The sequence below is a fragment of the Sycon ciliatum genome, chromosome 12 (assembly GCF_964019385.1).
Source record: "Sycon ciliatum chromosome 12, ocSycCili1.1, whole genome shotgun sequence".
Lineage (NCBI taxonomy): Eukaryota > Metazoa > Porifera > Calcarea > Leucosolenida > Sycettidae > Sycon > Sycon ciliatum.
This window is the reverse complement of record NC_088654.1, coordinates 9,226,658-9,298,259: the sequence shown is the minus strand read 5'-3', so window position 1 is coordinate 9,298,259 and position 71,602 is coordinate 9,226,658. Positions and strand designations below refer to the sequence as shown.

The 71,602-nt window shown below is 45.9% G+C and overlaps 5 protein-coding genes across 5 annotated transcripts in view; 2 read left to right on the top strand and 3 right to left on the bottom strand.

Moving 5' to 3' along the window:
- LOC135827971 (uncharacterized) overlaps positions 1-669 on the top strand; it is a 4,831-nt gene extending 4,162 nt beyond the window's left edge. Inside the window, exon 2 of the mRNA XM_065340407.1 lies at positions 658-669. Coding sequence (XP_065196479.1) covers positions 658-669 — 12 coding nt within the window. The remainder of the gene's footprint in view (positions 1-657) is intronic.
- Positions 670-17,137: 16,468 nt separating this feature from the next.
- On the bottom strand, positions 17,138-19,706 carry LOC135827969 (uncharacterized). The gene is made up of 2 exons (XM_065340406.1): positions 18,228-19,706; positions 17,138-17,197 (listed from the first exon to the last, which is right to left on the bottom strand). Exons 1-2 carry the CDS (start codon positions 19,704-19,706, stop codon positions 17,138-17,140), a joined length of 1,539 nt encoding a protein of 512 aa, XP_065196478.1.
- Positions 19,707-23,363: 3,657 nt separating this feature from the next.
- Positions 23,364-25,158, top strand: LOC135828641 (putative nuclease HARBI1). Its single transcript, XM_065341059.1, has 2 exons — positions 23,364-24,789; positions 25,007-25,158. The coding sequence occupies exon 1, from the start codon at positions 23,587-23,589 to the stop codon at positions 24,781-24,783; it is 1,197 nt and encodes a 398-aa protein (XP_065197131.1). The 5' UTR covers positions 23,364-23,586; the 3' UTR covers positions 24,784-24,789; positions 25,007-25,158.
- A 2,673-nt stretch (positions 25,159-27,831) lies between these two features.
- Positions 27,832-29,798, bottom strand: LOC135828556 (uncharacterized). Its single transcript, XM_065340994.1, has 2 exons — positions 29,327-29,798; positions 27,832-28,847 (listed from the first exon to the last, which is right to left on the bottom strand). The coding sequence occupies exons 1-2, from the start codon at positions 29,778-29,780 to the stop codon at positions 28,345-28,347; spliced, it is 957 nt and encodes a 318-aa protein (XP_065197066.1). The 5' UTR covers positions 29,781-29,798; the 3' UTR covers positions 27,832-28,344.
- Positions 29,799-34,625: 4,827 nt separating this feature from the next.
- Positions 34,626-54,979, bottom strand: LOC135828620 (uncharacterized). Its single transcript, XM_065341041.1, has 8 exons — positions 54,754-54,979; positions 54,124-54,187; positions 48,654-48,965; positions 46,450-46,752; positions 41,804-42,028; positions 39,561-39,836; positions 38,227-38,601; positions 34,626-35,877 (listed from the first exon to the last, which is right to left on the bottom strand). The coding sequence occupies exons 1-8, from the start codon at positions 54,769-54,771 to the stop codon at positions 35,867-35,869; spliced, it is 1,584 nt and encodes a 527-aa protein (XP_065197113.1). The 5' UTR covers positions 54,772-54,979; the 3' UTR covers positions 34,626-35,866.
- Between the last annotated feature and the right edge of the window lie 16,623 nt (positions 54,980-71,602).

Below are 71,602 nucleotides of genomic sequence, written 5' to 3'. Positions count from 1 at the left end.
ATGAAATTGGTATACCCCTCAATATTGGCCCAATATTGGCACGATTTATGGGTCAACAAACGAGCCACGGCACAGCGTACAAGAACAAGCTACGAACAAAACTCCATCAAGCCATCATTACCTCACCTTAGAAGAGTTCTTGGGGCAGCATCACTTAGCCACGCCAGCATCCCAGAAGACGAGGGCAATCATCCCTTGACGCCACAAATGATCGTCTTGAAAATAGCCAAAAATAATTACAAGCGCTGATAAAACAGCGAGCTACGTCCTCAATTAGCAAACACTATACACCGGCAGATAGTAGAACACCTCTTCTAGCACTGAGGACATGTCCTCCATCATCCTTTTTGGGTTTTCTTGAAATAAACAATTTTGAATTTTTCCACTCGGCCGTTCTGAAATACGTCCAAACTCATACCTGCGCAGGAAAGCTCGCCCCTCCGTGAGGTCTAGTCAGCAATTTCTACTCCAACACCACTCCCAACGCTGCAGAACAAAGTGTATTGTTGACTCTGACAAGGAAAAGCAACGGTGATCACTTGTCACTCCAAACGACAAGCTTCTCCTTGCGCCACGAACATATTTCGGTGCAACAGTTGATGCAAAAGTGACTGAATTTTTGCGTGTAGTTTTTGGATTTTACTGCCTGTTTAACAGTCTCTTTGTTAGCGGTGTCCAGGCTCGTCAGGCGAAGGCGGTATTGATTTTCTAGAGGGACGTGATTCATGGTGCTGGAGAACAGCGGCCAGGGCAGGGACATCTTCCCGATCCTTCAGGTACTGAGCGAGCCGGATGCAAGTACGGTCGTGGAGATCTATGATGCATACTAGGCCACGACCTCCCTCACTCCGCGGTAGATATAGGCGACGGATTGAGGCACGTGGGTGGTGGGCCCTGCTAGCAGTCAGAGCCTTCCTCACTGTCCTGTCCAGCGAGCGAAGCTCATCCGCGGTCCAAGGAACGACTGTGCCAAGGCCATAGGACACCACTGGCAGAACGTAGGTGTTGATTGCTCTGATGAGGTTTGGTGCACATAGTGAAGCATCCGTGATCAAGCGAAGACGGCGACGGAACTCAGCGATGGCAGATTGTTTAACTTCACCAGCCTCGATTCCCAGGAATTCCCGCAGGCCAAGGTAGAGGTACGCCGCGCCATCTTGCAGAGGATGAATGATCGACTTTGTTAGTAAGGTTGACGAAGGCTCTGTATCCTGGGTTGGCTTAGCGGCCGGGCAGACAATCTTCGAGCACTTAGTGGGAGATAGTTGCATGCCAACCGCCCCACCAACGTACTCCACAATGTTGATCAAGGAGTCCAGTCCAGTACTGCTAGCGGCAAATAGCTTGATGTCATCCATGTACCATAGATGCGACAGCAGGGAATCACGCGTGGGTCCACAACGATATCCTATGCCGCTTCTTGCTAATTCGTTTGAGATTGGGTTAAGACCGATGCAGAACAGCAGGGGAGACAGAGAATCACCCTGGATGATACCCCGTAGGACGGATATTGGCTCGCTGACACCGCTGCTAAGGCACAGTTGTGTGCTCCATTGCTCCGACAGCGTTTGGAGGGTGCGGATGATCCTAGGATCGAACTTGTAGATGGTAGCAATTTCCCAGATCCACTCTTGGGAAAGGCTATCGAAGGCCTTTCGGAAGTCTAGCCATGCCATACTGAGGGAGCGCTGGTGGCATTTGGCATCTTCAATAATCATGTTGTTGATCTGTTGATCAACAACATGATTATTACTGATCTGTGCATCCTCCTCGGCCACGTGCACATCCGACCTGTTCCGGGGCCAGCAGACTGTTAGCGGTGATGTGAGACCACATAAGCTCCGATACTACAGATGTGAAAAGTTTATACATAGAAGGCAGGCAGGTTATAGGTCTCCAGTTCTGGGGTTTCGACAGATCACCTTTCTTCGGTAGGAGTACGGTTGCACCAAGGGAGAACCAGGGCGGTGGCACGACTTCCGAATCCAACAGCCGCTGGAATATGCAAAGCAAGGCAGGATGAAGTGCACTAAACTTCTTTAACCAGAATGGTCTGATGTTGTCAGGCCCAGCAGCACGCCAGTGAGGCATCCTTCCAACTGCCAGTTGGAACAACTCCGGCGTTATGACTGCATCCTCTTGTGGCTGGACATATTGATAGGCAAGAGCCTCCCGTTCAATCCATCCATGCCTGCTCACCGCAAATGGCTCGGACCAGATGCCTGACCAAAAATCATGCAACGCCCCCATACCAGGCCGAGTCTGGTCACTGCAGTCAGCCTCCTGTGTCCCCAGAGAGCGGTAGAACTGGCGCTCGTTCTCTCTGAATACCTGATTCTGTTGTTTTCTCTTGATGTTATACTTATACCGTCTGATTCTGGCGGAAAGCGCCAGCAGCTCCATTTTCTTGCTTTCGAGTAGAGCCGCGGCCTCATCACAGCTCTTGACAGGATATCTGGTGAACAATCTTGGGTTTCCAGCTTGGATGAAACTTGTGAGGCGCGATACGTCTTTCCTCACATTCTCAATTTTGCGTTGTATCCGCAACAACCAGCCTGGCGCAGTCTCCCTCCCATGATCACCACCACTCAAACGGCAAGGTGCAACACCAGACACCACCAAGGCCAGCACCGCCGCTGCATAGGTGAGCTGATTGGCGAATTCCAAAGACAGAGGCAGGGGCAAACCCAACAGGAACAGTCTCATGCCCCCGTTGACCAAGGCAACATTGCTGGAAAGTGCACGGCTAGGGACCTTTCTGGGGACAATGAGTCTTGACCGACCTGTCAACTGCAAGCTCTGTACTCCAACTAAAACACCGCTCAGAGGTCTGCCAACGTCACCAGGTGTGGCTATTTTGCGATTGACGCAGAGGTGCCTGATTGACCACTCCAGATCCATAATCAAACCATCAGGGCCCAGAATACCAGATTCACTGAGATTGGTTAGAATGCCTCCAAGCTTATCAGGGTTGGAATTACTACAAGGCGAACAAGGCGTCTCCCTTGTGCAGTGACTTTGCTCTGTTTCAGGCACTCCAACAGCCGGTCCATCCACAGTAGGCGTTGATCCACTGGGAGCCATGTCGCCCTCCACAGGTGGCTGAGGCCCTGCCAGGCCATAAACAGCCTGTGGACGCACGCAGGCCTCTGGACTACCCACAGAGTGTGCATAGACAGATTCAGTACATGATGCATCACCACCCGCAGTGCTGGAGTACTCAGTACATGAAGGCAGAGGCCCAGCAGCAAACACACGGAGTAAGCTCGGTGGAACGCCGGCGCACGTGTCAAGGCCATCGCTTACCAGCAGTACACTGGGACCAGAGTCAACGGAATTGGCGCAGGCGGAATATTCTACATGATCACGTGCAAGAGAGGCTGGCCGCTCGCTGTCAGTGTCAGTGAAACAAGCGCCAGGACCATCAGGTAACCCAGCAGCCGAATCCAGGGAAACAGCGCCGGTGGAAGACGCACTGACAGATTCAGGACCTTGACTAGTCGTAGCAGGCAACTGGACCACACAGCCAAAGCGCGTCATGAACTCAACAGGCAACTCGCCACGCTGCACCAACTGACGGGCTATCTCCTCCTGCTCCACCGATGTAAGGTATTTTTTGATAATTAGCGAAATTTGACCAGCCAAGTTCTGCTCCGAGATAATATCATCCGGTCGACGCTGTATCCATAGGTCAAGTTGACGCTTCCGGTGACCCGCCTTCTGTGGCCATACAGCCAAAAAATGGCACTCCAAGGCAATACGGTTGTCGGAACCAGACCATTTCCTGCGAGGTGGCATACACCAGTTCACTAAAAAACAAGACTAGACCTTCTCTTTGCTGAGACCTACTTCACAAAAATGATGAACGGCTACTAGTAAAGGGATGAGGGTAAACTCAAAAGAATTGGAGCGGGTAGCGCGCTAAGAGGCGGATGGCTACCAGAGCTCCAAAAAGCTGAACCGTCCCCGAGGGGGGTTAATTATTATTATTATTTGAAAGTAGGACGGAGGCAGAAAATATTACAAAAATGTATTATCTACGCATGCACGCAAGAGTCACCACCAGCCAATTAGGACATGTGTCAAAGTATTGAACGTTTTCGTTCCCTTCTTGTCAAAATACTACAGGGAATGATGGAAATAGGCTAAAAGACTACAACTATAAGGAAAAGAAGTTCAGAAATATATCACTCCAATTATGTGTAGAAGTGACACGAAAAAATAGATGTGAAGAATCAAGAAAACAGCATGCAAATCCAATAAGTGACAAAAACGTAGTGACAAGAAAAAGAGAGAAATATCAAGAGATCTATTTCGCACCTTCACGACGAACAGTGCCAAACAACTGCAAAGACAACACATTCTCCTTCTGAACACAAAGCTCAGGGTCACTGTTCCCTGGGTTTGCTCCCCACACCGGAGCTCGCGCTATTCCGCCGACTTTACTTGACTGACTCACGACTGCCATCCAGAGCACACGAGAAGTCCATCGAACCTTCGACTTACAAGTCATCGCCGAAGTCGCCACCACTACTTCGTACTGTTGTGCCCAGCGCGGGCTTGCGACTAGTTGGTTTGGAGGTGACAGCGTTGCGAATGACCGAGGGTCCTCGACGTCTGTCTCACCGTCCAGGAGCGACACTGACTCACGCTGCTATCTGGTGTTTACGAGGTGTTTATCGCGCTGGAAACGGAGCGTCTCTGTAAGTTTGTATCCCTGGTGATGTTTGTGCCTGGAGAGCACTATATAAGTGGTGCTCTTCAGGCACAATCTTCCTCAGCCTACTCAAACTCAACTGATGAGTGGTGAATTCCCCGAAACACTGTGTATTGAGCAGGGAGTGGTGTTTTCTTGCAGGTTTGCCGAGTCGAAGGTTCGATGGACTTCTCGTGTGCTCTGGATGGCAGTCGTGAGTCAGTCAAGTGTCAAGTAAAGTCGGCGGAATAGCGCGAGCTCCGGTGTGGGGAGCAAACCCTTTATTATTATTATTATTATTCGCAGATTGAGTATTTCGCTCCTGTTCTTGTAGCAGTTGAGCACTCTTGCGTGGGGTAGTGCCTTTGCTGTTTGCGTTATGCAGAGCTCACTAACTTGTCAGTTTGAGCACTCTGGCAAGGTACGTTCGGGCCTGATTGGAAATTTTTATTTTCATTGCTATCAGGTTCGGCCTCGTTTTGTCTGTGCTGCGCTGATGAGTTCAAAAAGAACGAAACAGCATGCTGTCCGCAGATTGAGTATTATTATTATTATTATTTCGTTGTCAATATTCGCATGCAACGACGCAAATCCACACAACTCAGTAGACACTTCCTTTCTATCAAACGTTTTCTTTCCCTTCTCTTCAGGATAGTACAGGGAATGTTGAAAACCTGGAATAACACATAACTATAATTTAGAAAAATAGAGAAAAAGTCAACACTTCAACATAGGCGATAAAATGGCTAAAGTGTTAAAAACTCGAAAACAAAAGCTTCAAGTTGTAGACAAACTCATTGAACACATCCAGGAACCCTTGTCACACTTTCACGAGGTGTGACACCAAACAACTGCAACGATAACACATTCTCCTTCTGTACACATAGTTCTGGATCTAGTTTACGAATATACAGAGCTTCTTTTTTTCGTCGGGAAGTGCTAACTAATTATCGTGAGTTGTATAGTGATGATATCTTTTCGGTTTTAACTCGTGGAAGGTCTAAGTTGCATCTTGCTGTGTTAGAAGCTCTGTATATTTGTAAACTAGATCCAGAACTATGTGTACAGAAGGATAATGTGTTATCGTTGCAGTTGTTTGGTGTCACACCTCGTGAAAGTGTAACAAGCTTTCCTTGATGTGTTCAACGTGTTTGTCTACAATAGACCAATCCCGAAAAGATTGTCTGGGTTCGTGAAAGGGGGCACGCGTGCAAGCCAGCACGTGTGAAGTGCATCGTTTTGTATTCAGTTTGTGTGTGTCAGCTCATGGCGGAGGAGAGAGAGACTTATGCTCGCCGAGCTGAAGCTAAAGGATTTGATGGAGTCCTGCCAGCAGCTAGTCAAAGGACCTTCGGTACCTTAGGCAGACCCTGACGGAGTTTGGAGGCCAGATAGCTCTCGGTGAGGAGAGAAACATTCGCGTGGCGATCGACTCTCCGTAAAAAATGCAAGCTACATAGCGCCGACATACTGCAACAGCTACGATTTCAGCTAACTTCTCGATCTGCTGCTTCACAAAGTTCAACTATATACAAGTCCTGACTGTTGTAGTCTGAAGCTGGAGTCTCATCGCCCACCTACAGGTAGCTTTTGGAGCTGATGGATTTCCCGACTTGGACTCCTTCCGCAAACTCTCGCAACATTACTACAGTGTATGCTGTGTTTCCGCACGCTCGTGTCGACATGTCACATACTGTACATGTACCAGGTCGCGGAGGAGCTTGACGACCTCCGCTGACGCCAGGTTTCCGAAATACTGCCGTCGTCTTCGTTGATGTCGCTGGTGACATTCTCCCCTTGCAGGACGTGCACATAGTTGTCGTCCCGGGGGTAAAGACTATGTTGTCTTTCGAAATAGTTCTTCATCTCGCTCGCGCGAATGATGTTTCTCATCATGAACTCGTTCCGACGGTGTGACACGGCGATGGTCTTTGGCGGGGCACTGGCTTGGCGAAAACGATATCTTCTTGTGCAATATAACATTGATCGGCTGCAGATGAGTACAGTCACTTCGTGGTTGGTCCTATAGGAGGGCAGCTGCCAGGAAAGAGGCAGGACTCATCGAAGACGAAGCGCTCGCAACAAACAATAGCACTCGAAATATCTCGTAAGATTTAGGGCCTATCGCTTTGAGCCACAGCGCTCACAGCCTTGCCTACTTCATCAAAGTGAGCTCTACATGTTCGTTGACCTCTTCACACTACACAGAAGAGCGAAACAAGGATTATGTCTTAGCATTTCAACTCCAACAGCAGACCATTACCAGTGCGAGAGAGAAAACTACAAAGGGCTTCGCTTTCTGTCGCATCGTCTCTCTTGCATGCAACTAACGAGAAAATCGTGTACTTACCCTCGCATTCACACGCGAACTATCAAACACGTCCTGTGCCGCATGCTGATCAGGTAGTGCCAAGTATGTGTTGTACAGTGTACTCTCAGTTGACATGCCCCCTTTCGAACCCAGACAATCTTTTCGGGATTGGTCTATTTGCAGCTTTTGTTTTTGAGTTTTTAACACTTAAGCCATTTTATCGCCTATGTTGAAGTGTTGACTATTTCTCTATTTTTCCGCAGATTGAGTATCTCTATTTTTCTATATAGTTATGTGTTTTTCCAAGTTTCCATTATTCCCTTTACTATCCTGAAGAGAAGGGAAAGAAAACGTTTGATAGAAAGGAAGTGTCTACTGAATTGTGTGGATTTGCGTCGTTGCATGCGAATATTGATTACGAAACTGTTTTTCCACCTCCTCCAAACTAAAGTTTGAATTATTATAATTATTATTATTATTAAGAGAGCATGTCTGAGAAAACCAGAACATATGTGCAAGTCGATCTCTCAGATTTCGCTCAAATTTTGCAGGTAAGTTTGCTTTGGGGTGTAGATCGACATTCCAAAGCCCGCACAAAATCTTTTGAAGGGAACCATGAAATTGGCATACCCCTCAATATTGGCCCAATATTGGCACGATTTATGGGTCTACAAACGAGCCACGGCACAGCGTACAAGAACAAGCTACGAACAAAACTCCATCAAGCCATCATTACCTCACCTTAGAAGAGTTCTTGGGGCAGCACCACTTAGCCACGCCAGCATCCCAGAAGACGAGGGAAATCATCTCTTGACGCCACAAATGATCGTCTTGAAAATAGCCAAATTACAAGCGCTGATAAAACAGCGAGCTACGTCCTCAATTAGCAAACACTATACACCGGCAGATAGTAGAACACCTCTTCTAGCACTGAGGACATGTCCCCCATCATCCTTTTGGGGTTTTCTTGAAATAAACAATTTTGAATTTTTCCACTCGACCATTCTGAAATACGTCCAAACTCATACCTGCGCAGGAAAGCTCGCCCCTCCGCGACGTCTAGTCAGCAATTTCTACTCCAACACCACTCCCAACGCTGCAGAACAAAGTGTATTGTTGACTCTGACAAGGAAAAGCAGCGGTGATCACTTGTCACTCCAAACGACAAGCTTCTCCTTGCGCCACCAACATTTTTCGTTGCAACAGTTGATGCAAAAGTGACTGAATTTTTGCGTGTAGTTTTTGGATTTTACTGCAAGAGGAATGATGAAATCACGTGCCTCGTGACACAAGAATGCCAGGTCTCGTAGATCACGGTTCAGCAGTTGTCCCGAGTCACCTTGATCAAGCGCTCCTGCACTTACATGGATCACCCGTTGATCTAGATCGGATCAAGTGCATCTTGATGTCCAGCTCAAGAGCACGCATGTCGTGTTGTAGGCCTTCCAGCTGGGACTTTCCCTCTACATGCAGCACAGAGACGGGCGGCGAGTAGGGTCAAATCACGTTTTTCATGACGTAAGAAATCTGCCATGTGGCCGCGCCACATACTTCATGCAACCAGTGTTGGCCGCGCGCTGGTCAACTCCAAACGACCTTGATGGCATGGACCACGCTCATTCCTTGCTGTTGCAGATCTACGTGGCCGTGGATCATCAGCATGTAAGCCAGCCGTAGTTCCTGCTGAACCATGTTCGGGATGAGCGAGGTTAGTGTGAAAAAATGCATCCCTGTTCTTACTGCAAGAGGAAATATCTCCAAGAATTCTTGCCAATGCAAAGTAGCTAGCGTTATAACGATAGTTTCTGCATGTTCTGAGCAGAGCATGCAAGAAATATAATGCATCTTACCTCCTCCCTCATGGTCCGTTTCGAATAGCGCCTCAGGAACGATCGTGATCGTGTGCATTGTGTCGTGTACCAGAAAGCATTATTCTACGTCACGATCCACGTGATTTCTTCATTCCTCTTGCAGTAAAATCCAAAAACTACACGCAAAAATTCAGTCACTTTTGCATCAACTGTTGCAACGAAAAATGTTGGTGGCGCAAGGAGAAGCTTGTCGTTTGGAGTGACAAGTGATCACCGCTGCTTTTCCTTGTCAGAGTCAACAATACACTTTGTTCTGCAGCGTTGGGAGTGGTGTTGGAGTAGAAATTGCTGACTAGACGTCGCGGAGGGGCGAGCTTTCCTGCGCAGGTATGAGTTTGGACGTATTTCAGAATGGTCGAGTGGAAAAATTCAAAATTGTTTATTTCAAGAAAACCCCAAAAGGATGATGGGGGACATGTCCTCAGTGCTAGAAGAGGTGTTCTACTATCTGCCGGTGTATAGTGTTTGCTAATTGAGGACGTAGCTCGCTGTTTTATCAGCGCTTGTAATTTGGCTATTTTCAAGACGATCATTTGTGGCGTCAAGGGATGATTTCCCTCGTCTTCTGGGATGCTGGCGTGGCTAAGTGGTGCTGCCCCAAGAACTCTTCTAAGGTGAGGTAATGATGGCTTGATGGAGTTTTGTCCGTAGCTTGTTCTTGTACGCTGTGCCGTGGCTCGTTTGTAGACCCATAAATCGTGCCAATATTGGGCCAATATTGAGGGGTATGCCAATTTCATGGTTCCCTTCAAAAGATTTTGTGCGGGCTTTGGAATGTCGATCTACACCCCAAAGCAAACGTACCTGCAAAATTTGAGCGAAAACTGAGAGATCGACTTGCACATATGTTCTGGTTTTCTCAGACATGCTCTCTTAAGAGAGCATGTCTGAGAAAACCAGAACATATGTGCAAGTCGATCTCTCAGATTTCGCTCAAATTTTGCAGGTAGGTTTGCTTTGGGGTGTAGATCGACATTCCAAAGCCCGCGCAAAATCTTTTGAAGGGAACCATGAAATTGGCATACCCCTCAATATTGGCCCAATATTGGCACGATTTATGGGTCTACAAACGAGCCACGGCACAGCGTACAAGAACAAGCTACGAACAAAACTCCATCAAGCCAACATTACCTCACCTTAGAAGAGTTCTTGGGGCAGCACTACTTAGCCACGCTAGCATCCCAGAAGACGAGGGCAATCATCCCTTGACGCCACAAATGATCGTCTTGAAAATAGCCAAATTACAAGCGCTGATAAAACAGCGAGCTACGTCCTCAATTAGCAAACACTATACACCGGCAGATAGTAGAACACCTCTTCTAGCACTGAGGACATGTACCCCATCATCCTTTTGGGGTTTTCTTGAAATAAACAATTTTGAATTTTTCCACTCGACCATTCTGAAATACGTCCAAACTCACACCTGCGCAAGAAAGCTCGCCCCTCCGCGACGTCTAGTCAGCAATTTCTACTCCAACACCACTCCCAACGCTGCAGAACAAAGTGTATTGTTGACTTTGACAAGGAAAAGCAGCGGTGATAACTTGTCACTCCAAACGACAAGCTTCTCCTTGCGCCACCAACATTTTTCGTTGCACCAGTTGATGCAAAAGTGACTGAATTTTTGCGTGTAGTTTTTGGATTTTACTGCAAGAGGAATGATGAAATCACGTGCCTCGTGACACAAGAATGCCAGGTCTCGTAGATCACGGTTCAGCAGTTGTTCCGAGTCACCTTGATCAAGCGCTCCTGCACTTACATGGATCACCCGTTGATCTGGATCGGATCAAGTGCATCTTGATGTCCAGCTCAAGAGCACGCATGTCGTGTTGCAGGCCTTCCAGCTGGGACTTTCCCTCAACATGCAGCAGCGAGTAGGGTCAAATCACGTTGTTCATGACGTAAGCAATCTGCCATGTGGGCGCGCCACATACTTCATGCAACCAGTACAGTGTTGGCCGCGCGCTGGTCAACTCCAAGCGACCTTGATGGCATGGACCACGCTCATTCCTTGCATGTTGCTGTTGCAGATCTACGTGGATCATCAGCATGTAAACCAGCCGTAGTTCTTGTTGAACCATGTTCGGGATGAGCGAGGTTAGTGTGAAAAAATGCATCCCTGTTCATACTGCAAGAGGAAATATCTCAAAGAATTCTTGCCAATGCAATACTGCTAGCATTATAACGATAGTTTCTGCATGTTCTGAGCAGAGCATGCAAGAAATGTAATGCATCTTACCTCCTCCCTCATGGTCCGTTTCGAATAGCGCCTCAGGAACGATCATGATCGTGTGCATTGTGTCGTGCACCAGAAAGCATTATTCTACGTCACGATCCACGTGATTTCTTCATTCCTCTTGCAGTAAAATCCAAAAACTACACGCAAAAATTCAGTCACTTTTGCATCAACTGGTGCAACGAAAAATGTTGGTGGCGCAAGGAGAAGCTTGTCGTTTGGAGTGACAAGTGATCACCGCTGCTTTTCCTTGTCAGAGTCAACAATACACTTTGTTCTGCAGCGTTGGGAGTGGTGTTGGAGTAGAAATTGCTGACTAGACGTCGCGGAGGGGCGAGCTTTCCTGCGCAGGTATGAGTTTGGACGTATTTCAGAATGGTCGAGTGGAAAAATTCAAAATTGTTTATTTCAAGAAAACCCCAAAAGGATGATGGGGGACATGTCCTCAGTGCTAGAAGAGGTGTTCTACTATCTGCCGGTGTATAGTGTTTGCTAATTGAGGACGTAGCTCGCTGTTTTATCAGCGCTTGTAATTTGGCTATTTTCAAGACGATCATTTGTGGCGTCAAGGGATGATTGCCCTCGTCTTCTGGGATGCTGGCATGGCTAAGTAGTGCTGCCCCAAGAACTCTTCTAAGGTGAGGTAATGTTGGCTTGATGGAGTTTTGTTCGTAGCTTGTTCTTGCACGCTGTGCCGTGGCTCGTTTGTTGACCCATAAATCGTGCCAATATTGGGCCAATATTGAGGGGTATACCAATTTCATGGTTCCCTTCAAAAGATTTTGCGCGGGCTTTGGAATGTCGATCTACACCCCAAAGCAAACCTACCTGCAAAATTTGAGCGAAATCTGAGAGATCGACTTGCACATATGTTCTGGTTTTCTCAGACATGCTCTCTTAAGAAAGGGTTTGCTCCCCACACTGGAGCTGGCGCTATTCCGCCGACTTTACTTGACACTTGACGGACTCACGACTAACATCCAGAGCACACGAGAAGTCCATCGAACCTTCGACTCGGCAAACCTGCAAGAAAGCACCACTCCCTGCTCAATACACAGTGTTTCGGGGAATTCACTCCTCATCAGTTGAGCTTAAGTAGGCTGAGGAAGATTGTGCCTGAAGAGCACCACTTATATTATGGTGCTCTCCAGGCCCAAACATCACGAGGGATACAAACTTACAGAGACGTTCCACTTCCAGCGCGACAAACACCTTGTGAACACCAGATAGCAGCGTGAGTCAGTGTCGCTCCTGGACGGTGAGACCAGACGTTGAGGACCCTCGGTCATTCGCAACGCTGTTACCTCCAAACAAACTAGTTGCACGCCCGCGCTGGGCACAACAGTACGAAGTAGTGGTTGCAACTTCGGCGATGATTTGTAAGAAAGGGTTTGCTCCCCACACTGGAGCTCGCGCTATTCCGCCGACTTTACTTGACACTTGACTGACTCACGACTGCCATCCAGAGAGCACACGAGAAGTCCATCGAACCTTCGACTCGGCAAACCTGCAAGAAAGCACCACTCCCTGGTCAATACACAGTGTTTCGGGGAATTCACCCCTCATCACTTGAGCTTGAGTAGGCTGAGGAAGATTGTGCCTGAAGAGCACCACTTATAATTATAGTGCTCTCCAGGCACAAACATCACGAGGGATACAAACTTACAGAGACGCTCCATTTCCAGCGCGACAAACACCTCGTGAACACCAGATAGTAGCGTGAGTCAGTGTCGCTCCTGGACGGTGAGACCAAACGTTGAGGACCCTCGGTCATTCGCAACACTGTCACCTCCAAACCAACTTGCTCCGGTCCACACCTCCAACGTCCGTTGATTTCATGTCCGCTTTTGTTGATTTCATGGCCGTTTTCGTATCACTTCTTGGTCTTCCTCGTTTCCTCTTGTTGATAATTGTTGTCACTTCCATTATCGACGTATTCAAATCCCCAGTACTCCGTCTCTTCACCTTGCTTCTGGTAACTCTTTCGGTGTCTGTGAGCTCCAGTCACATTGGGTGGTTTTCGAGACGGTCTCCCTCGCTTCCTCACGCTAGTCTGAGATGGGCCAAGCTCCCCGCCCTTCGAGGCGGAGGCGCGCATGCGTACATCTACACTGGACGCAGACAAAGGCGTTGCAGTATCGGACTGCACAGCACATTTTGGAGGACGGCCACGACGAGGACGAGTACCACGAGCGTCAACAGGGCCAAGACCTAACGGCACATGTTGACGGATGCGTGCGCCCAGGTGTTCAATTGTTCTACCTACGTATCGATCTTCATATTCTCGTCACTGAAAAAAAAAAGTTAAGGTTGATTCTACTAAGGGTAGGTAGAACGTCCTTCTATACACAGAACGCCCGCGGACGTTGGAGGTGTGGACCGGAGCAACCAACCAAACAAGCCTAACGGAAGAGAACAACGCCAGGCGTCGAAGGTGACAGAGCTAAGTGATCGGACATCGTCCATCAAGCATCATTTGTCGGGCAGTGCTAGTTGTCGTAAGTTGTATAGTGATGATCTTTTCAATTTTGACTTGTGGAAGGTCTAAGATACATCTTGCTGTGTTTGATAGAAGATCTGTATATTCGTAAACTAGATCCAGAACTATGTGTACAGAAGCAGAATGTGTTATCATTGCAGTTGTTTGGTGTCACACCTCGTAAAAGTGGGACAAGTGTTCCCTGATGTGTTCAACGTGTTTGTCTACAACTTGCAGCTGTTTGTTTTTATTATTATTATTATTAATTCAACATCTCCTGGCTCGTCAGAAGACTGCCAATATATATGAGAAGTCGGGTGGTAGCCAACCACGGCGAACTGAATAATAAGGAGAGAAACAAAGAGAGTACTGCAAGGGGAGGCATGACGAAAATGGTGAGATTATTTAGGACGAAGAAGCTGAAGCTTGAACTCCTTAATGTCTGTGCATGCTTTAAGGCTAGTTGGCAGGGAAGACCAGAGAGTGTACGCAGAGAAGATAGGAGATTTCAGAAACAGGGAGGTATTGGCACGGGGTAATGAAAAGGAATGACGTGTTGATCTGGTGGACACAAACCAGTTATACTTAGCAAAGTGTTTTGGAGCCAGGTCTAATAAGATCATGTGTACAAGGATGCAAAGATGTTGCTGGTGTCGCTCTAAGAGGGGAGATACTGAAGCTAAACTGTAGAGACGTTGGGAGGAGAATGTTAGATTTTTGCGAAACAGGATTTTTAGAAGCAGACGCTGGTGTATTTCCAGAGTTTGAACAAGGGCCTGAGACAGACCGCACCACGCTGTGTCACAGTAATCAAATATAGGTAGAATATACGACGTAAAGAACAATTTTCGGCAATGGTCATTTAAATGGTGGCAGTGAGGTTGCAACATGCCAAGGGAGGAGCTAGCTCGCTTGCATACTGACTGGACCTGTGGGGACCAGGACATATGGCTGTCGAATATAACACCAAGGTGTTTGTGTTCATGAACAATTTTAACGTTAGCATTGGCTCCTGGAAAGTGCAACGGCTGAGTAGGCGGCGATGGGCTGATGAACATTGCTTCGGTCTTCGCGATGTTGGGCCTCAGCTTCCAAGCTTCCATCCATGCTATGGTGGAGTTAATGCCGGTCTGCATGGAGGTAACGAGGTTGGACGGCGAGCTGTCAGAGCACAACAGTGCAGTGTCATCAGCAAAAAGGCTGACGTCTGGAACTAGAGAGGGCAGATCGTTCACATAAGTTAGGAAAAGGAGTGGACCCAGTATGGACCCCTGTGGAACACCAGACACTACAGGTAAAGGATCGGACAAGGAAGCAGAGACACGGACAGTTTGATGACGGGACGACAAATATGACGACAGCCACTGCAGAGCTGTACCACGTACTAGAAAAATGTACTCAAGCTTTGCAAGTAGGCCTCGATGCCAGACTGTATCAAACGCTTTTGACAGATCAAAAAAGACAAGACCTACATGCTTCTTCAGGTTACGATGTCCGTAAATATCCTGGATTAAGCGTGTCAATTGCAAAGTAGTTGAGTCGCCACGACAGAAGCCGGATTGTGCAGAGGAGAGGGCAGGGGTGACATGGTGGTAGAGAGATTCATAGAAGATGCGTTCACAGACCTTGGATATAGTTGGTAGGAGGGAGATGGGCCTGTAATTAACAGCTTGGGAGCGTTGTCCTTTCTTAAAGATCGGGACAACAATAGCAGATTTCCACGCAGATGGGAAGACTCCTGCACGATATGACAAGTTGAAGAGCAAGCACAGGGGATACGACAAGGAAGGCACCAGCAGTTTAAGGACTTCATTTGGAATACCGTCTTTTCCAGGAGACTTGCAGCTCTTAAGACGTTTCAGTTGTTTGCGGACCACACCAGTTGTTGTAAAGACCTCCAGAAGTGGAGCGCGCAGCTCTGGAGCTGGGTGCAGGGGCGGGATAACCCAGTTCGGATCGTCGGGAAGGCCGGGAGAGACAAACTGTTTGTTCAGAGTGTCCGCAATGGACTTTGCCTCAGACTGACGATTGCCATCAGGATCAATCAAGCACTGGATTGGGGCGCGAGAGACACTGGGACGCTGGGTGCGAATGAACTGATAGAGAGAAGGACGATTGGGTGATGAGATTGTTGCAGAGAGGGAGCTGATGTAAGAGCGGTAGGTTTTACGGGATAGGTATTTGACAAAGTTGCGTTGAACTCGGTAGGCCTCCATATTGACAGGTGTTGGAAATTTTCGGCTGACACTGAAGAGGTCTCGTTTACGTTTCACCGCAGATACGAGGACAGTCGACACCCAGGGTGGATTGGATGTCACAGACGATGTGCGTGTGTTTGACCGACAAGAATGGGTGGAAAAATCAGCGAGGTGGTGCTGGAAGGTTTGTTCCAGGACGATTGAAAATCGATCGACTGCGTCGTCAACAGTTGGGGAATTGCCTGGGCGTAGAAATGACCAGTCACAATGAGAGAGATCGGAATTAAGAGAGTCCCAGCAGTGAGAGGGGACATGACGATAGCGGTAAGGGAAATGTTTTGGTGGTGCTTGCTGCAGATGTTGGCCAGGCGATGGTGAGAGCTCGAACCGACATGACACGGTCAGATGATCCGAGGATCCAAGAGCGCAAGTCGTGTTAATATCCGTTGCAAGCTGGGGGTTGTTGACGAAGAGAAGGTCTAAGCACGACTGGGTCCCTGCAGGTGTTGTGTGCGTTGGGGTATTCACAAGCTGCTCTAGTCCGAAGCAGGTGAGGTGGCGGTAGAGCGCAGCTCCCGCGGGGGACGTTGAGTCAGTTGGGCACCAGTGCTGGTGCTTACAGTTGAAGTCTCCAGTCAGTATGACGTGGTACGAGGACAGGGGGATAGTGACCAGGGCATCGGTGAGCATGTTACAGAAGTGATTTATCTCTGTGCTTTTGGCAGAGGGTGGGCGATAGGCACTACAGACAATAATAGGCTTTGGGGAGCCGGAACAAGGTTTAAGCTCCACCCACACTGTTTCACAGGTAGGGCGACTGAGGTCGTTGCGAAGTTGGATACAACTGAAACGATGATCACGAACGAGAATAGCGACTCCACCATATCCCCTGGAGGCGGTACCAGACTTGTTTTCGTTAGGAGGTCGATCACGCCGAAAGGTGGTGTATCCAGAGATACTAAGAGCGACACTTGGAGCTAACCAGGTTTCACTGAGGCAGATAATGTCAGGTCTGTGGATCTCGGCAATAGCCGACAATTCTGCGGATTTGTTGAGAACGGAGCGGCAGTTAATGGAGAACAAGTTTAGCTTTTCCTGGCAGCGCGGGTAGTAGGGCCGAGCCAGTGGATTTAGGTGGGAATTGGCCATCATTTTGAGTTTGTAACACTTTAATCATTTTAACACCTATGTTGAAGTGTTGACTTTTTTCTTTCTTTCATTCTCTATATACCCGTAAAGCACCGCCAGAGCGCCCCGTCTCGCGAGAGCGCCCCACATTGATTTTACAGCCAGAGAAAGGAAAATCGTATGGCAGAGTGCAACGAAGTGTGTACGATGTGAGAATCTTAGGTCACACTTGGCAGGTTTTTGTGTGGAGCTTGTGTCAGCTTGAAGGTGCGGATTGACTGCAAAACGTGCAATATGCGTACAAGGTTCATGTCGTATGACCTACAGACAGCCGACCACCTCCACAATACGAGCACGAAAGGATGAGATGGTGGGGCGCTCTGGCGGTACTTTGAGGTAGTTGTGTGTTTTTCACACATTCCCTGAACTATCCTGGAGAGAAGGGAAAGAAAACGTTTGATAGCAAAGAAGTGTGTACTGATTTATAATAATGCAATGAATATAACTAAATGCGCACTCATATCACAACCATGGGGACGAATCATGTATTCCAGAACGTTTTCTTGTCACAATTATCAATGGAATTCGTGACTAAAGAGAATGATGAAACTACAATAGGATTTATACACATGCAGTGGAACAGCGAGGATACAAGCATAGTAAGAAAAATAGCACAAACCTAGGAACAATTTGCACAGGTAATAAACTATAGGTGAGGTGAGAAATGATAGGAAATTCAGCAAGTGCAGTGTGACAATGGACATGCATGTGTAAGTGTGTGTGAGTGCGAATTTACTGGAATAGCGTAAGTGCGGTGACATTTTCTTTTTGTTTACAAAGATTTGGATCACGAATGCGAATGTAGACTGCTTCTAGAACTTTTAACTGCTTGAAACTACTTGCAGAACGAACAACACTGAACCAAGAATCATCATAACTTTCACGACACACGGGGTTAGACAACAAATGCAATTTAATTGCCGATGTATTCTTCTTCTTCTCACCGCCTCCGCCTTCACTTGGTTTCTGACCGCCACCGTCCTTCACACCATCTGCACCATCATCGTCATCATCGTCACCGTGCTCTTCATCATCGCTGCCACCTTCACCTGTCGTCGGCTCTCCCAGCAACTGACCACCGGGTTCATCATCGTCACTGCACACGTCGCTTCCACACTCCTCCTCCAGCTGCCGTCGCGTTCTCTTCGTGACCGGTCTTCCCTTGCCATTGCCAAACGCCTGACAGTCGTCAACTCTTCCGCTGGCATCATCCATATCCGGAGAGTTTCGATGCATCTTTCCAGTCACCTCTGCAAACCGAGCTGCCGCCAGCCGTTTGCTCCTTCTCAGCTTTGGTGAGTTGCGGTTGTCTGCGTCCGGCGTTCCGGTACTCGCTGATAATGAAGATAAGACACAGTGTTCGTCTTTGTTTACATTAATGTTTGTTCCCAATTTCTGCGTGCTGTGTTGGTTTTTCCGAGACACCGTTTGTGGAGCAGAAGCCTCTGCCGGAACGGACAGTGGAGTTGGGTGCTTACGTGGTCGGCCACGCTTTGGTCGGGAGGACCTCGCCGCCTGTGACAATATTGAGAGCGGCACGTGTTGTTTGATACGTTCGGACAGATGTTGAAGGGTCCTACCAACATACCGACTACCACATTGTCGGCATTCAAAGTAGTAAATGAGGTGACTCAATTGTAGGGTTGGTAGGACATCCTTCAACATCGTGAACGAACGGATCGTAGTGAACACGGTAACCACATTGGTGGCAAAGTAGGTTTTCTCCACTAGGGATTTCACCACACGGGCCGTGTCCTTCGATTCTTTCCCTTTCCAGGGCAAGCAAAGAAATACGCGGCACGGCAACGGTCCGATAGCTCGTTCCTTAACAACAGGTGTAGTTGTTAGAAGTTTGTCGAGGAGCTGCTGCGGGTAGCCATTCTTCACAAATACGGAGCGTAGAAAATCAAGTTCCTGTTGTAGCTTTGTTGGTGAACAAATGCGTTGTGCCCTATTTACAAGGTTACGAACTAAGTTTGACTTGTACTGGGAAGAGCAGAACGAGTCAAACATCATGTACTGCCCGGTGAAAGTGGGTTTACGGTATACTGTAGTCAATACACCAGTCTGGGTCTTTTCGACTAACACATCCAGAAACGATAGCTTATTGGACTCTTCATGTTCACACGTAAATCTCAGTGCAGGATGGATTGTATTCAGTTTCAGCAGAAAGTCGTCAGCGTCTGCTCTCGAATCAAAGTACGTGAAGGAGTCATCCACAAACCTGACGTACAATTCCGGCCACTTATCTATCTTCGATTCACAGTACCCAACAAACACATTGGCTAGGACCAGACCCAATGGAGAACCCATAGCCACGCCATCCGTCTGTTTATACATGATGTCGTCAAATGAAAACTCCACACCACTCGTAACCATCAACATCAAGCGGCGAAAAGCCGCTTCGGACAGCCATGGTACATCTTTTATTTCCTTGTTGTGGTACAGTGTTTCAGCACAGATATTGATTGTCTCGGATAATGGTACGTTTGTAAACAGACTGACAACATCAAAGGAACACATGTGCGCAGAAGATGGAACTGGGTTCTCATGTAAGATTTCAACAAACTGGAAGGTGTCTTTGACGTTGTGCTTACAGTAGAAATCCAGCACTGGCTGGATCATCATACACAGCCATTTGGATATTCTGTATTCCGCTGAGCCAGTCATGGAGAGTATCGGACGTAGCGGGCAAGATTGCTTGTGAATTTTTGGCAAGCCATACATCCTAGGTTGCACCGAACCGATTGGCTTTATCCGTGCAAATTCAGATGCGAATATTTCATTTGTGTTTTTCAGTGTCTGCAGGTATTTCACTAGTTGCTTTTCTCGGATTAGAGTTCGATCGTGCGTTGATACAGGGCCAAGCAACTCAAATTTGGTCCTGTCATCCAAAATTTTGGCCATTTTGGACTTATATTCAGTTCGACTTATGACTACAGTGGCGCGGCCTTTTTTGTGCTATTTTTCTTACTATGCTTGTATCCTCGCTGTTCCACTGCATGTGTATAAATCCTATTGTAGTTTCATCATTCTCTTTAGTCACGAATTCCATTGATAATTGTGACAAGAAAACGTTCTGGAATACATGATTCGTCCCCATGGTTGTGATATGAGTGCGCATTTAGTTATATTCATTGCATTATTAAGATTATTGTCTCCACGTCGCCTTTTTACATGATTTATAATAATATTTATTATTATTAAGTTGTGGTTGCGACTTCGGCGATGATTTGTAAGAAAGGGTTTGCTCCCCACACCGGAGCTCGCGCTATTCCGCCGACGTTTCTTGACACTTGACTGACTCACGACTGCCATCCAGAGCACACGCAAAGTCCATCGAACCTTCGACTCGGTAAACATGCAAGAAAGTACCACTCCCTGCTCAATACACAGTGTTTCGGGGAATTCACCCCTCATCAGTTGAGCTTGAGTGGGCTGAGGAAGATTATTCCTGAAGAGCACCACTTATATAGTGCTCTCCAGGCACAAACATCACCAGGGATACAAACTTACGGAGACGCTCCGTTTCCAGCGCGACAAACACCTCGTGAACACCAGATAGCAGCGTGAGTCAGTGTCGCTCCTGGACGGTGAGACCAGACGTCGAGGACACTCGGTCATTCGAAACGCAGTCACCTCCAAACCAACTAGTCGCAAGCCCGCGCTGGGCACAACAGTACGAAGTAGTGGTTGCGACTTCGGCGATGATTTGTTAGAAAGGGTTTGCTCCCGACAACGGAGCTCGCGCTATTCCGCCGACTTTACTTGACACTTGACTGACTCACGACTGCCATCCAGAGCACACGAGAAGTCCATCGAACCTTCGACTCGGCAAACCTGCAAGAAAGTACCACTACCTGCTCAATACACATTGTTTCGGGGAATTCACCCCTCATCACTTGAGCTAGAGTAGGCTCAGGAAGATTGTTCCTGAAGAGCACCACTTATATTCTGCTCTCCAGGCACAAACATCACCAGGGATGCAAACTTACAGAGACGCTCCGTTTCCAGCGCGACAAACACCTCGTGAACACCAGATAGCAGCGTGAGTCAGCGTCGCTCCTGGACGGTGAGACAGACGTCGAGGACCATCGGTCATTCGCAATGCTGTCACCTCCAAACCAACTAGTCGCAAGCCCGCGCTGGGCACAACAGTACGAAGTAGTGGTTGCGACTTCGGCGATGATTTGTAAGTAAGGGTTTGCTCCCCACACCAGAGCTCGCGTTATTCCGCCGACTGTACTTGACACTTTACACTTGACTGACTCACGGTCCTCGACGTCTGTCTCCCCGTCCAGGAGCGACACTAACTCACGCTGCTATCTGGTCTTCACGAGGTGTTTGTCGCCTTGGAAACGGAGCGTCTCTGTAAGTTTGTTTCCCTGGTGATGTTTGTGCCTGGAGAGCACAATATAAGTAGTGCTCTTCAGGCACAATCTTCCTCAGCCTACTCAAGCTCAACTGATGAGGGGTGAATTCCCCGAAACACTGTGTATTGAGCAGGGAGTGGTGCTTTCTTGCAGGTTTGCCCAGTCGAAGGTTCGATGGACTTCTCGTGTGCTCTGGATGGCAGTCGTGAGTCAGTCAAGTGTCAAGTAATGTCGGCGGAATAGCGCGAGCTCCGGTGTGGGCAGCAAACCCTTTCTTACAAATCATCGCTGAAATCGCAACCACTACTTCGTACTGTTGTGCCCAGCGCGGGCTTGCGACACGTTGGGTTGGAGGTGACATCGATGCGAATGACTCAGGGTCCTCGACGTCTGTCTCACCGTCCAGGAGCGACACTGACTCACCCTGCTATCTGATGTTCACGAGGTGTTTGTCGCGCTGGAAATGGAGCGTCTCTGTAAGTTTGTATCCCTGGTGATGTTTGTGCCTGGAGAGCACTATATAGGTGGTGCTCTTCAGGAACAATCTTCCTCAGCCTTTTCAAGCTCAACTGATGAGGGGTGAATTCCCCGACACACTGTGTATTGAGCAGGGAGTGGTGCTTTCTTGCAGGTTTGCCGAGTCGAAGGTTCGATGGACTTCTCGTGTGCCCTGGATGGCAGTCGTGAGTCAGTCAAGTGTCAAGTAATGTCGGCGGAATAGTGCAAGCTCCGGTGTGGGGAGCAAACCCTTTCTTAATTTAGAAAAGCGATACTGTCAGCTTTTCTATTATTGTGTTCACATGGCAAGAAAAACGACACCGCTATGCTACGTAAGTTTCTACGTAAGGTGCTCGGTATTTCACTTAGGCTACGTAAGTCTCTACGTAAGGTGCTCGGTATTAGATCTACCAACGCGTGGTAGCCGCGTGCTGTGCACGTGCACGGCAGACATTGTGTTGCAGTGCAGTCCGTGTTCGGATGTGCATGCGCGAGGAACTTCCTTCTTTGGAACTGCTTCTTGTATGAGCTGTTTCGGATATTTCGTCTCCTGGCCTGGCTTATTTCGTTTCGGCGCTGCTGAGATCTCCTTTCGCGGAATATTCCTCAATGACAGGTGAGTTGACCAGTTCCCTTTGATTCATTTGCTTGTGTTGACTCTTTCTTTTACGAAAAGTGTGCTGATTGTGGGCGGAATGCAATAAATAATGGAAAAGCTAACAGGATCTCTTTTCTAAATTTAGCTTTTCCGCTGCCGAGGCCTCCTTTTACGGAATACTCGATGAGAGGTGATCTCTGAGTTGACCGGTTTCCTTCGATTCATTTGCTTATGCTCACCCTTTCATTAACTTAAACGTGTGCTGATTTTATTCGGATTTAGATCCATTTTATCTCTTTGCCCTTGTCTACAGTGTGCGAAGAACGCGAGTTCACCTTCTTGACGGTAAGACATAATGTTAGATGTGTTGTCGAAATACTCATATTCATTGTACATTGGTACGTTACAAGTAAGGCATTGGTCAGTGGCATACTATCGGTGGCAGTTCCCAATCTGGAGGGAAAGGTTCAAGGACCCATTGACCGAGTTTGCAAAATAAATTCGCATATCAGGGAAAATCTCCATTGTGGAGAGGTTCAGTAAACTTGTTTGCTTCATACGAAACAAGCCAATGGGTGCAGTCTCGTCTCGTGAAGATCTAGTACTTGTATGATTGGATTTGTTTACTCGAGTCTGGGCTGTTTGATTTATTATTTGTGAGTACCGCCGAGATTGCACTGCCCCATATAAAGCTTCGTGCAGCCAAAGCAAGAATTACGATCTGCAATCTGTTTGTAGTACCTGCAAGAATGTGCTGTACATGTATCGTACTTTCTCTGTTGCTGTTTCAGGTTACGTTTGGTTGGTCATTTTGAGAATGGGAATGACAACCATTCTGGAATGGGAATGTGTGAGAATCACCTGACCAAACAAACGAGCCGGAATCAACTACAGTAGTTGTAGAAATCGCTTGACCAAACAAACGTGTCCCGTGCGGAATCATTTTTCTGCGATCGATAAAAATACTCAAAAATGCCTGGTAAAAAGCGGGGGATGGCGGCAAACACAGCACGTCCAAAACCTCACCGGGTTTCCATGGTGAACGTGACCCACCATGTACACGCGTGTGCACCAAACAAAAATCAAAGTAATCACTGCTGTTTTTTGGTGAAGACAAGAGCTTGCCGGTCGACCGGTCATGGATGTACACGACCAAGAACTACTTTTGGCCGTTCTTCCGATCATTGTTTTCGAGTTTCTTTGGGACGATGATGATGAGGCCGAGGAGGATATTCTTGTACCGCTGCTCCTCGCCATTCTTGGGCTGAGGGAGAAAAGGGACTCCGTTCCACGCATCGCGAACTATACGGAATTAACAGTGACATTATTCAATGATATGGACTTCCACGAGCATTTCCGCATGAGACGCGGCCCGTTCGAACTCCTCCTGACAGAAATCTGTGCAAACAGCAACGGTGTTCTGCCTCTCACGCATATTGCTGGCGGTCGTGTGCCTACAACTCCAACGAAGCACCTGCTCATTACGCTATGGATTTTGGGAAACCAATGTTGCATTCGTGATGTTGCGGACCGATTTGGTGTCTCCAAATGGACTGTGTGGACCGTCATTCGTCGGGTGTGCACCATCTTGGTGAATTATCTTGCACCAAAGTTCATAAAATGGCCAACAGGGGCACGAGTGAAGACAGTTTCGGAAAGTTTTGAAGCGATTGCAAAACTGCCCGGGGTCATCGGATCTATCGACGGATCTCATATCGAAGTGAAGCCCCCAAGCGACGACATGGACAGCTATCGAAATCGTCTGTCCTACTACAGTATGGTTCTTCAAGCAGTATGTGACAGTGAGATGGTATTCACAAACTGCTTTGCCGGATACCCTGGTTCGGTACACGATGCTCGTGTCCTGCGGAATTCGGAGCTGGGCCTTGAAGCTGGAGCGCACCAAGCTTTGCTATTTGCCTCCGAAACCTATATCATTGGCGATTCTGCCTATCCGTTGGAGACCTGGCTGATGGTTCCTTTCAAACAACAAGGTGGTCATGCATTTACCTGGCAGCAAGGTGTGTACAACCATGCCCACGCTGACACAAGGAAGGTTATCGAGCGAGCCTTTCGCCTGTTGAAGTGCCGTTGGAGGAAGCTACAGATGATCGACCTCGACTGTACGGAGTACTACCCGCAGATCATTGTGGCAGCGTGTGTGCTGCACAACTTTCGCCGACTCCATGACATTGACGATGTGGCATTTCTCCAAGCACCATGCGAGAACGCTGGGGCAGCCAACAACCCTGCTCCCCTTGATGCACCTGTATTTGCTGCAGAACAGGCTTCTCAGCAGCGACGTCAACAGCTCGTCACCTACCTCTCATCATGACCATTGGTAAGTCATGTGTGGTGCTGTTTGGCCAGGTGTGCAATGTAATCCGGCGCTAGGTCTTCATGTCGTGCTTGTCATGCATCTACGCGTATTTTATTGTAGTTTCCTGGTTGCTTTTCCGAAGTCTTATGTCAACAAGCATGTTCCTGTGTGTGTGTGTGTGTGTGTGTGTGTGTGAGTGCGTGTGTGTGTGTGCGCGCGTGCGTGTTTCTTGTCACAGGAGTCATGATACGTGATGTTCGTCTCAATCGTCGGACCTACTCCAATGCTTTGGTGCCTTTTTCGCTCTTGCAGCATAATTCTCACCAACCTGGCTTTGTGTTTCTCTTTTCTTATGCGGTGCCAAGTGATGGTTGCTTTTCCGAAGCCCTACGTCAAGAAGCATGTTCCTGTGTGTGTGTGTGTGTATGTGTGTGTATGTGTGAGCGTGCGCGCGTGTGCATGGTTGTTTGCCACAGAGAATTGATTCTTCTTCCTATTATATTCATCATTATATTTCCCTTTCTTCATTCCTACCGCATTAGGAGCTGCATCTGCGCCTTGATCCTTGAAGGGTGGTGGCAGACGATGCTCCCAATTTGGCCCCAATCGAGCCTCATCTGGGAGCCATATGGGGACCTTCTGGCATGCTTGGCTACACTTTTGTCCCAAGTAATGTATAAAGCATAAAATGGTTCCTATTTGACCCCAACCGGGCCTAGTCTTGGACCCAGCACGGCTGATTCAGACTGCAAAAACCCGTGCACAGCATCTCGGGTTCGAGGCCAGGCCAGCAGTCACCGAAGTAGGGGATTTTCCCGTACTCAAGCGTACTCAAGGGCTGAGAATTTTCTCAGGGCCAGCTCTCTACACGCGGCTTCTCGGCCTCACCGAGCGGAGCCTGAGACACTGAAAACAACAAAAATAGCCTCGTGTGAGAGTACAGTAGCTGTAGTACAATCGCGTGTAAAAAACGAGTGCTTCTTTCTTCGAGCGAGCGACTTTTCAAGCGTTTCTTGTCGATTTCTTACTCCTTTTTGAGCGTGTCTTTTGCTGTACGTAGCCCAGGGAAACTGCCCTGGGTAGCTAGTTGGGGAAGTTTTGGTGGCGGCGAGGGAAGTTTATTTGTATAGCGGAAACCTTCATCTACAAAATACGTTAGTGTCATTGTGATCTGTAGGGTAGTTTTGTGTGCATGGTGTTCTTTCTGACGTCTCTTATGGCTGAACAATGAGCTCTGATTTCAAAAATTTGAATTTTCACCTTGAGCATGTGGGTATGTTGTGTCGCTTGGGTGGATGTAAACTGCCCAGCCATCGGAGTGGTCGGAAGTCTTGGAGCCCTCTATTAATTTTATCTAGTGAAAGATTATGCATTGCAGATCTTCAATGTTCTAGGTATCAAGGTAGAAAAAGATGAAAGTGGTGTCCACCCCACACATTTCTGTAGGGCATGCTTACTATTTATCCAGAAGTCAGCAGAAAGTGAAACACCGTGTGATGTTGGTGGTGATATTAAGGGAGGGGATAGTGGTGGTGGTGGCTGTAGTAAGGCTCTGCCAAATGTACTAGCCTGGATGCCGCACACAGATGATAAATGCATTGTATGTGGGTGGATTGAGAGTGCAAGAAAGGGAGGTAGACCAAAGCAGGAGAAGAATCTTAAGGGGGCGTGCTCGGTGGATAACAAGAGCCAAAACACCGGGGAGAGTTTGTTGGGTGTCGATATTGACGAAGCCACGCTGTTCGGGCGAGCCACGCCTTCGCATGTATGTACTCTTGGAGAGGAAGGAGGTGAATTAATACACCACAAATTCAACCTCCTTCGCTCTGGCCTGCAGAACACAAACAAAGATGTTGACCGTCTAAAGGTCTTGGTCGTGCAGTACCTAACAACCACACTGCCGACACACCAGTGCTTAATTTATAATGCACAACAATTGCAGTATTAAAGCCAAGGGAAAATTCCCAAATCTAGCTACCTATGGAGAAGTAAACTGTTTTGTCGCTCACAACATCAGCGCGGGTGGTGGCGGGCCATAGGTAGGTCAACATTATCACTCTGATACATTCAGAAATCATTTGAACAGCAAAACTGTAACTAATTACTTCAAACATGAGACAAAAGTCAAAATACAATGCAGCGATGCAATTTGAAATCAAAACTGTTCTGCACCACTGAAATCGAATTTACTACTTCTTATACTGCACCTTCTTTACTGCTGATGTTCAGCCACTGTGCAGATCCTGCTGTGCAGATCCTGCTGTGCAGATCCTGCTGTGCTAGCCTTGTGATCTCATATCAGAATCCAGCCAGAATAGTACAGCAGCTGCATGGGAGCATGCCTGTCCCAGGCCCGCCATGCAGATGCAGTGTGCCAACAGAACAGCACCAGAAAGGGGGGGGGGGGGGGGACTTGTCAAAATACTCAAGCGAGTGTCCATGAAAATTCTTTGCTTCCTCCTGCCAGGTTGAAAATCACGTGCACTGATTCAGCCACCAGGTGGCATGCGTCAACACATCTACGGGTAGCCCTGAATCCTGAACTAAACTCTAAAGGAACGTACAGTTCAGGTGCTGAGCACGTGCAGGAACTACACAACGTTCCTCGTCCACAGGCAAGTAGAGGACAATGCACTGTGACATGATCCGTAATACTAGAACTTGAACTACTATAATTATTGTAGAAGTAATAACAATAGTTCCTGCACGAAAATGATGTTGTGTCGAAGAACGGCATAAACCGAAGAGTCACTGGGTCTGGCAGATGTCGCCTTCATCTTTTATCGAAACTCCACGTCAAGACAGCGAACACTACACTTCAAAACCACTTGACTTGGCCTACAACGAGACGAACTCCAAACAACTCGACAATGTTTTTTTTGTAGCTCTGTAGCTCTTTTGGCACCAAGCAAAAAAATATTTCCTTGCACTGCGTGTAATCTCTGGGTGGGCACCGCCAAGGCGTTAAAAAGGTGGGTTTTTACCAAAAATGTGTAAAAGGACGCCATCTTGCCTTTTGAATCACGCGAAACAGCCGTGCCAGATGGTGACTTCCCGCGCATGCTTGGCTACTCCTTCAGCACAAGTAATTCATAAAGCAGAACGGAGTCCCTATTTGGCCACAATCGGGGCTCATCTTGGAGCCAGGTGAGGTCTTTCTTGGCATGGTTGACAATTTCAGCAGATGTAATCTATAAAGCAGATTAGGGCCAGATCGGGCGTTACATGGGAACCCGAATTCGAGCCCCAGCTGCCATAATTGGCATAATTTGTGAGTTGTCCGTAAATTGCCCCAATAGAGGCTCAACTGGGAGCCAGATGGGAACGTTCATGGCATTCTTGGCTTATATTTCGGCACAAGTAATGTATAAAGCAGAACACAGTCCCGATTGGGCGTTACATGGGAGCCAATTGGAGGCACAACTGCCATAATTTGTGACTTGTGTAGCGCTTGCACAGTGAAAGAATAACCCAAGTAAAAGTTAAAATTATCAAGTCACCTACTCCTACTCTGTAGTTCAGAGCAAAAAAACGGATTCAATTTTAAAGCATTACAGAATAATAATAATAACTTTATTAGGATGACCCAAAGATAGAAACTGATAAGTCATCTTCAGCATCAGATTGCTCACTGTAGTGGCTACTGGCGTGTGTGGTGTCACTACTGCTGTCACTGCTGCTTTCTGACTCATGCTGGCGCTGTCCTCGTTTCTTCTTCCTCTTTCTCTTGCCACCCAACGCATTCTGGATCGTGGCAAGAAATCCCTCCATAATACGCATCTTCTTCTTGTCCCGCTTCTTTCTATCCTTCTCCCGGCGGCTTTCTTTTACTTCATGGTTTTTCAGGAACTCTTGAATTTGTGAACTTTGTGTGGGCGGGCGCTTGCGTCGTTTCTTCAATGGAGCCTTTGAGGCGCAGCCAGATACTATTGGTTGTTTTGGTGTTGTTGTTGAGACTGGTGTTGGGGCTTGCGCTGCGACAGGTGTTGTCCGGATCCTAGGGTCCGTCGGGGCAGTGGCCGCTGTATCACGATTGTCATCATCATCATTGTTCATTTCAAAGTCGGTAACGTCGTCATCTGCAGAAACGAGGAGAAGAAGGGATAAGTCTATGCGTGTCTGTGCGTAATCAAGCTGACAAATCCATACACAAATAAATATGATAAAACTCTTTTCAACACAAATGCATGTAGCACGTGTAGATTGACACAAAAGGTGGCAGCACTGTTCAATATTTCTTTGCACTGCATGAACATAGTGTTTGAAACTATCCACAATGCTCTGATCATTGCCAAAGGCTGCACTCTTTCCCAAATCCACGGATTTCACCCTTCAATCAAACAAGCCTGAAAGGTTCCAATATTCATAACATTGAGGGATTCGAAATAAACATAATACCTGGTAAGAGTATAGGAAAAAAATACAATGATGAGTTGCAATTATTTTTGGTACAACTTGGATACTCGGCTTCAACCATAAATTTGATTTGATTGTATCATTGAAGATAGTTCCTATAGCAAATTGTTTCCTCCACACACTGGAGCTCGCTAGTTCTTACCTTCGTAAGTATGCATAGCGGGTGGAGGTGAAATCGGTTGTGAGGAGGCAATCGACGAAACGATGCTCCCGGAGCTGGCAATTGAAGGGGGCACAACGCTGCTTCTGCTGCCGATCAAATCCATGATCTCTTTATGGAATGGCGGCTCCCTCCTCTTCTTGCCAGCTCCGGTCTCCTTCAACGAGTCGAGGTACTTCTGCGAACTCGATTTCAGTGACTTGAATCGATTGTTGCACTGCTTATCACTCGGCCAAACATTTCGATCTGCATCACTCTCTCGGAGCAGCCTGGCAATTTCCTGCCACAAAAAGAAACTCTTGAAATTTACGTTCGAGAACTTCTCCTGATACTGGGAATAAATATCCAGAAAGTCCTTTGTCAACTTCTCCGACCAGGAGAAAACTTCGCCCGTGCCGGCCATTATCTGATTCGATCGCGGAATGAGAATGCGCATTCCAGCCTGTGACGTGGAATGAGCATTCCCCAAAAGGAATCATTCTGAGCGATTCCAAGTGATTCCCATGCTGGAATGGGACCAACCTAACGCACTTTTTTGACCAACCAAACGGGCGAGAATGATTCCGAGTGATTCCAAGTGATTCCCATTTGGGAATGTGACCAACCAAACGTAACCTCAGTTGCCGTCATGTTGCTAAAGAAAGGTTCAGTAGAGCGGTTCTGCAAAACGAAAATTCGAACGAAGTTTCGCGACAGTCCTTGCGAAAGTGTGTACGAATTTTTGCACGAACTTTGCGTTCTGCACATTTTCGTTGTTTTCGCGGGCCAAGTGCACGTACGTCATGACCCGATCTCACGAAATTTCCTACGACAGTTCATTTCGCGTCCCCTGCAAGTTTCGCGTCCAACTTTGAAGTTGCGAAAGTTCGTGCGAAGTTCCGCACTTCATGATGTAGAGCGAAAGTTTGTACGCATTTTCGTTTTGCAGAACCTCTCTAGTGACTCATTTGTTTCATACGAGACGAGTCAATGAGTTGGTGTGGCTTAGAATCTTTTGCTGTAGAAGAAATCTATTCGTATGTCTGTTGGAGAAATAATTGTATTCACTGGTTATAAAATAGGTTAAGACAAACTCACAGAATAAATACCATCGGTCCCTTGGTGTTCGTCCTAAAGAGGTTCGACTAGATATCATTCATACTCACCAAAAGATGTGTAAGATTTTATTATTATGGAGTGCCTTGTTTATCTCTCAGTACCTCCAACCATAGCCTTGCCCCTTTTATCCTCAGGATCAGTGTAGTTGTTGGAACGAGGTGTCCGACTCAGCAATGTATTTGTTTACTTGCATTTTAATACATGTTTATTGTTCCTCCTTTGCTTTGTTGTTTTAGAAAATCGTGGACTAACAGTTTGAAGTCATTGAACTACTTCCAAAAGTTGTATCGACATCAACAGGATTTCAGTGCAATATGATGCAGGATGACCTTATCACGAAAACCCATGATTATAAACCATTATAAACACAGAATTAACAAAAACATCTGCGACACGCACCTGGTTACATTTCTCAAATAAATATGATCGAGGGTGGGGAAATCTGAAATATCTGAAAGGCAAGACAATTTTATGACAGAGTCATGAAATTCTGCTACAGCAATATGCACAGAATGACCTCCGTATAAATCACCACGGTCCACCACTACTCACATGTTTCCCCGCAGAAGAAGATGCTAGTGCCATTTTCTGCAAGAAAAGGCTTGCACATCAATGCGTATAATACGGTATTGATATGATGTGAAGACCATCATTTACATATTGATATAGTCGCGCGCCCAAGAACGTTGTTGTTGTTGTTGTTGTTGTTTCTTTATTTTACTTCACCATATGAACAGGCAAGACTGCCTTCTCACCGGGGCTGTTGGCCCACGGCTCTCACAATATGATGAAAATGTTTAAAATGTGTATGAAGAAGAAAGGAACGGAAAAGAAGATGAAATGAAAGGAAAGAAAACAGTAGGTATTAATTTTATGAAATGGGTATTATCATAGTTGATGAGAGAAGTATGATATACAATATTCTTGTTCTACAGACTATTTAGTACGGGCATTTCATGAGAGTCATGCATGGGCAAGGCAGGATTTGGACTAGGATAGAGGACAAGAACATAATTGATGAGCATCTGTTCAGGCAGAATCTGTGAAGAAGACATAGTAGGCACAACATCGGAGAGCTAGTTGACGAGGGAGATGAGGTCATAGCCAGACAGCAATGCTTGAAACGTGTGGCGTACGTCGCAAGCGCGAGTATCAGCAGGGAGAGAGTTCCATGTGGTACTGCCAACAAAGGCGATAGAGCTACGGCCTGAGGGACCAGGTAGGAACGGCACTCTGAGCAGCTGGCTGACCTGTTTCCAAGGGGTTAGACTGGGACGTTCTTATTTTGTCAGCAATCTTAGAAACAATTCGTCCTGGATGATATGTATCCCATAAGCCGCCAGAAAACCAACACCGCCGTTCTTAGATTTAGGCTGAGACATTCTTAGAATTTCAAGCTGGACGTTCTTGGGCTCCACGTTCTAACTTCTTCGGCGCGCGACTCTACTGTAGGGCATTCCATTGATTGGTGACAGAAAAAAACAAAAGAAATTATAGCAATAAAAACTGCTTTATGGCAGTTTTCTAAAAAAAGTTATTGTGTTCTAGTCCATGGACGTGGACCCCGTCTAAAAAGTAAGAAATTAACGAAAAGTGATAGCCGAAAATTAAAATTTCACACAAAACCTCACAATAATCACACACAGAATGAAAAGCTACATGTAGAAGACCTTTTCCCCTCGTGATCCTCTTTCCTATGCATGCATGACATGCATGTTGCCAATTGTTGGTGCAGTACAAGTTTAGTGTTGAAAGCAGCATTTCAAGTGTTGTGATTATTGTGAGGTTTTGTGTGAAATTTTAATTTTCGGCTATCACATTTCGTTAATTTCTTACTTTTTAGACGGGGTCCACGTCCATGGACTAGAACACAATAACTTTTTTTAGAAAACTGCCATAAAGCAGTTTTTATTGCTATAATTAATCTTATTGTTCTTTCCCGTTTGTCTCTTTCCCTCAAACCAGTCAATATTTTATGACTTGGGGCTCCCCGCGTGCTAGTTTGTACGTGAAGTGTGTGGGTTACAGCAAGAGTACATAACCGTTATGTACTCTTGGTTACAGTGAGGGCTGCGTCCCACCCGTCTGTGCGGATTCATAGGAAGTGTGAGTTACGAAGTCTGAAGAAAATGTTGAACGGCCTCTGCTGGGATGACGACTACACCATAGCTCAGTGGTTCGAGCATCGCTGGCTACAAGCGAGGGTCCCTGGTTCGAGTCCTGGTGGTGACAGTCAATTGTTTCTTCAGACTTTTCCCGTTTGTCTCTTTCCCTCAAAACCAGTCAATATTTTATGACTTGGGGCTCCCCGCGTGCTAGTTTGTACGTGAAGTGTGTGGGTTGCAGTGAAGGCTGCGTCCCACCCGCCTGTGTGGATTCATAGAAAGTGTGAGTTACGAAGTCTGAAGAAAATGTTGAACGGCCTCTGCTGGGATGACGACTACACCATAGCTCAGTGGTTAGAGCATCGCTGGCTGCAAGCGAGGGTCCCTGGTTCGAGTCCTTGTGGTGACAATCAATGGTTTCTTCAGACTTTTCCCGTTTGTCTCTTTCCCTCAAACCAGTCAATATTTTATGATTTGGTGCTCCCCACGACGCGTGCTAGTTTGTACGTAAAGTGTGTGGGTTACAGTGAGGGCTGCGTCCCACCCGCCTGTGTGGATTCATAGGAAGTGTGAGTTACGAAGTCTGAAGAAAATGTTGAACGGCCTCTGCTGGGATGACGACTACACCATAGGTCAGTGGTTAGAGCATCGCTGGCTACAAGCGAGGGTCCCTGGTTCGAGTCCTGGTGGTGACAGTCAATTGTTTCTTCAGACTTTTCCCGTTTGTCTCTTTCCCTCAAACCAGTCAATATTTTATCATAAATATTGTGTTCTCAAAGTATCCCACGAAGACAATGGCTAGCACAGGACCCAAGGTTGAACCCATGTCCCTATGTGGGTACATATTGCCATGATGACTGAACTGCACGTCTGATGTGGCTTTGAAAAGCAACTTCTAAAACGATCCTAGGGTGTTTGCTGGGCTGATATTTCATCATTTTTTTACTATCCCCTTGGAAAAATGCGATTCCGCGGTTGCGGAAAATTTCACAGAAATTGCTATCATCCGCGGAAATCACGGAATCTACACTTTTGCCCGCGGAATTAGAATTTTTTAGGGTAAATTAGTAAAATTACTACTCAGAAAGCAGCGGAAAAACTACTTCGCGATCTGTTGGAGCACATTATGCTCTTGCCAGTGTGGGTGAGTGCAGGAGTCAGTTTGTGACTTCAAAGGATAGTGTGAAAAGTGCTCCTTCATGCAACTAGTTGTCATATTCTCTACAAGCAGGGTGAAAACTTGCAGAAAGTGCCGCAGATTTTTGATTTTAACACAGAAAGTGCCGCAGAAAACCCCCTTTTCCCCGCGGAATTTTCCGCGGAATTTTGAATTATTGGCCGCGTTTTCCCAAAGGGACAGATTTTATAGGAACTGTATGATAGATTTCTATTGTTTCCTGGAGATGTACGTTTGTAACTAGGCTGACGACATCAAAGGAGCACAGGAACAGCGATTGAGAGCCTCAGAGGTCCCTGCCTGTTGCTGACCAAATTCCCTTACATTATCCACGACCTTGAAGGTAACCTAGTACCTTTGTTGTGTGGGTGGAATATTTGTTCAGGAATGGCCGTAGCAATAGATGCTGCAATTCGGTTAGCCACTTGGCCATTTCATGTTGGGGTGCATTTATCATTGACAGGATAGGTCGCAGGGGCACGTCTTTGTTGTGTACATGAGCCAACGGGTCATAATCTATGTGGAGAATTTTACAAGCCTTTTGTATCGAAAAAGGTATGCCTGCAAGAAGCGTTCATCAAGGTAATTACGGTCATGCGTTTCGGTCGGTCCCAGGAGTGGAGACTTCGATGTATCAGCCAGAACAGCATACTAACCATAAATGTGTTAGAAAATGCAAAATGCAATCCCCACACCACACCTGAGACAGCGTTGAAATTCAGATATGATTCAAGCCATTTCAATACCGGGTTCATTCCCATTTGGCCAAGGGGATTGGAGCCCCCCCCCCCCCTCTATAAAATAACCTGGACTGAAGTGCATTTGGAAAACGCGATTCCATTGTCATGTCGGAACTAGGTCTCCGGACATATGGCGAAATGGCAGAAATGCCTGCTCACTTGGTGAAGTAAAACATGATTAGGCGACGAGGAGACAATAACTTTATCAATCGTTGATAAAACATGATTATTATTATTTATTTATTCTTCTTTTACTAGGGAATTCCCAACAGGCGTCAGCTCCTTTTTACAGGGAACCCTAGGTATAATTTGATGGATGAGCGAAATTCAGCTGGTGAACTAGACATGCGGCAAGCCGGTGGAAGTGTATTCCACCTGGCAGCGCCCAAATAAGAAATTGCACTAAAGCCATATCGGGTGTTAGCGGGGGGCAGAACAAGAGCAGCAGAGACTTGGCCACGGGTGGTGGCTGCAGTGCGAGCACCATGGGCGCGCAAGGTAAAGCGGTCTCGCAGAAGAGGACTAGCAAGTCCATTCAGGCAGCGGTAAACAAATACATAGGTTTTGAAGTTGAGGCGTTTCTCAAGGGCGTACAAGTTAGTATGACTGTATAGAAGAGTGGGTCATTCTATCCAACGAAAATATTCTCTTTAATGCTACGCGGCTGGCAGTAAGAAGCTTGTCATATAGGGTTTGTGATAAACAAACGAGCAATAATCAAACTATCTCCCGCTGAAATCGAACATTTTCAGACTTTGCCCTACGAATCTGAGTTCATGTTATAGTAACATAACAAAGAAACTTTTCAATACAAGAATTTTCATCTAAAGAGTGAATAGCAGCTAAATAGAGCGGTTGTCTGTTGACAACCCCCTTTTATTTACAATGCAGTTGCGTGATGTCCACAACTTTCTGAAATAACAAAGAAAACAGCAGAAAAAATGTGCTGTATAATAATTATATACAAACATTGCTTTTTCGGGTTAAACTTGAGGAAAAGCCAATCCAACACTGTTCAGTTTTAGCGAATAATCGTTTGAAAGTTAATCCTGCTTCAAAGTACGATTAAATGTATAATTATATTAACCCTTTAGGGCCCACCATTATTTCATTAAATAACTACAAACACAGAACGCCCAAGAGAATAGGAGTGAAGATGGTAATGAACTCGATGGATAAAGCCGCAATGCCTCAATCAAAGAGCTCCTAAACGACAGTAAGACATCTGTCAATCCTATGGGGTAACGTATCTTTAATAAACTTAATTAAGCCAGGCCAAATAGAACACGATTACGATCAGGGAGCGTTTCTGGCCTCTATATTTCTGAAAACGTTCCGCAGTCGATTTTTAGGCCAGGCGTATATTGTTCCACTCCTTCAGTGCCGACTGTCATACCATTCATTATTCATGTTCTGGAAGTGATGATCAGGTCGACGAATGCAGGAAAAAGAAAAATACACACCAAGATCATACGCACCGACACATGTACATGTACACACGCACATACACATACATTCACACACACACACGCACGCACAGACAAACACAACCGCTCACATGGATGCACACAGATATAAACCCACACACATAGCACAATTCATTCCGGCAGAATGTATTCAAAGGATTCCCCGAACGGTGAGTACCGGTGACCCAACAACACAAATGTCTACTTCAAAAGTAGTTTGCAGCGCGACAAACCAAAGAACTGGTAATTTTTTTCTGCTCCACCCTCGAAAGAACTGTTCATTGCAACAACCAAAAACCCAGACACCACTGGATTTGTTCTACTTGGCAAACATTCAATATCACCAGTGAGTCTTGGAAAAGGATGGAAATAGAAGTCACAGACGACTGGAGGAGAAGAGGAGGAGAGATTGTTGCATTTGATCCCAAAATTTTCCAAATTCATAGAATCACGGCGTGGCTTGGCCAAAACGTTGTCATGTCAACACGTTGCTTTTCTTGCAGGTTGGTAGCCAAGATGAAGCCTGATTTGAAGTTGTACGGTACAATCTAAAATCGCACCCTTTTCTGCGAAGCGTCAAATTCTGCCCAAAGCTGGCAGAACTCCGTTAACAAAGATAAAATCGGTGGACTCATCGATTTCATTCGTTATAATTTATTGCATGTGTAACTCTAGGACGACATAAAATCATAATTTCTTTTGTCGTTGCTCAAGTGATGCCATGCTTTGTAATGGCGCTGACGGGTAACTTCCAGCATTGTTTAACGTAAAAGAACTGTAGAGCGGCAAACATCAGTAGCTGTTTGTTTTTGTCCACATAATTATTTATTTTACGAGTTGGGTTTGTGAATAATAGTAAAAAAAATAAAATAAAACAAAATTCTGCACCGAGCGTCGGACTACAGCATCGGAGGTGACAGTGTATTTTTTTTCCAAGTATCAAAATTGCAATGGTGATGTTGTATTGTTGTTCATTCCTAACGTTATTTCTTAAACCTTTTAGCGCTACATAAGTGTACCATTCAGCCCCTGGATGGATGGATGGATAGATAGATAGATAGATATACCGGTGTCACCTTGAGCACTCTGGCAAGGTACGTTCGGGCCAGACTGGAAATTTTTATTTTCTTTGCTATCAGGTTCGGCCTAATTTCCTCTGTGCTGCGCTGATGAGTTCACAAAGAACGAAACAGCATGCTGTCCGCAGATTGAGTATTTTCGCTCCTGCTCTTGTAGTAGTTGAGCACTCTCATGTGGGGAAGGGTCCAGCGGATTCTGCCGGCATAAAAATTGGCAGAATTCGATACATTTTCTGGTAAGTTTCATGCATGTTTGGTATGTGGATAAAGAAATGGAGCAGAATTCGAGGAAATGTCTGCCATAAGGTTTGTATGGTTCTGGCAAGTTTTCTGCTTTTCGAGCAGAATCCGCCGGTCCCTAATGTGGGGTGGTGTCTTTGCTGTTTGCATTACGCAGAGCTCACTGACTTGTCAGTTTGAGCACTCTGGCAAGGTCCGTTCGGGCCTGATTGGATATTTTTATTTTCATTGCTATCAGGTTCGGCCTCATTTCCTCTGTGCTGCGCTAATGTGTTCACAAAGAACGAAACAGCATGCTGTCCGCAGATAGAGTATACCGGTACATAGCTAGAAAGATAGATAGATAGATAGATTGATTGATAGATAGCTGCTCTAGTCTGTGGACAGCAACTGTTTCGCTCTGTTAGAGCGCATCAGCATAGCTCAGAGGACCGAAGCGCAGCTCTTCGCAATGAAATTCGTTTCCGTGAAGCAAAGCATTTTTATAAAGAGCTGCAAACCCCGCCAAGAGTGCTCGAAATGCTCAAAGAGCAGTGAGCGTTGCACAAGGCGAGCGGCAAGGGTTCGCACTAAGGTAAGAGTGCTCAACCTAACGACATTGCTGACCACAGGGAGCATAATACCCAAGTATGTGGACAGCAACTGTTGCAAGATTGATAGATAGATAGATAAATAGATTTCGCACCTCCTCTTGTAGCAGTTGAGCACTCTTGCGTGGGGTAGTGCCTTTGCTGTTTGCGTTATGCAGAGCTCCCTGACTTGTCAGTTTGAGCACTCTGGCAAGGTACGTTCGGGCCTGGTTTAAATCTTTGGCTTTGGAAAATGTATTTTTCATTGCTACCAGGTTCAGCCTCATTTCCTCTGTGCTGCGCTGACGAGTCCACAAAGGACTAAACAGTTCTGTCTGCAGATTGAGTAGATATATAGATAGATAGATTGATTGAGTAGATAGATAGACGTACGCATCAGCCACTTACCAGTGAAACAAACAAACACATTTCCAACAGCATTTTGTCTGTCCGTTGATATTAAACTCGCTGAGTTCGTTTCGTTAAAGGCATGGGGCTGTAGCCGGTCAGCACACAAGTCACTCACTGACTGCCCTTGTGCATTATAAGCACACGATTTCACCTCGTTCAGCCACATCCCAAAAAAGGAGTCCTGTTGGGATTGGTAGCCGAGATGAAGTCGGAACTGCAGTGGTAAGAGACAACCCAGATCGCAGTTTTGTCTGTGGGGCGGCAAGTGCATTCCAAACTTGGTGCATTTCATGGAAGCGGAAGCCAAGTCGGTCGCCTCATTAATTTCTTTTGGTATATAATGGATATACCCACCGGAGCAGACATGATAACCTGAACATAAAGAAAGAGAAGGCAGTGTTTCATATGCTCATTACAGGCTTCGGTTACTTAGGTGTTTTAGGGGTGCGTTCTATGTCCCCATGACGCCAAGGCCTCAGGTTGGTTGAGGGCAAAACCTCGCCATCATTGTGTTATCGTTGCCTGTGAGCAAGAGTACATAACCCCCCCAGAGTTTGCAACGCCTGATCCAGCTCTGCGTAGGCTCTTGGTCGAGCTTAATCGGATCTTTGTGTCAGAATACTGTACACATCTGAGGGGAACCCGGGGAGTTGCGGGTACTCTCGGATCAAAAACAACGGTGCCCTGCCTCGAGACCGCCTTGCGCTGGTGTGCAGTGTACGCATGACATAAGAAGATCCGATTCCGCTTGACCAAGACCCTATGCAGAGCTGGATCGGCGTTGCACACTCTGGGGCCTATGTACTCTTGCTGTGAGCTGTGATCATTGCAAAAAAAGTGTGAGAAGGAGAGCCAAGGATACGTGTATAGGAAATAAAAAGAACTAAGAAACTACAAGTTCCGTCATAGTGTACACTGAAACACGACCAGTCACCAAACAATAAGCCCATGCAAAAGCATTGCACGACACTGACCGACGGTACTGACGTTGTACAGTAACTTGTAGTTCACTTTTACTTTCTGTTTCCTATAAAAAGCACGGTCTAGATTGCATAGCCACCCTACTGTTAAAACGGAAAGTCTGACGAGTCTGAAAAATACATCCGTAAAGGCAAAAAGCTGTTTTTGTACAAAAATGCTCTCAAATACCAGAAATTATAAATCGGGTTTTAATTAACTACAAAGAGGTGTTTCGATCCTTCCACTTTTTCGGGACTAACAATGTTCTGGTAGTATTCAAGAGCTGTGAATTCTGACATTTTTAATTTCGGATTTGGGTAATAGCCACCCTAAGTAAAGGGGCAGGGAGATTCAGACAAGCGAGCACTCACCTGTGGTACAGAACGTGATCGTAAGTTTCTCATAACGTCGATCATATTGCTGCCCATTGGTGGAAAGTGCCTTAACACCTGTAATTACATTCACCCAAGCGACATTGTCCCTGCGTGGGGAAAACGCATCTCTGACATACTCTCGGTAGCATTTCCACAGGTGTGGGCGCGGCAAAATCATCTTCTGCTCCCTACAGGTTTGCTGTGCCTGTTCGAAGTTCTGTCCAGTGGTCCTTATGGAATAAAGCTTGTTGACCGGATCACAATCAAAGGTGTCTGTAGTAACACAATTTTGTTAACACAATTTTACTCAACTCGGAGGGAGAGCCAAAGATTAAAGGAAAAAAAGGACCATAAGTTTACAAGGCGTCCGTTTTGTCCAACAGTAACGATTATAAACAGAATACTGTAGAGTCAAAATGTACAACAATTAGCACAAAACTGACCGATGTGATACTAACATTCAACATCCACATCAGCCAGGTTTGTGCTAATTGTTGTACATTTGCCTTATCCTGTTTTTAATCGTTAGTGTTGGACAACACGGATACAAAAAGCCACCTCTAGAATAAAAACTTCTCTCAAATATAGCCCCCCCCCCCCTTCTCAATTTGTCTTCTGGAAAAATAGAGCCCCAGGGCTTCTATTCGCGCCTACACGGTATAATTATAACATTGCAATGGGGGTCAAATGTCGTCTTTCCAAGACATGATTTTGCATGAAGAAGGCAAACTGAAGGCTAGAATTATGTGTGCGCGTGCAACAACTATAATCGTCGTCAACGGCAGAAGTGGCACGGGAAGAACCTCGTGCCGCGGGCGGGCAGTGCAGTGGATGCCTCAAGGAAAATAGGAACAGTGTGCTGATGACTGTAGCGAAACCGGGGAATCCCCAAATCGCAGCCATCTCACACCCCACGCAACTCAGTGCTGCTGGCCATCGCAGAAGTTGAGCTTGGCTGAACTTTTGCGATGCGACAAGCGATTTGGCGTACGACTTTGACCTTTTTACAGTAAAGTTGTACAAAGGTTCAAGAGTTGCCTTTAAATTTTTCCAAGTTGTACCAAACCGAAGTCGCGCCAAATCAGCAAGGCGTTGTCACATCACTGACTTCTTCTGTAAATGATAATTCGCGAGTTCACATTGCACACGTCCTTCGCAGATCATGTTGCATCGCGTGTCGCATCGCGTGTCGCATCGCAAAAAAAGCTTCTGTGAATCCCGGTTTAAGCCCGATTCACAATACAACTTTCTGCGACGCGGCACACGATTTGCGACAGTTGCGACAAGAAACTGCCTGTCGCGAGCTGTCGCAAGTTCAACTTTTGCGACATGCGACACGCGACATACACAAATGGAGTACAATTTCGACCCTGGGTGCACGTGCAGTGCACGTGCATAGTACTACTTGTGCATGATGATGTCGAAAACATGAAGTATATTGTGAACCGTGTGTCGCTGTCGCAGCTCGTCGCTTGTGTCGCAAATCGCATGTCGCGTCGCAGAAAGATGTATTGTGAATCGGCCTTTAAGCCTGATTCATACTTCATTTCGCGTACGAGAAACGCGTAGCGTCGCGAAAAGTTGATCTAGACTCAAATATTTCGCTTACGGGAAAGCTCACGCGACGGTCGCGCGATGACTTTCCCGTACGCGACATGAAGTATGAATCGACCTTTAGACATTGCTGACTAGACGACGCGGAGTGGCAATCTTTCCTGCGCAGGTAAGAGTTTGGACGTATTTAAGCACGGTGGAGTGGAATTATTGTTTATTTCAAAAAGAAACTGACAGGAAGATGGGGGGGGCATGTTCTCAGTGCTGTAAGAGGTGTTCTACGATCTTCCGGAGTATAGTTCCGGATGATTAAGGACGTAGCTCACTGGTTCGATAGCGCTTGCAATTTGGCTAATTTCAAGACCATCATTTGAGGTGTAATGGAGTGGTGACTTTCGGCTCCTGGGATGCTGGCATTACTAAGCGGTGCTGCCCCAGGGACGCATCTTTTTCGGTTACACTGTGTCGTGGCTCGTTTTTAGACCTACAAGAGTGTTTCGACCATTGTGAGAGGTGCGCCAATTTAAAGGTTCCATTCAAAGACTCTTTCCAGGGCTTAGCACAGTCGATCTATACCACTAACGAAACCTGCCTGAAATTTTTTAATCGAAATCGGAAGGATCGACTTGCACACATTGTGTTGTTTTCTAAGACATGCTCTCTTTTAACTTGACACGGGGACTTACCTTTCGTTGTACAAAATACAGGATTGGCAAGCCCATTCATCCAATGTGTGGACCGTGCGAATAAAGCATCCAGACATGATCCGAATTGAAGTACAGAGTCCGATGTCAACACTTCATTGTTTGGACACATAGATCTCCGCCTTTGTATGTTCTGATCATCTGTTCCCTGGTAGGCCGTACCGGAAATCGAAATGCCGGTTTTGGACGTTTCACAGAACAGTCGAACTGCGGACAAAAAGAGTTTAAGAGACAAGGGTGAGAATGCATTCAAGTGATTAAACCCACGATGTTACCCGTGGTTTTTGAACGCCATCAACAAGATAATTATCGTGTGTTTCGGAAGGTGCAGCACTTAGCGCAATAGGGAGGTTTAGTCTCCCTGCAATTGGTGTGTACTTTACGTGTGTTGTACCACGTGATATTCAATGAACCACGAATATTCGGTTCCTGATTCACGACATGCGGTATATGGAGGCTCACACAAATTCCGCCAGAATGTGAATGAAAATCAGAACGAGGCACAGTGTGCAAGCTGGGAGTGTACTCAGCTCAAGAATTCTCCAACGCACGAAATCGATATATTCAACTAGAAATTAATACTCTCTTCCCTTAGACGCGTCATCAATCTTTCAAATTAATTCTTGTTTGTTTTTTTGGCTTCAAAACTTTGATTTTTCAAACATTTTCTAGTCATTCTTGATTCCTTGTGAGGGGTCCCAGGAGAAGCGAGATGTGGTGTGGCCAGTTGTGTTCAGATGCGAAACACGTGCTGAAAATCAAAGACGTCATGATGACTATTGATGGTTCGTCTTTGAACCCTCCGAGGCACAACATGTTCAGAGCTGGCCGAGTTGCATGCCGAGCCATAATCGTCACAAAAACAAGCCAAGCTCACTCAGATGTGTTTCCGTTCTTGCCTAACACTAATTCAAGGTGTTTGCGTCCCGAAACAGCGAGTTTACTTTCCTGGCTTTGGCAAGTTTTGAATCCGGGCGCAAGTGGATCCATTGTATTAACTTTGTGTGTTTCCTCCAATTAAACCTCCCTAACACTGACTGATGTGTCATTGAAATTCAGCGACCTGCTGAATTAAGCTCTTTCACATCTCGAAGGCCCGAACTAGTAGTCGTCCAATTTTGAAGGTTTAAGATTTATAATAACAAGAGGAGAGAAAGGTGACCACACTCGAGGCAAAAACAACCTAAACTTTACAGCGCCCTTAGAATGTGAGCTTTGATGGTGACGAAAGACGGTGAATCACGGCATAGGAACCCATGGCTCTCTTCGAGAATGCGAAACGACAACCACCCATGTATAAAGGGTCAAATGTATCGCAAACCATGTTTAACTGGAAAAAATCAGGTATGACTGGCAATAATCAGGTTTTTGGAATGTCATTAAAACATCCGTCATTATCGTGCTGTTGCTTAACTTTTGTTTGATTTCGTTGGTTTGATTGGGATTTATTACTAGTTCGTTGACTCAACAGTACAAATAAGGGGCATCCGCCGTGACAGTGAAACCCTTATCCAGGTGCTCCAGAAAAGCATGTCGGCGTTGCGAAGGCAGCTTATGGTGTGCGTTGCCCAATGTACAACTTCAGCACGGTTCGAACAGGACACAACATATTTGAAGGTCAACGGGCAGGGATTAGGAGAGAAAAATGGTATGGCATTTCGTCAAAGCCCACTTGCTGCATGAAACGTGGCTTAGCCGTGCAATACAGCTATTGGGCAAAGCATGAACGAATGCACCAGTTACCCTGAGTAATCCGAAAACTCAAACATTAAGATAGAAGCGGCGAGAAACCAGACAATTTGTTGGATTCGTTTAGTAGAAAGCTCAGCAGCAAAATCTGAAACATCGTTGGATGTTTATAGTGTAAACAATTTGCACATTTTGATCAATTCATTATTGTAAACCATCCGTAACAATATGGAACTAATGGGAACCTTAAGAGAGCATGTCTGAGAAAACCAGAACATATGTGCAAGTCGATCTCTCAGATTTCGCTCAAATTTTGCAGGTAGGTTTGCTTTGGGGTGTAGATCGACATTCCAAAGCCCGCACAAAATCTTTTGAAGGGAACCATGAAATTGGCATACCCCTCAATATTGGCCCAATATTGGCACGATTTATGGGTCTACAAACGAGCCACGGCACAGCGTACAAGAACAAGCTACGAACAAAACTCCATCAAGCCATCATTACCTCACCTTAGAAGAGTTCTTGGGGCAGCACCACTTAGCCACGCCAGCATCCCAGAAGACGAGGGAAATCATCCCTTGACGCCACAAATGATCGTCTTGAAAATAGCCAAATTACAAGCGCTGATAAAACAGCGAGCTACGTCCTCAATTACCAAACACTATACACCGGCAGATAGTAGAACACCTCTTCTAGCACTGAGGACATGTCCCCCATCATCCTTTTGGGGTTTTCTTGAAATAAACAATTTTGAATTTTTCCACTCGACCATTCTGAAATACGTCCAAACTCATACCTGCGCAGGAAAGCTCGCCCCTCCGCGACGTCTAGTCAGCAATTTCTACTCCAACACCACTCCCAACGCTGCAGAACAAAGTGTATTGTTGACTCTGACAAGGAAAAGCAGCGGTGATCACTTGTCACTCCAAACGACAAGCTTCTCCTTGCGCCACCAACATTTTTCGTTGCAACAGTTGATGCAAAAGTGACTGAATTTTTGCGTGTAGTTTTTGGATTTTACTGCAAGAGGAATGATGAAATCACGTGCCTCGTGACACAAGAATGCCAGGTCTCGTAGATCACGGTTCAGCAGTTGTTCCAAGCGCTCCTGCACTTACATGGATCACCCGTTGATCTAGATCGGATCAAGTGCATCTTGATGTCCAGCTCAAGAGCACGCATGTCGTGTTGTAGGCCTTCCAGCTGGGACTTTCCCTCTACATGCAGCACAGAGACGGGCGGCGAGTAGGGTCAAATCACGTTGTTCATGACGTAAGAAATCTGGCATGTGGCCGCGCCACATACTTCATGCAACCAGTGTTGGCCGCGCGCTGGTCAACTCCAAACGACCTTGATGGCATGGACCACGCTCATTCCTTGCTGTTGGCAGTGTTGCAGATCTACGTGGATCATCAGCATGTAAACCAGCCGTAGTTCTTGCTGAACCATGTTCGGGATGAGCGAGGTTAGTGTGAAAAAATGCATCCCTGTTCTTACTGCAAGACGAAATATCTCCAAGAATTCTTGCCAATGCAATACTGCTAGCGTTATCGATAGTTTCTGCATGTTCTGAGCAGAGCATGCAAGAAATATAATGCATCTTACCTCTTCCCTCATGCCATGGTCCGTTTCGAATAGCGCCTCAGAAACGATCGTGATCGATCGTGTGCATTGTGTCGTGTACCAGAAAGCATTATTCTACGTCACGATCCACGTGATTTCTTCATTCCTCTTGCAGTAAAATCCAAAAACTACACGCAAAAATTCAGTCACTTTTGCATCAACTGTTGCAACGAAAAATGTTGGTGGCGCAAGGAGAAGCTTGTCGTTTGGAGTGACAAGTGATCACCGCTGCTTTTCCTTGTCAGAGTCAACAATACACTTTGTTCTGCAGCGTTGGGAGTGGTGTTGGAGTAGAAATTGCTGACTAGACGTCGCGGAGGGGCGAGCCTTCCTGCGCAGGTATGAGTTTGGACGTATTTCAGAATGGTCGAGTGGAAAAATTCAAAATTGTTTATTTCAAGAAAACCCCAAAAGGATGATGGGGGACATGTCCTCAGTGCTAGAAGAGGTGTTCTACTATCTGCCGGTGTATAGTGTTTGCTAATTGAGGACGTAGCTCGCTGTTTTATCAGCGCTTGTAACTTGGCTATTTTCAAGACGATCATTTGTGGCGTCAAGGGATGATTTCCCTCGTCTTCTGGGATGCTGGCGTGGCTAAGTGGTGCTGCCCCAAGAACTCTTCTAAGGTGAGGTAATGATGGCTTGATGGAGTTTTGTTCGTAGCTTGTTCTTGTACGCTGTGCCGTGGCTCGTTTGTAGACCCATAAATCGTGCCAATATTGGGCCAATATTGAGGGGTATGCCAATTTCATGGTTCCCTTCAAAAGATTTTGTGCGGGCTTTGGAATGTCGATCTACACCCCAAAGCAAACCTACCTGCAAAATTTGAGCGAAATCTGAGAGATCGACTTGCACATATGTTCTGGTTTTCTCAGACATGCTCTCTTAAACAATCTGAATAGTTTGCCTTCCGATATGAACACTGTGTATCTTCCATTCTGATTTCTTTTTCTCTCTCTAAATCTGGATTAGGGACCGACGGATTCTGCTCGAAAAGGTGGCAGATTCTGCTCGAAAAGCAGTGAAATTGGCAGAACCATACAAACCTTATGGCGGGCCATTCCTCGATTCTCCGCCATTTCTTTATCCACATACCAAACATGCATGAAACTTACAAGAAAAGTACCGAATTCTGCCAATTTTTCTGCCGTCCTAATCCGCCGGCGCCTAATCTTAATGGAGGGCCAATGATCCACAAAGGAGAGACAAACTCGAGGAAGCATATCAACTTTTAATCTTCCTTGTTACTCTTTCGAACAGAAGTACCCGGTTTTCTAGCCATTCATTATTAGTTTTAACAGAGTGAAGAAACTTACACTTTGTTTCACACGCGATATTTATTTCGTCGTTGACCGGAAGTCTTTGACCATTGGATGTTTTTGCAAAGTCCTGGTCTAGGTCCGTTTGAGATGTCGCCAACCACACTCGTTTGTTGGCATACAGTGGATCCTGCCCCAAAGTATCAAGAAGCCTTGTAACGCAGCCGGCGTTATATGCCGCAGGACTTGGCAAAGATGAGCCAACTTTTTTTTTGCAAACTGCTACTCCACGGAAATATACACCCAATCTATTGTCATGAAAGAAGATGAAAGATTTAGTTTCTTGGCAGAAGACACCCGCTGTAACAGGAACAGAAGAGGAAAACAAACAATAGATTAGGATAAGAGGATTTGTGCGCGTCATCCCTACTAATTTATACATTTAATTAGACGCTCAAACAGCCCTCTGGTGAATGTTCCTTTTTCAGGCAACCAACGCCCAGGACGAAATCGGTTGCACTGTTGCCTTTCGGTAATTGTAATACTGGCTGTCCACTATACACAGCCTAAGGATATGACTAGCACTACATACTACCATATTATGGTAATAAATTACAAATTACCAAAGGGGTGAACGAGATGCTTTTATGCCGAAGTACTGACCGTGTGGGCAGGCGTGGATGCTGCTCCTGTGATCACCCACAGTATTCGATTTAGATAACATTCTCAAGTCAATGCCACACCTTTCTGTAATCAACTCAAGTTTCGCCAACCTTGCAATATACTCTACGGGGCGTTTGCGTTGTCTTCTTTCGCATAGCAAATAAAACCTGATCACTAACTTATCAATTGGTAGAAAATTCGGACAATTTTTGTCCAATTCACTGATTTGTCTAGCCCAGAGACAATTTAGGGGCGTTGTGAAATCCAGGGTATTAATATATATAAATGTCTTGCAATGACATCATCATTTTAAATTATGTACACTTCAGTAGCACTATTTCCCCTGCGGGGATCATTCAAACGTATTTCAAAATGGAGATACTGTAACATTTTTGTCTCGAAATCTATCGTTAGATCACTCTATTAGCAGGCTTCTTACGTACTAAAATTCGCTTTTCGTCGAGGTCTGTCACCGCGAACGTTCAGAAACAAAAACATTAGTTTGCTACAGACTTTAGTTATTTCGTGCGGCCTAACGAATATAGCGAGAGTTAATTCCAAACGAAAATATCTTTATCTAAAATAACCAATCAATACCCCCTTTTCAGGAGTGTAACAAGTACAGTAGCAAGCATGCCTTAAATAACTGGTGTTAATCAATCATCCATACGATACTCTAGTAAATACGGATAATTATTCCGAATTTGCAAGATTGACATTGGATGGTCGTAGAATGATTATCTAAATTATCTTCTATGCGATATAAGCCATGGGCTGTCGTGAAAATAGAGCCGGATCGAGGCAGCTCTTAAGCAGAGTACTTGATGCACAAATATCCAGAGCAGTATACATGTACGTATGCCAAGGAGGCAAAAGGGCGGTGTACTTGTAATTTTAAGGTTATGCAATATACTCCTCGACCAAATATGCTTGCGCATATTTCCGCATATTTTGTGAGACAGTTCATATATGGCATAATGAGCGACAAAGGGAATATTGGAATGAAGTTAGCACATAATTCAAGTATTCTGAAGAAAATAAGGACAAAATATTTATAATTATTATGGACAAAATGCGCTCAGAAATGCCTGTTTTGGATGAAGTTGGAATGGTTGAGGCGTTTGGTACATTTCCCCATGGATGAACACTATCGCTACGGTTGCTGGGGACACACTCCAACCATACTATTCCGAATATGTTTTGATTTGCAACATATGCTAGCATGATAGCCGTGAAGCCAATGAATATTCCAAGGTTGTAATTTAACTGAAATGGTCTACACTTTCTGCATATGTCGAGCATATTCTGGCATATCTTTTTGCATATCTTGCTAAGCCTTTGGCATATTATGGACGTTTTCCCTGATATGCGACGAGCATATTATGCTCTTTTTCTAGCATATTTGGTCGAGGCCTAATGCAATCCATCGATCATCGGACATCGGCATTTGGCATGCAAAGAGTAACAGTGACACAGAGAGTGTAATTATGCCAAATGCTGCTTTATGATGATCCTTGAAATGCGTGAAACTTTGAGTTACAGCTACACAGCCTTTCGACTGGGTTGTACATGAATGTTGACAATGAAAATATCTTTACCAGTGCGTGCGCATATAAAGCTATGGTTGGAATCCCTGCTGTAGCGTTGTCCATCAGAAGCCATTGGTGCTTCGCAATTCGTATATGTTATGGTATCTGTCTTGCAGTTGAGCCAAACGGTGACCCCACTTTGTTCGTATTCTTTCTCAATGTTGGAAATCATTGTGCCAAGGCATTGGTGTCTCCAAGCTAATTCACTTGCCAGAATAGACCCATTACGTTTGGCACACGCTGTTACTGCGTCGTTATAAGGCATTGGCTCGTGCACCTCGTACGTGAGCAAAGTTTCCGTAGCCGGGCAGAACTTTGTCACTGCACACGCACGCGTACACGCACACACACGCACACACACACGCACACACATACACACACACACGCGCATACCCACACACGCACACACACACGCACGCACACACACACACACACAGAGGAAAAGCAGGGGAATTAGCCTTTTCGGAGAAACGAATAAAACAAGTGATCCCGATCACAAGACCACGATGGACAATTGAAATAACAATATTCAAGAACATACATTTGAAAGTGTGGCTAGGTAACAACAGTTTAAGGATCCCAAAAAGCAGAATCTGATGCGTCATTTCTTTATTGAGATGTGAAGAACGAAATATAGATAAAGTAACCTTGGTGGGCCAGAGTTCTGTCACTAATGCAGCTTCGTACTTGAATTTCGTCCCCTTGTGTGTTCGATTGTTATTTGATTTGATCATAGTTGAAAATGAGTACCCCCAAAAGTCCCACAGGAGCCAAATGTCAAAGCAACAAACGACATTCCTTGTTCCTGTGGACATTAAATTTTAGTTTGTAGTCATTGTCGCTGCGCTCATCTTCCCCTCTCTGGTCCAACGCTAGAATCGTCCGAGTTGTGAGCCTGTTGGTTCGTGCCTTTGGAAAAATGTTCAAGCTAGGGGTGAGATCATCGAGCGTCTCAGCACTCGACCAGTTTTGTGCCTACAGTGCATTTCAAAACTATAGACGCGTAGGGTGTTTGAAATATTTCAAATTTGGCTGGAACTTTTTGAGAATAGTTCTCGGAATATTGCTCAGGATCGCTCCACAATTATTCTCATATAGTTTCTAAAGGATTGGATAACAGACGCCCAATTTGGAAAAAATTATGCACAAAGTGATCACAGATTTTATGTGGTATAGATGCTGGCATAACGGTTTTTGCCTAGGTACGCGTCTATAGTTTTGAAATGGACTGTAGTTGCAGGACTTTCCGAATGAATACTGGCATTGAGCCACAGTGGTGGACGGTAACGCTTACCTCATAACCCCTATCGTGTTCCTTTTCTTAATCGACTAGTCTTTGGGTCATTTTAATAAAGTTATCATTATTTTAACTGGTATGAGGGAAAGAGACAAACGGGAAAAGTCTGAAGAAAAAATTGACTGTCACCACCAGGACTCGAACCAGGGACCCTCGCTTGTAGCCAGCGATGCTCTGACCACTTTATTATTATTATTATTATTGATATTATTCACTAGTTTGAGGGAAAGAGACAAACGGGAAGTAATAATAATAATATTATTAAGTCTGAAGAAAATGTTGAACAGTCTATGCTGGGATGACGACTACACCATAGCTCAGTGGTTAGAGCATCGCTAGCTACAAGCGGGGGTCCCTGGTTCGAGTCCTGGTGGTGACAGTCAATTTTTTCTTCAGACTTTTCCCGTTTGTCTCTTCCACTCAGACTAGTGAAGATTTTATGACTTGGGGCTCCCCGCTAGCTAAAGTGTACGTGAAGTGTGTGGGTACAGTGAGGGCTGCGTCCCACCCGCCTGTGTGGATTCACAGGAAGTGTGAGTTACGAAGTCTGAAGAAAATGTTGAACAGTCTATGCTGGGATGACGACTACACCATAGCTCAGTGGTTAGAGCATTGCTAGCTACGAGCGAGGGTCCCTGGTTCGAGTCCTGGTGGTGACAGTCAATTTTTTCTTCAGACTTTTCCCGTTTGTCTCTTCCACTCAGACTAGTGAAGATTTTATGACTTGGGGCTCCCCGCTAGCTAAAGTGTACGTGAAGTGTGTGGGTACAGTGAGGGCTGCGTCCCACCCGCCTGTGTGGATTCACAGGAAGTGTGAGTTACGAAGTCTGAAGAAAATGTTGAACAGTCTATGCTGGGATGACGACTACACCATAGCTCAGTGGTTAGAGCATTGCTAGCTACGAGCGAGGGTCCCTGGTTCGAGTCCTGGTGGTGACAGTCAAATTTTTTCTTCAGACTTTTCCCGTTTGTCTCTTTCCCTCAGACTAGTGAAGAGTTTATGACTTGGGGCTCCCCGCGTGCTAGAGTGTACGTGAAGTGTGTGGGTACAGTGAGGGCTGCGTCCCACCCGCCTGTGTGGATTCACAGGAAGTGTGAGTTACGAAGTCTGAAGAAAATGTTGAACAGTCTATGCTGGGATGACGGCTACACCATAGCTCAGTGGTTAGAGCATCGCTAGCTACAAGCGAGGGTCCCTGGTTCGAGTCCTGGTGGTGACAGCCAATTTTTTCTTCAGACTTTTCCCGTTTGTCTCTTTCCCTCAGACTAGTGAAGATTTTATGACTTGGGGCTCCCCGCGTGCTAGAGTGTACGTGAAGTGTGTGGGAACAGTGAGGGCTGCGTCCCACCCGCCTGTGTGGATTCACAGGAAGTGTGAGTTACGAAGTCTGAAGAAAATGTTGAACAGTCTATGCTGGGATGACGACTACACCATAGCTCAGTGGTTTGAGCATCGCTAGCTACAAGCGAGGGTCCCTGGTTCGAGTCCTGGTGGTGACAGTCAATTTTTTCTTCAGACTTTTCCCGTTTGTCTCTTTCCCTCAGACCAAGAGTACATAACCCCCCAGAGTGTGCAACTCCCACATACCCTGTTGTCCCGACAGAATTTCAAGTTGACGTCATTATTTATGACGCAATGCTCCTTGCAGCAGTGATTTACAACATGTGTACGGGTGTCAACGCATCACACGTTTTTCTTTGCAATAATTTGTACAGGACCGATCGGCTTCGGTCAACCACAGGTTCCGGATTCGTCTGATAATCCGTGTACAGTGCGCATTGCATCATCAAAATGACGTCAACTTGAAATTCTGTCGGGACAGCACCCATAGTGGAGTTGCACACTCTGGGGGGTTATGTACTCTTGCTCAGACTAGTGAAGATTTTATGACTTGGGGCTCCCCGGGTGCTAGAGTGTACGTGAAGTGTGTGGGTACAGTGAGGGCTGCGTTCAACCCGCCTGTGTGGATTCACAGGAAGTGTGAGTTACGAAGTCTGAAGAAAATGTTGAACAGTCTATGCTGGGATGACGACTACACCATAGCTCAGTGGTTAGAGCATCGCTAGCTACAAGCGAGGGTCCCTGGTTCGAGTCCTGGTGGTGACAGTCAATTTTTTCTTCAGACTTTTCCCGTTTGTCTCTTTCCCTCAGACTAGTGAAGAGTTTATGACTTGGGGCTCCCCGCGTGCTAGAGTGTACATGAAGTGTGTGGGTACAGTGAGGGCTGCGTCCCACCCGCCTGTGTGGATTCACAGGAAGTGTGAGTTACGAAGTCTGAAGAAAATGTTGAACAGTCTATGCTGGGATGACGACTACACCATAGCTCAGTGGTTAGAGCATCGCTAGCTACAAGCGAGGGTCCCTGGTTCGAGTCTTGGTGGTGACAGTCAATTTTTTCTTCAGACTTTTCCCGTTTGTCTCTTTCCCTCAGACTAGTGAAGATTATTATTATTATTATTATTATTATTATTATTATTATTCTTTGCATCACGTTTTCATTTGTTCATCATGATAGTATGTCGGACCATATGTTTTCCTGTGTCGAATTTGAACATGAACATAATGATTATACTTGCAGGAAGGGGCGGGGGGCTGGAGGGGGAACATGCTTTCATTCGTTGTCACGTTTGTCCTAGTCTCTCTACCATTGTCTTTCCTTATTCTTTTCTAGCTGGTTATGTGAACATAGTAAAAATATATCAGTTAAAAATAAAATTTATGTAGAAAGGAAAAGGACATGTGGATACGAGTTTAGAGTAACTCGTATCCATATGTCGTTTTCCTTTCTACATTTATTTATGGCTAAACATCCGAGTTTCAAAAATAAAATTGTCAAGCTTTGCCGGTCGGAAAGAGCGGGCAGGTGAAGCTGCGAACAAGCACCCTAAAGCAATTCGACTCTTCCCAATATAACATATTTTACTGTGTTATTTTCAACACATTCATGTATGCTCAATTAAGTGTCCAAATACGAACTCTGATACATTGATTTTCTCACTCTGGACACCCGTAGCATTGCAAATAAAGGTGACAAAGTAGCTAATTCTCGCAAACAGTATTTCGGCATGACCTACGGTAAACGGTCATACGTTGAGGGAATGGAAAGGGGAAAGTTTGAAGAGAATATTGACTGTCCAATCCAGAACTCGAACAATGGATGTTCGCTTGAGGATTGCGATGCTCTAACTACTTAACTATGGCGTAGCTGTCATCCCAGCAGAGATGATTCAACATAATTATTCTTTAGACTTCGAAACGCACACTTCATGTTACACTACAGAGGCGAATGGGTCCCAACCCTCCTGTACCCACACACTTCACCCACAACCTAATACGCGGAATCAAATACTAGTAATCATAGATCAAGAGAATGGAAAAGGTGAAAGTCTGAAGAAATAATTGACTGTCACCTGCACAAATTATAGTAGGCGGTCTTGTTGGTTTTGATTTTCTTTATCATTTCACAGTTCTCACATTGTGGTTTTCTCGCCCTTTGTGCTATCTACCTATCATTTTCTTGCTTGCTCGTAATTCGCAATACGTGTTGAATACTAAATTAATCATTGGTGTTTTGTATCAATAATTTGTTTTCTTGGCTTCAGTCACATAGTTTTAATGAAAGAAGTGACTTGCAAGTGGATTTTGGAAAACCTAGGACTTCAGCAACACAGGATATTGATGGTAAAGTTAGTCCTATTGATTCTTAATCATAATGGACCCTGTATTGAACTTCTTTATTCAGTACATAGATGGTCTGTGTTTACCGTTGTGCAATAGACAGTACTAGCCAAACTTGTCATCGTTCCTATTGCACCTGTCCCTCAAACAAAGGAAGGTTCGTAACATGGTTCTTCATATTATATTTTCATTGTTTTAGTTCCTTCTGTGTCGGTCTACTTTTCCCCCGCCGTTAGAAAGTCGACACCTGCATTACATGGCAGTTGCCTCTTCACTCCCGAGTCTGTACATCAGATTAGCAGACACGTTACTTGAGGACTAAATCGCATTCATTGTATAAAATAAATTCCCTTTCCCTCTCTCAAGTCTTCATCGGCTGGACAATATTAGGTTAACAGGTAGTTTGGCCAATCCACTCATCACTTTACCCTATAAAATTGCAAAAAAAAAATGAACGTGGCCGTCAAAAATTTGGCCAATACTCACAGCAAATAGTTACTTACCGGGTGTGCCATGGACCTTTGATATCGTCACAAACAGCACTCCAAGTGCAAACCATTGTCGGATCTAGTTAAAAAAAAGAACAACATCGATCTACATGATTCTCCTCGTTTTCCATTCAACAAATATTCTTCCTGGACGCGCCGGAATCAGAGCGGTTTCATGCAGTGAAACAATGTTAACAACAGCAAAACTTCTTCGATGAGCATAAAGAGCTCTCCCCTAGAGTTCTCAAACAGCATTACGGAGATAAATGTACGAGACCTGCCTATGATATAAAGGTTGCTGGAAAGCTGTACATTTTTCACCACGGAGATTAACTTTATACCGGTATATTTATTGCACCCTCACAGAGAAGTGGAACCAGCGGCCAATGTGAAGGCACGCTATTTTTACACTAGTGCGCTTGTTTGCAAGAAGCGTTGGTAATGTCGACTCAGTAGTCTCTTGATTGACTGAAATTAGGAATGCGATTGGTGAATAAACTATCCGAGGAAAGTGATAATATGGACAAACCGGAGGACGAACCTAAGACACCTCCAAAGCAATTCACGTTTAATCTTATAAAGTACGAACCTAAGACACCCCCAAATCAATACACGTTTAATCTTATGAAGTATGCAGGAACCTACCATTCCATTGGAAGCCATGACGTGACGGCCGTGATTTCGATCTTCTTCTCAGGAAAATTCGCTGCGAGGTGGGGCAAGGGGAGCAAACTGTCGAAGCGATAACAAGGACAAAGCAACCTGTTTTGCTTCAGTCGTCCAACCGTTGATTGTGTGACTTGCCTCGCGACCTAGTTATATAGCGGTATAGAGGTTATGCGATAACGTCAAATCCACCATATATAGGAGCCAGTTGGGGTGGCAAATGCCCAAAGCGGGAACAGAAATCCCTTATATAGAAGAATATAACCTCTATACGATTTGGAAACAGTATTCTTGGCTCAATATAATCAGGGAGTTGTACATTACAAATGATTGTACGACTCCCTGGTTATGGGCTGATATCAAAAACGTACAAGCCTAATGTTACCCGCACCGTATACAATTGTTCGTTTTAAGGACTTTTCTCCGAAGAAAGAGAAGTGAGCCCTCCTCGAACTACAGCTTCGTACGTACGTCCGCATTGCCGGTACGCTAGTCGCAGTTTTTTCCTTGTTTAGTCTTTTTTAGCGGTACGGGGGGGGGGGGGTATTCGCACAGCAGAAAAGCAACCAACAGAAAATCACGGAATCATAGGATACAAAACGAGATCATCGGATAATAAAAGTGTGGAATATAAATGCTAGACACGGCTACTCTGCAAGAGTCTGAGTCACGCAACTGACAGTCGTTGACTACCTGAACAACAGGACTGGCGCATGACAGCATCCATACGACCAAGAGTACATTCAGTACTACCGTAAAGTACCGTTGATCCGCCCCCCACGCCAAGTCGCTTCCCAGCTTGTTTTTCATGGGGGGGGGGGGGGGCGGGAATAAGACTTTTGCGCATTGTACAGATGTACGAGGTTCAATACTCGGGCGTAGGTGTGTACAGAACCGATTGGGTGTTCATTGTGTGCTATGCATGCGCATTTGACCAATTTTAACCTCATAATTAATGGCAAACAATCCCTATTCCAGTTTCTTCACTTTGGTTAGAACTAATGACTAGCTATATCTTTGTCAGAAAAGGTTTTTCTTTGAAATGCCTTCAGGGCCTATTTCTTAGTGGAAATAGCAAAAGACACAATAGGGTCCTGCACATTCAACACCCATTAGGTTCTACGGGATTCTACGGGGTTTCGTGGATCTGTACAACGCGCAAAAGGCTTATACGATCAAGGCTGTTTGGTGCAGTGTCGTTGTACGACAATGCGGTGCTGTATCTTTCATACGCAAACAGGTGAGAAAGGTCAAACTCGACGTACACATTCACACAGACTCTCACCCGAAAGTTTGTTTGCGCACTAGGAAGTAGTACGAGGTTGGCTGTATGCATATGGACATGAGTACAGAAAGACGCATAATTTCTCTACCGTATAATTCTGAAGTCGCTTCAGAGACAGAAAATCGAGGGGGGGGCGGGAATTAGAGTGGGGGCGGATCAACGGTACTTAGGCCGTGATCGTTTGGTCGGATCCAGATCCAGATCCATCGGATCCACTCGCTCTGCAATGATCCATTGGTCGAATCCGGATCCAGATCCTTCGGATTTGGATCCGAGCAACCCTGCCCCAGGAGCAGGGTTGACTGGATCCATCGGATCCAAATGTGACCTTTGTGCGTATATGGAGGGTAAAAATCATTTTTATACTCATTTTTATACTCATTGTCGTACGTACGTCTAGTGGACTTTTGTTGACTTTTCGTACGACGCGGGCGATCAGTACGACTTGTGCCTTTTTTGGGTGACCTGTCAGCGCCATGTTTTACTTCGTCAACATGGCAACAGCCAAGGTTCGCAAAAAAGTGTTCGGTTGATTCTGAAGGATCCGACGGATCTGAGATTAGGATCTGGATCTGGGTCCGACCAAACGATCATAGTCATAGTTTACGGCACTTGAAAAGGTAGTCCCTGCCCCCCCTGCGAAAACTACGGGGCGCGACGGGACGCGACGTAAGGATCGACGGGAAGCGACGGGAGGGTCTGACGGCGTCCAGTGAACACCAGTAACGGGAACGCAACCGTACTACCGTACAGATCGGGAAGCGACGGGAAGATGAAGAGTTGGATCGATTCAAACTTTTCTTACCGTAGATGGGCGTAGACGGGGACGCAAGCGCACACAAAACGGCTGCAATTCGAGTGTGAACAGGAGATTATATTATTATTATTAAATTTTTGATAGGGCCATCCCCACAGGCCTAAGGCCTTCTTACAGGGTACCCTAGATGGCGTCGTGCGCTGCGTACTCCCGATTCGTACTTGGAAATTGTCCGCATTTCGAACACTGCGCTTCCCACGATAACTCACAGAATGGCTAGCACGACTTGAGTTGAATTTTAGCCACATAAGATGTCATTAGTATTTACGCAATAGAGATCCAGTGTGGGAGCAAACCCATTCCTAAATAAGATCTTATGTCACTTATTGAATTTAGGGATAGTTGAGGAGCGTGACAGACGAACTATTCTATCATTTCCTGGGTCTATTATTTGAATGCCACAACTTTCAGGGCTAATTTTTTGGTCTTCAAGAAAAACTGGTATTGTGAACTTGATTCCGCTTCTTTCAAGGAAAATATAATTGAAAAAAAGTCCCGAAAAACGAGAAATTAGGTCCGAAAGTCACCCCGTCACGGACCGTGCCTTGTGACTCGCGCCGTTCGACGTTGAACGTCGCAACGACTGCTGCATGTTTACAGCTCACCCCAGCCCTCCCGACAAGCCCTTACGTCTCACACCGTGCGATCCCTGGTCAAGAGGGTGGGCCACAGAGTCATACGAAGATACAGTCGACCTACCCCTATAACGATATTTGCGTCAGACCAAGAAATATCGTTATAAGGGTAATGTTGTTATAAGGGTACTGGTTCATTTCATACATGTACGTCATAATGCATGATTTTTGTCCATTTTTTACACTCTTCATAGCATCAAAACTAAGGTACATGTATGTTCTATGCACATTGTGTACACAACAAGGCATGACTGGTGCCCCCATTGCATTTCGTCATGTCCCAGCGACTTATCAAGTGACGCTTGCCCTACCTGGATAGGGGCCTCTACATATTCCCTACTAGATATTGTTATAAAATGGAAAAATGCCGAGTGGTCAGCCCATTTTATAATCGTTGTAGGGGTAATATCGTTATAGCAATATTATTATAAGGGTAAGGCGTTGTATACAAAAGTCAGTGGAGTGATTTGATTTGGCAGAAAAATATCGTTATAACTATAAGGGTAATATCGTTATAGGGGTTATCGTTTTAAGGGTAGGCTCACTTTACGATCAATCACCATGACCCTGCCAGACCAGTCGAGCTGCCCCCACCCGTTGCAGACCCCAATAGTACTACTCTTTTGGAGTTTGATACCGTCAGCGTCGATACCATCTCCAAGTTGCTTGAATCTCTGGTATCCAACAAAGCCACCGGCTCCGATGATATTCCGTCCTGCATCCTGAAATCCTGCAGAGATTCAGTCTCGTATCCGTTAACTGTTATCGTCAACCAGTCTCTTCGCTCTGGCATCTTTCCTGCTGCCTACAAACATGCCCATGTCTGCCCTGTTTACAAATCTGGTGATAAGACCTCAGCCACCAACTACAGGCCAATCTCACTGTTGCCTATCGCTGCCAAGATCCTAGAGAAGGTTGTCCACAAGCAAGTCACTTCGTATTTCACCCAGAATCCAGACCTGTCAGCCATACCAGCTGAACAATTTGCGTACCGCTCACACCATAGCTGTGAGGATGCCCTGACACTTTGCCTAGACAGATGGAACAGAGCACTTGACAACGGTGACCAATGCGGAGTAGTCTTTGCGAATATGAGCAAGGCGTTTGACCGTGTGCAGCACACAGGTCTGCTGGGAGAGCTAGCCACCACTGGCTTAGGCGGCACTGTCCTCAAGTGGTTCTCAGACTCACGAACCGCAGCCAGCAGGTTACTGTCAATGGTGAGAAGGGTGACACCAAACCCTCTACAAGAGGGGTCTGTTCTTGGGCCTTTGCTTTTCTGCGTCTACATTCGCCGGGTACCCGATATATTTCACCAGAGTATCGTGCAGCTGTACCCTGATGATATTGCGTTCTACGTATTCGGCTCTGATGTGGCTACAGTTATGCTACGCTTGCAGGATAGTATGCGGTTGCTAGAGCAATACCTTGATGAAAAAGGCCTTCTGCTCAACCCCACTAAAACACAGTTCATGTTGATACGGCGTCCTGCCCTGCCTGCACTGAGCCCAGCCCTGTACCTGACCTGTAAAGGTATTGTCATTTCCCCTGTCTCTACTGTGAAATACCTCGGTATTCTTATCGATGAGCATCTAACGTTCCACCCACAAGTAGAAAAGGTGTGTTCAGTGGTCTTCGCTAAACTAGCCTGTTTTGCTCATGGCCGTCGCAATTTATCAGCTACAGCTCGGAGAACTTTCTTCTTGTCAATTATACAGTCTACTCTAGAATATGCAAGTAATGCGTATGTGCACTGTTTGAAAACTACCCTATATAACAGGCTTGTAACGGTCAGCCATATTGCGATGAAGAAGGCATTTGGTTTAGATAGAATGACCCCAACTGCATTAGTTTTACAACGGTGTCATCTGTATTCGTTTGAGCAAAGAGTTAATTTGAAACTATACGTTTTGGCCTATCGCTGCTTGTCATCAATTGCTAGCCCCCTCCCTCAGTCACTGTTTCTCCTGCGTTCAGTTGGCCCGCACACAAATGTTCGTACTCGTGGCCAGGATGCAGCTGCCTTAGTATTACCTACTGTACATATTGGGTATGGACTGCGCTCAGTTTCTTTTCTGGCGGCAGGTCGGTGGAACACTCTTCCTCCAAACTGTCGTCAGGCACAATCTGCTGGTACTTTTGCTCACCTCACAAAGATTCACCTAGGGTTCCCTGTAACAAGGCCATGCCTGTTGGGACTCCCCTAGTCAAATAATAAATACTACTACTACTACTACCACTAATCACATCCCTCAGGAAGTCAGGGAGGGGCGGATGGGAAAGACGGTGCGCTCTGGCGGGATTTTACGGTAATACGTGAAACTCAGAGTTGTGACAAAGCTTCCAATCTCTCTCTTGTGTACAAGGCTCTGCCCTACATGGGTACTGAGGACTCTTCGGACAGTGAAGCACACCACTTGACTACAGTAAAACATATGTGTATACTCGTGTTACAGCGAGCAGCCGTACGCGTACTGAGTTGTATTGTATTTTTTCAGGCCCAACTAGCTGCCGGGAAAAGTCGTATCAGGTGAGTACTCAGTATTGAGGAGCATGACTTTGTCCGGTATACCCTATCCTTGGTCATGTACATACATTTATCCCTTCACTGTGCATAGTTCGAAACTCCCCCCTCCCCCCCCCCCCCCCCCACACACACACACAAGGGTTGCCTCTTTGCTTTGTCATACCACAACCATTCAACGCGGTGAAACCATCGATAGGCGATTTGCCGTTGGGTCATGCCAAGAGTACATAACCCGTACTCTTGGTCATGCTAATAAAGTTATTATTATGAAATGCAGACGACACGGTACCTCGTACATGTGGAAAAAGCTGTGACTTGCTGTTTCATTATTATATAGATCGTTTTAGAGTACATGCGTATATTATGTACTCAGTGACGACGGCCTTGAAGTCCATGTCACCAAAACATTTTACCTGTACAAGTTGCTCAAGGAGTACAAAACGGGACCGTTTATGTACAAAACAGTTGTACGTCTTACCCTGGTGCGTACTTAACCGAAGTATCGTCATTTCATTTTCGATAGAACAATCTTCTCAGGGTAGGCCTCGACCAAATATGCAATAAAGAGAGCATATTATGCTAGTCGCATATCAGGGAAAATGTTCATAATATGCCAAAGGCTTAGCAAGATCTGCCAAAATATGCTCGAAAATAAGCAGAAAGTGTAGATCATTTCTGTAAAATTCCAACCTTGGAATATTCAGTGGCTTCACAGCTATCATGCTTACGGTGCAAATCAAAATACATGCGGAATAGTATCTGCGGTGCTTCATATCATGCTGCTGTACCACCCCTTCTTGCTTCTCTTCAAATAAAACACCTTGAATATCGATACATTTATCAATTTCTTACGTTTACTTCCTCCGCCAACAAAAACTTCGTGATGGATTTTGATGGATATGAAAACGCTTAGAACAGGTCAAGAACAGTTTGTATCGACTGCAAATCACTAGACGAAGGTGATTCAGCCTATGTACAGCGTCTTTGCAAGAGAAACTGTTAGCGGAATGAGCAGAGAGTTCAGTTTGCGTCGCTTTCGCTCGATTCATTTTTGACCTGCGTCGCTGGCACGCGAGTCGTCATCTGCTGTACGCGAGTCGTCATCTCTCTAGAGTCTTTGTTCAGCTCCTTTCAGCCTTGCCTCAGCTTCTTTGATCACACTCCGCTGACCTTGATGTCGCCGTCGTTCAGGTAAGTTGGCTTTCAAGCTACGTGATCCGCCGCGATGGCGATTACTCGTTTCCACCCGGGAGCCGTGAAAAATATTTTACGACCCCCTGGTTTCATCTTCGCTCTCCAGAACTCCGCGAAACGAGGAGTAAAGGCACAGCCAAACTGATTCCATTTTCTCTAATGGATACCAGCACTGAACGGCAGCGGCTAGCGAGTCCAGTCGACTTTCTTTAGCCACGAGACTCGCATCGGACTGCAGACTTCTGAAAGAATGCATGGTCATCAGCATTCGAATCTGGACTTTGCGCAGGTTGAACAAGAACTTGAGTTCAGAATTGTTTTCTTTGAGCCGTGCGATCGGAGCAGCAAGATCTGCCAAAATATGCTCGACATAAGCAGAAAGTGTAGATCATTTCTGTAAAATTCCAACCTTGGAATATTCAGTGGCTTCACAGCTATCATGCTTATGGTGCAAATCAAAATACATGCGGAATAGTATCTGCGGTGCTTCATATCATGCTGCTGTACCACCCCTTCTTGCTTCTCTTCAAATAAAACACCTTGAATATCGATACATTTATCAATTTCTTACGTTTACTTCCTCCGCCAACAAAAACTTCGTGATGGATTTTGATGGATATGAAAACGCTTAGAACAGGTCAAGAACAGTTTGTATCGACTGCAAATCACTAGACGAAGGTGATTCAGCCTATGTACAGCATCTTTGCAAGAGAAACTGTTAGCGGAATGAGCAGAGAGTTCAGTTTGCGTCGCTTTCGCTCGATTCATTTTTGACCTGCGTCGCTGGCACGCGAGTCGTCATCTGCTGTACGCGAGTCGTCATCTCTCTAGAGTCTTTGTTCAGCTCCTTTCAGCCTTGCCTCAGCTTCTTTGATCACACTCCGCTGACCTTGATGTCGCCGTCGTTCAGGTAAGTTGGCTTTCAAGCTACGTGATCCGCCGCGATGGCGATTACTCGTTTCCACCCGGGAGTCGTGAAAAATATTTTACGACCCCCTGGTTTCATCTTCGCTCTCCAGAACTCCGCGAAACGAGGAGTAAAGGCACAGCCAAACTGATTCCATTTTCTCTAATGGATACCAGCACTGAACGGCAGCGGCTAGCGAGTCCAGTCGACTTTCTTTAGCCACGAGACTCGCATCGGACTGCAGACTTCTGAAAGAATGCATGGTCATCAGCATTCGAATCTGGACTTTGCGCAGGTTGAACAAGAACTTGAGTTCAGAATTGTTTTCTTTGAGCCGTGCGATCGGAGCAGCTCCTTGTTCACTCGCTCATTGTGTGGGCTCGCTGCTCCGTTTTATCACTCTCTATCACTCTCCAACTTACTCAGCGCTAAAGTGGTAGAGAGGCCAAGCAGCGCAATATTATTTTATTATTATTATTATTATTATTAAATTTTTGATAGGGCAATCCCCACAGGCCTAAGGCCTTTTGACAGGGTACCCTAAAAAATGAAGAACAGAATTACGGAAGGTATGCAAGGAAGAACTTGAGCGGACCTCCGCTGGGAGGGCATTCCAGCGGTCAGAGCCAAGGAAAGTGACAGAAAATAAACCATAGCGACGTTTGGCTGTCGGAAGAGCAAGGGAAGAGGACACTTGAGAGCGGGTGCGAGAACTAGTGCAGGTAGAATTAGAGCGGAGACAGAAACAGTTAGCAACAAAGACACTAGCCAGATCATGAAGCGCACGGTACGTTAGAACGTACAGCTTGAATTGGTACCTGACAGACAAGGGAATGATATGGTAGCGGGCAAGAACAAGGGAGACATCAGATAGGCGGGGCATGCAAAATACAATACGCAGCGCTCTATTACTAAGTCGGACAACACGGTCATGGAGGGAGGCAGAAAGGCAGTGAGCAAAGGAATTAAACCCATACTCAAGTATGGACTGAATGGAACAGATGTAGAAAGCCCTCTTAGCATCGATCGTTAAATGGTCTCGGACCTTTCTAAACATTCCTAACTTACAGCCTATTTTACGTTCTAATTGTGCAATGTGAACTCCAAAGGAGAGATGTTCGTCAAGAACTATACCGAGGTATTTCACGTGTGCACTAGGGGTGATGGTGACATCTTCAATCTGAACGTTGACATCGGGGTCAAGAGGTTTCGACTTTGGCCTGAACACAACAAGCTGGGTTTTCGAGGAGTTCAACATAAGACCTCTCGTTGCCAAGAATTCCTTTACTTTGATGATGTCCTCTGTGAGGTCTTTGCATAAGTTCTGGACATTCTTCCCCGCCCTGTATAAAGACACGTCATCTGCGTATTGACGGGCTTTGCAGTGTTTGGGCACAGCGGGGAGTTTCCTCACGGACAAGTTAAATAGAAAAGGCCCTAAAACAGAGCCTTGTGGAACGCCTCTGTTGTTTGTGACGTTCCACAAGGCTCTGTGAATATCCCCTCGGAGAAGTGGTATTTCAGTTTCGCTCGTCATGACTGTCATCACCTATGTTTCCACAGCGCAACCATCGATTCCGCTCGGCTTGTTGTGAAAGGTCGCTTTCCTTGCATTGTACCTCTGTCATGGCATGCCAGGGAAGACCAAGAAAGTGATTGCGACTCTTTTCACGGCAGTTTTTGCCAAAATCAGCCCCTCAAAATTCCATAACGAAGTTATTTTTTTTGTTAATGGAGGAAGTACGTTTATTTGTCATATTGTTCAGCCTGCATCATGCTTACGCAGTCTTTTCCCTTTGCCCACCTCTAAGCGGTCAACTCGTGGAACTACAACAAACATCTTGTCAATTTGCTCCCAAATCCATGGTAGGGTACAATTCCTTTTCCTCCAGAGCATCCCTTATGTGGAATGCCCTCCCTGCTCACGTGAAAGGAAGTGAGGACATTATGGTGGAGAACTCAGATGTGAAACGTAGGAGTAGGAAGCAAGTTTTTAGCTCCTGCCTTTCCATTTATGGAATAGCCTTTCAGCCACTTTTGTAAGTATAGGTGGACCTGGAACTAGTCCCAGCCCTAATATGGTGGAGAACTCAGATATGGACCTGGCCTTGCTGCTGGATGGGGAGATTCGTGACTTGGCCAAAAAGTCAGGACTTGCAGGTGTGGACTCGTTGGCCCGACCGGACCTTGTACTTCAACTTCGCGCCATGGACATCGGCAAATCAGGTATGCCAGCGCTAGTGACCTCTATCAGTGCACTGTCCTCGACTATCACTGCTTTAACTGTGGAAATGGTCTCCCTCAGGGAGGACAGGGATAGGGAAGTTAGAGAAATGAAAGCAACCATTGATGGCCTCGTGGCGAAGATGATACACCTTGAGGAAGGCGGGAGTCCAAACCTGATTGCACAATCTACAACCCCGAGTACAACGTATAGTAGTGTAGCTAGTTCAGGTAGTACAGGGGCTGGGGTGAGGGAAACCGTCACTCGGGCTGTGTTTACATGAAGCGTTTCAACCCGGGTTGAGTTCGACCCGGGTCAGATTTCAACCCGCCATGTGCACAAAGTGAATGGCGCGTTTACATGACGCATTGCGCTTGACCCGGGTTGAAATTTCGCCCCGGGTTGATTTCAACCCTCCCCCCAAGGGGAGGGTTGAAATCAACCCGGGTCAAGAAAATCGTACAAACGTACTTCTGTGCGTATCTCGCGCCAGGTTTGAACGGCACTGCAGATGCAAATTTCGCGCGAACGGATTCACGTGACCATACAGGACTGTAGAAGTGGACTTTTGGCGGCATATCAGTATTTGACCCGGGTCAACTGTCTTCATGTAAACGCTCACCTCTTTTGTCTATCGTACAGACTTTCAACCCGGGCTGAACTCGACCCGGGTTGAAATTTCTCATGTAAACACAGCCTCGGACTCCCCCCAACCACACTCGTACCAACCGTACCCGCACTTCTCAAACATCGACACATGTACACCAGACGTCATCACGCACTGAAACACCACCGGCTGCACCAACCAGATCAACATTGGCTACAAATAGTACAAGTGAATATACGGGAAGCAGTTCGGATGGCTGGGCCGAAGTTGTACGGCGTCGGGTCACGTCCCGGTACGTGAAGCCTGTGGCCCCAGCTAACCCCAACATCCTCACAGGCGTAGAAAAAGTCTCGAAATCTGTGTTCTACGTGGGCAATGTCCACATTGAGTGTAGCGCTAAAGCCCGATTCATACTTCATTATAGCAATAAAAACTGCTTTATGGCAGTTTTCTAAAAAAAGTTCTTGTGTTCCATGGACCGGACCCCGTCTAAAAAGTAAGAAATTAACGAAATGTGATAGCTGAAAATTAAAATTTCACACAAAACCTCACAATAATCACAACACTTGAAATGCTGCTTTCAACACTAAACTTGTACTGCACCAACAATTGGCAACATGCATGCATAGGAAAGAGGATCACGAGGGGAAAAGGTCTTCTACATGTAGCTTTTCTTTCTGGGTGTGATTATTGTGAGGTTTTGTGTGAAATTTTAATTTTCAGCTATCACATTTCGTTAATTTCTTACTTTTTAGACGGGGTCCGGTCCATGGATTAGAACACAAGAACTTTTTTTAGAAAACTGCCATAAAGCAGTTTTTATTGCTATAATTTCTTTAGTTTTTTCTGTCACCAATCAATGGAATGTCCTACGTGTATATCAATATATATTAAAATATAAATGATGGCCTTCACATCATATCAATACCGTATTATACACATTGATGTGCAAGCCTTTTCTTGCAGAAAATGGCACTAGCATGTTCTACTGCGGGGAAACATGTGAGTAGTGGTGCCATGGACCGTGACTTTTTTTATACGGAGGTTATTCTATGCATGTTGCTGTAGCAGAATTTCATGACTCTGCCATAAAATTGTCTTGCCTTTCAGATATTTCAGATTTCCCCACCCTCGATCAGATTTATTTGAGAAATGTAACCAGGTGCGTGTCGCAGATGTTTTTGTTGATTCTGTGTTTATAATGGTTTATAATCATGGGTTATCGTGATAAGGTCATCCTGCATCATAATGCACTGAAATCGTAACCCTGTTGATGTCGATACAACTTTTGGAAGTAGTTCAATTACTTCAAACTGTTAGTCCAAGATTTTCTAAAACAACACAGCAAAGGAGGAACAATAAACATGTATTAAAATGTAAACAAATACATTGCTGAGTCCGACACCTCGTTTCAACAACTACACTGATCCTGAGGATAAAAGGGGCAAGGCTATGGTTGGAGGTACTGAGAGATAAACAAGGCACTCCATAATAATAAAATCTTACACATCTTTTGGTGAGTATGAATGATATCCAGTCGAACCTCTTTAGGACGAACACCAAGGGACCGATGGTATTTATTCTGTGAGTTTGTCTTAACCTATTTTATAACCAGTGAATACAATTATTTCTCCAATAGACATACAAATAGATTTCTTCTACAGTGAAAGATTCTCAGCCACACCGACTCATTGACTCGTCTCGTATGAAACACTAGAGAGGTTCTGCAAAACGAAAATGCGTACAAACTTTCGTTCCACGTCATGAAGCGCGAAACTTCGCGCGAACTTTCGTAACTTTGGACCCGAAACTTGCAGGGAACGCGAAATGAACAGTCGTACACACTTTCGTGAGATCGGGTCGTGGCGCACGTGCACTTGGCCCGCGCAAACTACGAAAATGTGCAGAACGCAAAGTTCGTGCAAAAATTCGTACACACTTTCGCAAGGACTGTCGCGAAACTTCGTTCGAATTTTCGTTAAGCAACATGACGGCAACTGAAACAGCAACAGAGAAAGTACGATACATGTACAGCACATTCTTGCAGGTACTACAAACAGATTGCAGACCGTAATTCTTGCTTTGGGGGCACGAAACTTCATTTGGGGCAGTGCAATCTCGGCGGAACTCACAAATAATAAATCAAACAGCCCAGACTCGAGTAAACAAATCCAATCATACAAGTACGAGATCTTCACGAGACGAGAATGCACACTTTGACTTGTTTCGTATGAAGCAAACAAGTTTACTGAACCTCTCCACAATGGAGATTTTCCCTGATATGCGAATTTTTTTTGCAAACTCGGTCAATGGGTCCTTGAACCTTTCCCTCAAGATTGGGAACTGCCAACGATAGAATGCCACTGACCAGTGCCTTACTTGTAACGTACTAATGTACAATGAATATGAGTATTTCGACAACACATCTGACAAAAGCCTTACCGTCAAGAAGGTGAACTCGCGTTCTTCGCACACTGTAGACAAGGCCAAAGAGATAAAAATGGATCTAAATCCGAATAAAATCAGCACACGTTTCCGTAAATGAAAGTGTGAGCATAAGCAAATGAATCGAAGGAAACCGGTCAACTCAGAGATCACCTGTCATGGAGTATTCCGTAAAAGGAGGCCTCGGCAGCGGAAAAGCTAAATTTAGAAAGAGATCCTGTCAGCTTTTCCATTATTTATTGCATTTCGCCCAAAATGAGCACACTTTTCGTAAATGAAAGAGTCAACGCAAGCAAAAGAATCAAAGGGAACTGGTCAACTTACCTGTCATTGAGTAATATTCCGCGAAAGGAGGTCTCAGCAGAGCCGAAACGAAACAAACCAGGCCAGGAGACGAAATATCCGAAACAGCTCATACAAGAAGCAGTTCCAAAGAAGGAAGTTCCTCGCGCATGCACATCCGAACACGGAATGCACTGCATCACAATGTCTGCCGTGCACGTGCACAGCACGCGGCTACCACCCGTTGGTAGATCTAATACCGAGCACCTTAAGTAGAGACTTACGTAGCCTAAGTGAAATACCGAGCACCTTACGTAGAAACTTACGTAGCATAGCGATGTCGTTTTTCTTGCCATGTGAACACAATAATAGAAAAGCTGACAGGATCGCTTTTCTAAATGTCGCGTACGGGAAACGCGTCGCGTCGCGTCGCGAAAAAGTTGATCTGAACTCAACTATTTCGCGTACGGGAAACCCATCGCGCGACGGTCGCGCGATGGGTTTCCCGTACGCGAGATGAAGTATGAATCGGCCTTAACGCAGTCCATAGAGAGGTTTTGCATTCCGAATTTCGGAATTATTTTCGGAATGTGGCGGCAGCAGTCGAAAAAGTAGTCGAACTTTCGGAAGTGTGGTGGCGAAAGTGCATGGTTTTCCGAAAATGGATTTTCGGCTCTTTCGTGTTTGGGAGTACATATTTGAATACAAAAAAGTGTATTTTTCATGTTTCTATTTTTGCTTTCTGCTGCTCTCGATTATTTGAAAAAATTCCACGTATGTAGTTTTGATTTTTGCTGGTTTTGCTGCTCTCGCTGATCTCGCCATGTTGACTAATCTTCTCACACTCCATCACACTCTATCTTCCTTTGCCATGGAGCCTACTGGCAGTACAAGACAGTAGTTCGCCAACCTCGTCTTCAGCTGTTGGATCACTTGGTCCACCATCAGTACGTCCTCGTCTTCGAACCGCACCCAAAAACAGTTTGGCCTGCGCACATGGATTTGATCCTGCTCAGGGAGTCGTAAAATACCAGGTATTTTACGACTCCCTGATCCTGCTCAACCCCTTTCGACGCTCTCCATTTTGTTTTGCATGGCAACCCTTGGAAACGAAGTCAAATTATATTTTCGGAATGCAAAACACTGAAAATACCGTTTTTCGGAACGCGCTTTTTTCGGAAAAACACAGTCGAAAATCATTCCGAAATTCGGAATGCAAAACCTCTCTACTGACTGGTGCAAGGACCGTGAGGTTGAGGTGCTCAATTGCAGTATTAGCGAATCCCGGACCTTTGGCACAGCATATGCACAACTGACTGTCCTAGCGACGGATGAAGGCAAAATACTCAGTGCAGGATTTTGGCCGGCAACAATTAGCCACACCGTCCGTAAGTGGCGCTTTGCCGACGGTACCAACGTGACTGAACGTGGTGGTGATAGTTCTTCGTCATAACCATGTTGTCTATGTCTTCCCTCAACTTGCATGCTACCCCATTCTACCCCAGATCAGAATCCGACCTAACGCTGATAACCATGAATTGTCGGTCTCTCGTCAATAAATTAGCTGAACTTTCGATTGTTCTGGAGAGCACTAAGCCAAGTATTGTTTGCGTCACGGAGACCTGGCTGTGCCCATCTGTTTCCGTGCATGTACCGGGCTATTCCTGTTTCCGAAGAGACAGACCAACACACGAGAACAGAAATGCACACTCTTTCACTAGAGGATATGGTGGTGTCGCCGTGCTTGTCCGGACTGATGCTTTTCAACATATTCTCCACAGACCCGACCTGCAGCGTCAGGGCTGTGAATCTGCCTGGGTGGAAGTTAAGTCTCAATGCACCCCTAACCCTATTCTTGTATGTTGCATGTATCGACCCCCTTCCAAAACGGCGGAACAATTGTCCTTCTTCTAGGATATGCTGGTCGATGCTATACAGTCCTCTAGCTATGACGAGTGTGACTTCTTCCTGACGGGGGATTTTAATGCCAAACATAATGATTGGTGCTCTTCTGACTCCACCTCTACAGCCGGTACCAACCTACAGACAGTTTTTTCAATGCTTGGGCTTCAACAACTCGTGAGTTTCCCAACATACACTTCATCAGCGGGTGCCAACTCATGTCTTGACTTGTTGGTAACCAACAAACCCCGACATGTCCTTTCAGTCGACCACGCAGCTCCTCTTGGCACATCTGATCATCTGCAGGTTGTTTGTACGCTCAACTATGCATCGTGCTCGACACCACAAGCGACTGCTAAATCGTCCCTCCATCCCCAGGCTCAGTACAGGTATAAACAAGTGCCTACCCGTGTCTGGCAGGTTGTGAATGAAGACTTGTCTAGGTTGGACTGGTCATTACTTCATCGGCATTCTGATGTTGATGATGCCATAGTCCTGTTTGATGCTTTACTACAGTCAGCATTCCATCGTCATCTGTTGCCTTACAAAGTTATTCCGCGGACAGGAGACTACATTAGGCCTCGTCCTACTATGCGGGATGCATCCCGACCTTGGATCACTCCGGAACTCAAGTGTGCTGTGAAACTGAAGCGAGATTTGTATAGCATTTATAGGAAGTATCCAACCAGTGAAAACTTCATTGCCTTTAAGCGCAAGCGTAACGAAGTGAAATGTTTGTCACGTACCCTCCATCGTCAGTATGTACAGTCGGTTCATGCCACCCTGTCTTCCCATGATCGCCCTAGTCTCCATCAATTTCTCCGGCATCTCCGTTAGAACTGTAGTCGGGAGCCGATCCGATCAATGACAGCTTCAGACGGCACGGTAGCAACAGATCCCGCAGACATAGCAGACATATTGAACACGCAGTTTACGTCGTTTGGACTTCCTGACGACCCTACGTGGCCTATACCACCAATCACCCCTTCACCCTCAATACGTGCGTCCCTCCTATCATTGTCGACTGGTACAGCCCAAGTGAGGAAATATCTCCGTAATCTCAAAACTGGCAAGTCCCCAGGTCTAGACGGAATTACCAACGAAGTTTGGAGAGCTCTTGCTCCGTCTGTTGCCTATCCTGTGTCAATTGTCTTGAATATGTCATTTCGCGAAGGGAAATTCCCAGCCATGTGGAAAACTGCGGTAGTCGTGGCCACCTACAAAAATAGAGTGCCTTCGACACTGTTTGGCACAGGGGTCTCTTAGCTAAGCTGCGAACAGTATATCGCATTGATGGCAAGGCTGGCTCTCATCGTATCTCTCTAACCGGCATCAGCTTGTACGCCTCTCAACTGTATTCTCGGAGCCTTTACCCGTTACTTCTGGAGCCCCCAGGGTTCAATCCTTGGGCCACTGCTATTTCTCCTGTATATTAATGACCTCCCCGATATTGCCCCTGGTGTCAGCCTTTTCGCTGACGACACAGCTCTGCTTCGCTCCAATGCTTGCCCTATACGATTGCACGAAGCCATGCAAGATAGCATTGGGAAAGTTATAACCTGGATGCATGATTGGAAGTTGCAGCCAAACGTTGATAAAACGGCAGCTATGTACATTTCCCCTTCTCCCCCTTCCCTGCCACTTTGTTTTCCTTCTTCAAGTGTTGCTATTCGTATTGTTGAAGAGCATAAGCATCTTGGCGTTATTATTGACTCTAAATTGTCGTGGTCACCCCATGTGCAGTATGTCTGCAAGCGCACAAGCTCCATCCTTGGGGCTTTTCAAGCCCCCTGTAGACATCTTCCTCTTTCTTGCAAACGCTTGTTTTATCGTTGCTATATATTGCCCTTACTTGACTACTGTGATACTGCATGGTCTGGCATAACTACTACTGTATTGAACAAGCTAGAAACCCATAACCGCATGCTCCTTAAAATCTTATTAAGCAAAGATCGTCGCTTTCCCTCCGCTAGTCTTTACGAAATTGCCAAGATCAGTCCCCT

Excerpts from the sequence above, each read along its gene's own strand:
- LOC135827969 (XM_065340406.1), bottom strand. The coding sequence starts at position 19,706 with ATGTATGGCTTGCCAAAAATTCACAAGCAATCTTGCCCGCTACGTCCG. Across the intron at positions 17,198-18,227 it reads CGGCAGCTCGGTTTGCAGAG|TCAATCCGCACCTTCAAGCT; the intron begins GTGACTGGAAAG and ends CACGTTTTGCAG.
- LOC135828641 (XM_065341059.1), top strand. The coding sequence starts at position 23,587 with ATGGATGTACACGACCAAGAACTACTTTTGGCCGTTCTTCCGATCATT.
- LOC135828556 (XM_065340994.1), bottom strand. The coding sequence starts at position 29,780 with ATGCGCATTCTCATTCCGCGATCGAATCAGATAATGGCCGGCACGGGC. Across the intron at positions 28,848-29,326 it reads CGCTATGCATACTTACGAAG|ATGACGACGTTACCGACTTT; the intron begins GTAAGAACTAGC and ends TCGTTTCTGCAG.
- LOC135828620 (XM_065341041.1), bottom strand. Across the intron at positions 48,966-54,123 it reads AAAGGTCCATGGCACACCCG|TGACAAAGTTCTGCCCGGCT; the intron begins GTAAGTAACTAT and ends GTGCGTGTGCAG. Across the intron at positions 46,753-48,653 it reads CTTTATATGCGCACGCACTG|CGGGTGTCTTCTGCCAAGAA; the intron begins GTAAAGATATTT and ends TTCCTGTTACAG.